The following is a 61,639-nucleotide window of genomic DNA, read 5'->3' on the forward strand; positions in this document are numbered from 1 at the left end:
TTTGCCTTGAGGGGGTCCCAAAGAGGAGGTTGACTGGAACCAAGCACAGGCTGCATTCAGGGAACAACGTGGTGATATTGGCTGGCACCAGCTGTTTGCTACCAACTCTAAGTGAATGGCATGTGGTCTAGAAGACACAGATCTGACAGAAAAGACTGCAGGGCTCAGATATGACAGGATGAAACATCCTTAGCTCTATTTAGATTCAGATAATTTAGTTTTCCAACCATTCAGTATCAAATCCACTTCATAGCCAGACTCAGGAATAGCCAGGTGGGTAACATTCCTTTTCAAAGGGACATAAATGGGGAAACTGAGCCAGGAGGATCCCATCTTAGACTAAGGCTAAAATTGTCATCTCAGCTTTTTTTTTAAGGCAATTGGGGTTAAGTCACTTGCCCAGGGTCACACAGCTGGTAAGTGTCAAGTGTTTGGTCTGAGGCCAGATTTGAACTCAGGTCCTCCTGAGTTCAGGGCCAGTGCTTTATCTACTGTGCCACCTAGCTGCCCCAACTCAGCTTTTCTCAATGCTGACTTCCCACCAGTATTGCATTCTCTGAGTAGCTTGTGTCATTTCTCTCAGATGGTGGAGTATTGATTATAGATGGATTATGATCCATCAGATAACTCAAAATAAAATCCTATGAGCTTTTACCTCAAACAGCAAGTGTCACTAATTATAGTTTAGGAAAAAGTTTTCCAGGATTTACATCTCAAATTTAAATGTGTCCTGATATAAAAAGCCAATCCAATCATTAGACATTATTTCTATATACTTGCAAATTCTCAGCGAGCCATAACCCAAACAAGCTTTTTGGCAAGTTTACACATTAAAACAATAACCAACAATAGCCAATTTTTTTTTCAGCAGTAACCAAATTATGAAAAGTTACTTGACATAACTGACACAGAAAGTTCACCAGTTTTAAACTTGAAGCAAACCCATTACCAATCAGGTGACTTCAATTTTGTTAACTGCATTTCCAAATTATTTTACACAGAGACTTAACACTTCATCATTAGCAGTTAAAACCACAGCTTTAAAAGAGCATGTTTACCCATGTTTGGAGGCTAGCTTCTTTACCTTGAGCAGGATGTGCTGAACCTGGGTGATGCTTCTAGGCAAAGGTTGCCTCAGGACCCAAGACCATTGCCAGTGGGGCCCATTCTGTAGATGGTGAATTCAGAGGTGGGAGTAGGGGAAGGGTGAAACTCTCTTGTTAGGGATTAACAGATACCCTCTTGACTCAAGGGAAAGGAGTGACCAGTGTAAGGTGTTTCAAAACTCCTTAATGATTGATCACAAAGCTTCCAGAATCTGCTGAGATGTTTTTAGCTGTTCTAACTTTTCCCTGTAGCCTCCTTGAAGGAGTATTCAGGAGTATAGAGGGAAGGGAGTAAGTCAGCCTCAAAGAACCAAAAAAATACCTGCAGTTTTCCCTATTCCCTAGGGATGAGACAATTGACAGAATTAGGCATACACTTCTGGATAGGGCATCTGTCCTTGTCCTCTATGCTGTGGAAGGTGTACCCAGGTCCCTGGCCTCAAACCAAACCAGTGGACTGAGAGCCTGAGAGCATCAGGCAGAGGGCAAGACAGCCTCGTAACTGTCTGCTCAAAAAGCACCTCCAAGCTTTCCTAGGTGCTTGGAGAGTGACCCCAAATGCAGGGCAAGAAAGAAAAGGGGGAAGAGGGTTACATGTCTTCCAGTTCTGGCTGGAGAACTTAGGGTTAGGCAGTTCCCCATACGAGCCACCAAAATGTTGAGGTTTAGGGGTGCTGGGACTCCAAAATCACCCCTGGGTCCTGCCCAAAAGAATTCAACCCAAGCCTTCTTTCAGGCAAAGACAAGGTTTATTAGAACATCCACCATATTGGCCAGACTCTTAAGGAATCTGAACATTAGTGAGCTATTGGCTAGATTTTAAGAATCTGAGCAGTGGCAAGATTTTAAGAATCTGAGCATACCTCTTTGTCTACTTTATGATTTTGCCAAAGGCTGGCCATGATTGCAGCTCATTACTAAATGTTTTTATTCTCCTTATTTAGCATAAAGCCCTAAATCCAGCCTATAATTCTTGGAGTAGAGCTGATACAAGCCTGAATGGCACTTTTAGGCAGCCCTAGTAGCATAGGTCTAGAGCTGAAAGTACACAGTGGTTATCTAGTCCAACTCCCTCATTTTACAGGTGAGGAAACTGAGGCCCAGAGAGTTAAAGAGCCTTGCTTAAAGCCACTTGGGCTCTAAGTGGCAGAGCCAGGATTCAAACTCAGAATCCATGATTCTTAGTTGTAGCACTCTTTCCACTGCATTTCAATGCCATCCAGCAAAGTCTGTCTCCCTCATCTCTGATGTCATTGGTCCTCTTCAAGAACAAAGGACAAACAACAACAACAATTAGTCTCCCTAATCAAGGGAGGAAAACAGCACTAAGGTTTGACAGATCCCTGGCATCTGCTCCACACGCTGGAAAATGGCCTTCTCCTTTTTCAGAGATTTCACAAACTACTTTCAGTCTTCCTTCTATCTCCCATTTCCCATTGAGGAAATGATGTGTCCTTTGTTTTTATGTTTCCATGGTCTCTAGCCCAGAAGGAGACATACTTTCTTGTTGTATTCTGCCTTGCCACCCTTTCTCCACCCACGTTTGCCCAAGCAAATAAAAGATGGAAATGCTTTTGATATCATTTTAAGCACAGTGATTTCCTTTCCTCTCTTTCCTTTAGTCTTATGTATGTCTTGGTCTTGCCATAATCACCCAATAACTTGAGAGCCCTTTGGTGGCAAGAATCATGCATTCCTATGTGATGATTTGAAAGTTAGATACACTTTGTTCCCACTTTGAATCTTACTGGAAAATCAAATGGACATGAAGACAATGGAATTGCTACCACCTAGTGGAAGCATATAGGACATGACTTTCAAGTCCAACATTTAAGGTAATATACAATGGGGTATATTATGAGCCATGATATCAAATGAACCTATTCAATACATGAAGGGATATGCCCTCCAATGAAGCAGATCACCACCCTTCCTGGCCTGCCCATTCTGTGCCACTCTTCTCCAAGTCTCCCATAAATTTACCATGTGGATTCAGCCCAACTTTGTGGAGAGGAGTTCTTCATTTTCTCTTGATATACCAAGGATAACAATGGAAAACACAGACTCTTCTTCATTAGTTAGCCCTCAATCCCTCTTCATACACAAATGACCCATCATTTCTAATCTTATATTTCTTTGGTGTCATCTTTCACCTCACTTCTCATTCAAAATTCCTTATTTGTAATGTTTTGTAGCCTGCCCATGCCCACCATGTGCATCTCCATCATTCTCTGGGGGATTGTGAACTTCAAGTACAGCAACACCAAAAGAATATGAGCGTTTAAAAAGATGAGCCTAAGTTTCAGGAAGAAGGTTGGGTTCATTAAAGGAACTTTCCATGCCTCTGATGCAATCCTATGTGCTCTTCTTGTTCATCTCTGGTCCTAGTTCATTGTCCATTTGTGGTGCCTGTTCACGACATACATGCTGATAGATGAATTCTGTAAATTATACGTTCAGCTGCACATTGTAGTCTGATCACAGGTTTAAAAAAGTGATAAATGACAATTATAGAGTAGAAATGCAGCAAGAATAAGAGAAATGCAAAATAGGATTTAATGGGAAGGGAGTGAGAAGTTGGAAATTCCTTTTCAAAAAAATTATCTTTATTCTGAATTTAACAAACACCAAATAAAATGGGCATTTCCAAATGAAATGTAGAATAGAAGAAAGGGATGATAAAAGTGAAACTGAGGATTTCTGTTATTTATCTATTGTTTTTCTTTTAAAATATAGAATAAATTCAACTGAGCACTTTCAAAGCCATCCTGCTTGTCTGTGATTCTTTCTGGCCTTTTTCTGTTCTCTTCTATGCATACTGGAGGCTTTTTTTAAAAAAATGCTAATTATTTGACATCAGGCACTTCTTTTTCTGACACCTCCTTTTTCCATAAGATTCTCATTGAGTCCCTTGGGTGCTACAATATGTAACTAATGCCAAATTCTGAAGAAGAATTGAAGTTAATGAAGGCATCAAAGAATTATACCTCAGAAAGAGAAGGTGAACTAGTCCCATGGCAAGAGCAAGAGATGGCAAGTGGATAGCCAGAGTGCCCCATTGACATGCTTGGGTTGTTGGGAGAAACCAAAGAAGGCTTCCAACATGTTGAAGTGGACCCTGTTATTGAAACTTTTGGGAGGACATTGATGAAAGTTGCATTGGTAAGACAGGCATAGATGAGTTGCTATCTGTAGTACTGAAATTAATGAGTGCACAGATCAATTTGAGTATTCAAGAAAGATGACAAGGAGTGGTGAATATCAGTTTCACTCTAGCTTTAGACACATACCAGCTGTGTGACAATGGGTGAGTCATTTAATCCCCCAGGGCCCCAGGCAATTCTCTAACACTGTAATTTACAGACAAGTTACTTATCTGCATTGATGGAGAGGGTTTTCATTGTAGGGGGTTTCCTATGCCAATGAAATCATAGGTTCACCCCCAAAAATCCCCTATAATTTATGTAACGCTTTTAGTTTTACAAAGAATTTTCTCTAGATTGCCTCACTTGTGATTATGGCAAACCATGAGACAGGTCATACAGGTGTCATTATACCCATTTTATGGAAACTCAAACTCTAAGATGAAGTGACTTACTCCTTGATTCCAGATTCAGCACTCTAGCCACTGTTCCATGGTGGCCCCCAGCAACAACGTGCTGGCCAATGTTTAACAACTGGGTCTCTGAAAAAAATAAAGCAGGACACACTTTTAATAAAAGTTAAATCTACATTATTAACATTTTCTCCATTACTTTCTTAAGTCTAGACAATCAACAAAATAATAAATTGAACCCTGATGTGTAGTGTTCGTGGATTTCTGAGGTGTAAATATTTACACTGAAAATTTAACAATTGACCTTCCCCAGCTTGACTCCAGCATAATAAGTGTCAAGACAACTTTTACTTTTATTCTGGTACAACCTAAACTTCTCAAGGGAATGAACTCTTCCTTCCTTTTCTTCCTTCCTTCCTTCCTTCCTTCCTTCCTTCCTTCCTTCCTTCCTTCCTTCTTCCTTCCTTCCTTCCTTCCTTTTTGTCTTTGTATACTAGTGTCATGAGTTTCAACATTTTGGTGGGGGGGGAGTCTGAACCTATAATTTCAAACCTCCTATATGTCTTCTCTCTCCCTATTAAATGTGAGCTTCTTGAGAGCAGGGACTGTCTTGCTTTTGCAGCATCCTTTCTGGCCTCATTCTCCCAATATCCACTGGTAACTTGCTGACTACTTCTCCCTTCAGACTTCTAGGGGTAATCCTGAGGGATTGAGTTTCTAGCACTGTTGCTCAAGAGAGCCCCTGTATAGTTTACTCCCCATTGATTATCAGACATACTTAATTACTTTTAGAAAGGGTATTCACTAATGTCATAAAGTAAGACAGGTTAGTTTAAAAAAAATGTGCTCCCTACCACCCAAAAGAAAAAGACTACGGCACAACCTCTTTTTTTTTTTTTAAAGTCTAGGGTCTCTATCTTATCCATACTGGAAGTACAGGGGCTACTCATAAAGCCTGGTTCCTCCTTGATTGGCACAGGAGTTTTGACCTGCTCCATTTTCTGACCTGGTCCAATTCAATCCTTTTTAATTTATTTAATTTTTAATTTATGGAATAAAACAAACATTTCCATAACATCCTTCTTAGGCAAACTGGTGGCCCCCTGTTCTGGGGAGTTCACCATATTAATGCTGAAAGAATGCTGAATGCACTAATGTGGACTCAATAGGCTTGGCCCACCCTAGCTCAGAACTTTCAAGCTCAAGAGATCCACCAGCCATAGCTTTCTTGGCAGCAGGGATTACAGGCATGCACTGCCACATGAAAGGGAACACACACTCAGGGGTATTCTGGAGGCCCCTCAAACCAGCTCTCCAGATTGGATTGTTAAATTTTCAATATGAACACTTACACCTTAGAAGTAGGTAAATGCTACAGGTAGGGCTTGATTTATTATGGTGTTGATTGTCTAGGCTTAAGAAAGTGATGGGGAAAATGTTAAGAGCGCAAATTAAACTGAAAAGTGTGTCATTTGATCTTTCCCCTCCCAAAGAGCCAATTAAACATTTGCTGGCACACCCTGGGCGCATTCTCCATAAGAACACACAGGTCCATAGGAGGAGGAGACTCAAATTAGATTATAACGATAGTGAGGAACACTTATGACAAAGGGATATTTCACAGCTCCTGGTTACGAGAAGTCCTTCCTGCCCTTCCTGGAGTTCTCATGAAGTTCCCCTCAGATGCAGCTCTCTGCTAGGTTCTACTGGTCAACTCCCTTGCAGAGCCTGAAGTGGCCTGACCTCAGTGTGTCTAGTTTGTCCTTCATATGTCTCCCAGCCTTTGACTGGAAGCATTGTCTCCTACTAGTCCAGTCTTTCTGATGACATGGACAGTAGAGGAAAGGGGAGGAATATAAGACTTCCTTTGGGCATGTTCCCCTCTACCTCCCTGATGCAATCTGATACAGGCACAAGATTCTGCCTCTTCCAAGTGCTCCTTAGCCTGGACACTCCTGAAGCTTGACTGCTCTGATACTGGATTAAGGACTTGTTCACACCTGGATTACACCTTTGACTGACTGATTCAGTGTAGCAGTTTGGACCTTCTGTATTTATATTAATTGGAATGAGAATTTCTGTCCCCATCCTCACATATAGTATTTTATGCCCAGTGCTTAGCACATTGCCTTTATGTATTTCAATCATTAACTTATTTCATCAGTTTGAGGAAACTCTCACCATCAACAGCAATTCATCAGTCATTTATAGTCTGTAAGAATTGCTGGGGGTGGGGATGGGAGTGGGGAAGAATGATCAGGGGTTCTGAGACATTTAGCAATTTGCCCACTGTCCACAACCAGCAAGTGTCCAAAGCAGATTTGAATGAACCTAAGTTTTCCCCACTTCAAGACCTGGCTCTTTTCCTCTATGACAAGCCTCTTCTGCTTTGCACATAATAGAAACTTACTACATATTTGTTGAATTGAATTGTCAAATTTTTTTCTATCATCTGGATAGATGAACTTTCATATCAATTAAAATTTCCCCCATAACATTAGATAAGATTTTCTGAGCTATTTCCCATGCTTCAGTCCCATCCAATTTGAGTGCTAGAGATTGATAGCACTAAGAGGATAGAAGAGCCCATTTCCTGCATTATTCCCACCATTTAATATCAGCCTATCTGGGGACATCATCTAGCTTCCAAGATATGGACCCTCATATTACATGATTTTAGCAATACCCCATCCCCAGCCCAGATCATAGGAGGATCGCCTATGAATTGCAGATTTATACACTTATATGTTTCCATTCCCTTCTGCTCTATCCTGAACTTCATGAACCACCCTCCTCCTGACCCTCCAAGACAAAGCACTACGATAAATAACACAAATTTCAGGGCTTTATAAAACAGTCTCCATGCATTGTATAGGGCAAGATACTTTGTCATTTGGGACTCAGTTTCCACAAATGTCAAGGGAAAGGTTTGCACAGATGGTCACTAAAGTCTCTTCTAGTTCTAAATGTATGATAACATACATTTTGATGATGTGGGTGATAAGAAGGGGGAGGGGAGTGATATTCAGTCCTCAAACCTTTCCACTCACAAACTCATAGTCATCCTCATGGATACTTTGCTTCTGTCCTGAATGGGAATACTCTGTCTACCACTGTTCCTTATTGATCATTAGACATTAAATAAGCACTTGATAATATGCCAATTACTATACTAGCCACTGGGAATTGAAATATAAATATGAAACAGTCCTGCCCTTGAAAGAACTTACATCTTTTAGGAATAAATAATCATGTACACATATAAATCTCTCCCTACATGCATACACCACAGAATCTTTCTCTATAACAAAGAAATACAATCAAGCAAAACAATGACATGTGTATGTTTGACAATGTATGTATAGTTTCAAACCTGTAGGTTTCGCAAGTAGGTGGTGTAGTAGATAGAGTGTTGGGCCTGCCTGTAGTCAGGAAGACCCATCTTCCTGAGTTCAAATCTGGCCTCAGATACTTTCTATCTGTGTGACCCTGGGCAAGTCACTTAATCCTCTTGGCCTTAGTTTCCTCATCTGTAAACGGAGAAGGAAATGGCAAACAACTCCAGTATCATTGCCAAGAAAACCACACATGGGGTCATGAAGACTCAGACACAACTGAAACATGACTGAAACAACAAGGCCCCCATCTCTCTTCCTAGAGAGATGAGGCAAGTTTCAACATCAATTCTCTGATGTCACACTAGTTACTACATTAATTATAGTACTGGTGTCTTTTAATTAATGTTTTTTTTCTTCTATGTTATGGTAGTCATTGTATAAATTGTTTTCATGTTTCTGTTCACTTTGCTCTGTATCAGTTACCATGTTTTCTCAAGTTTCCCTGAATTCTTCCTATTGGCTCTTTCTTACAGCCCGATAATATTCTATTACATTCCATATTTATTTCAGTCACTCTCCAATTGATGTATGTATGTATGTATGTATGTGTGTGTGCATACATACATACACACACACACACACACACACACACACACACATAAAACTTCTTTGTCACCATGCTAGAGTGGACTCTTAGTTGCATTGCCTCTGGAGTCAGAAGAACTGAGTTAACATCTAGTCTTTGACACTTATTAACTGTGTGACCTTGTGCAAGTCATTTAGCTGTCCTGGGCTTTGGATTCCTCATCTGTAAACTGAGGCATTTGGACTACATGACCTCCAAGGTTCCTTCCAGCTCTTTGTGTCTATGATCCTAAGAAAATATATACAAAATAGAGGGCCGGCTTTGGGGAGTTGGAGGGCTTAGGCCAGCCCGGGTCTTACCTGCAGCTTGTACTAAGCCTGACAGCTGTGAAACTCAGGATGTCTGCTCACCACCCCCGTTCTGTCTCTTGAAAACAGGATGCAGGAAGGGAGGAAACAGATGGAGTACAGGACAGGACGCAGGAAAGAATGTAACAGACAAGGTACAAGGAAGTAAGGAAATCACCTAATTAGATTTGTACTTTTCATGAATAACAATGTTACTATTGCTTGATCCAGTACTATATAAGCCTGAGCCCTCAGATCAATCAACAGAGTTTGTTCTTCACTGCTCTCACCTGGCCCGTGATTCTTTCTCTCTTCACACTCTGCCGGCATCAGACCACAGCCGGGGATGCAGGCGCTCCCAGCAATGGGGGTGGGTGGGAAGAGGATATTGAATGTTGTGTTATCTCAGGATCTTAGGGACAGCTCAGGCTGGAAACCTACAAGCTTTTAGTGCTCTCAAAGGAGGTAACTAGGTGGGTCAGTGGATAGAGTGCTGAACCAGGAGTCAGGAAGACCTGAGTTCAAATTGAGCCTCACAAGCTGTATGACCCTGGGCAAGTCACTTAACCTCTATTTGTCCTAATACCCTAGAGATTACTGGAAATACTCCAGTATCTTTGCTAAGAAAATGCTATATGGTGTCACAAAGAGTTGGACATGACTGAATAACAAAAATGTTCCCAAAGAGGTCTGATCCAGGGCAAGTCTGGTTGCTGCCCTCCTTGCCTCAGCTCTGCATATTTCTGACCTGGGTTTGGCTCTGAGCAATAGACTGGTGGGCCTGCCTCCTTTAGAGTTTCAGTAGACTGCTGCTGGATTCAGGTATTAGTAGCTAGAGAGTTCTGCTAGTTCAGAGTTATGGAACTGTAGCTTCCCTTTGATTTGGGATTCTTATTGCTTCAGTCTGGCCTAGAAGATTAAATTGAGACCCTACTCTGCTCCTGGGGTCTAAACCACACAGCTGCTGCTTGCTTTTGAACTTGTTCCACTGTATATTCAATGTGTAGTCTAGGATCTGTCACCACTCATTACCTTAGCATGACACCCCTAGGCTCAGGTTCCTTTCTCAAATAATCCTAGATCTGTGACCTAGAACAGAGTTGTGAGCAATAAAACTTTCAGGTAATACCTGTTCCTGTATCCTGCACAAGGTTTCAGTGACAAGTATAGGTTTGGGGCCTCATCGTGCCTGAGTGCACAGCTTCTCTCCTCATTCAGTGCCTGGGAGGGAATGCTCTGTATGTAAAACACCTGGTCAGATCTAATACCCAGTGTTAAAAGACCTCTTCCTGGGAGATGATTCTGAGAAGATGGCAGAGTAGGTCAGAAGATTCCCAGCTCTCCAGATTTCACCCACAAACAAGATAATGCTAGCATCTCAGGATGAACAGAGAGCACTAAAAATAAATAAGAGTAGGGGCAGAGTAGTGGTCCTCCTGGGATAATAGGAGATTTTTTTAAAAATCCCAGAATGAGGTTTAGTCCCTTTGTAGAATAAACACCTCCAGGTTAGGTGCACTCAAACTAGCCACAAGCCTTGGAGTTAGCTGGGTTGGGAGGCTGCCTCAGCCCCACCCACAGGAACTTTTACCCTCAGGACAGTGAGAAGAGTTGGGCATCTGAGCTGGGGAAGATCCTCTGCTGATAAGGAATGCCAGCCCCAGCTGTGCTGTGGAGATGCAGCCATAGGTGAGAAGGAGTCGGTATATGCCCAGTGAGTGCAGAAGCAGTCAGGCAGGGACACCCCTGGTCATGTGCACTTACAGGAGGCTGGAGGTCTTGGTTTCAATTCCAGCCTGAGGGGAGAACTGAAGGAGGATCTGAGGCCAGCAACACCATCTCCCATACCTCAGGGAGAGAGGTGATTACAAAAACAAAGCTGCTACAAATAATAACAATTAAAAAAAAAAAGAACAGGCAAAGGAGAAAGAATCCAACCATAGAGAGTTACTAAAGGAATAGAGAAGGCAGAGGCTCATCTTCAGAGGAGGATACTGAAGCAAAGAAACCCTCTTGTACCCCAAAGAGTAACATCAAATGGTCACCATCACCTGCTCCCAAAATAATTCATAGAAGAATTTAAAATAAACTCTAAAAATCAAATGACAGAGATTAAGGAAAAACTTCTTTAAAAAATCCAAGAAAAACAAGAAGATTATGAAAAGGAAGTCAACCAATTAGAAGAAAAGATCCAGAATCTTAAGGAAGAAGATAACTCCTAAAAATCAGAATAGGGCAAGAGGAAACTATTGAAATTGTAAGAGATGAAGAAACAATAAAACAAAAATACAATAATGAAAAACAGAAGAGAATGTGAAACAGCTCAAGAAAAACAACTGATTTGGAGAACAGATAAAAAAGAGAAAATGTAAGAATAATTATACTACCTGAAAGCTATGATAAAAAAAAAGAATCTTGATATAATACAAGAAATAATTAAAGAAAATTGTCTTGAAGCATTGGAACAAGAGGGGAAAGTAGAATAGAAAAAAAATCCACTGATCACCACCTGAAAGAGATCCTATGAGGAAAACCCACAGGAATATCATAGTCAAGTTCTGAGATCCCCAGCTCAAGGATAAAATATTACAAACAACAAGAAAAAAAATTTAAATGTGGTGGTGCCATAATTAGAATCACACAAGACCTACTAACAGTGACATTAATAGACTGCAGGTCTTGGAACACTATATATTGAAGAGCAAAAGAACTGGGTTCCAGCAGAAAACATCATACCCAGCAAAGCTAAGCATAATCTTGAATGGAAAAAAATGGATATTTAATGAATTGTCAGACTTTCAGGATTTTGTTTAAAAAAAAACTTGAACTTTATGAAAGATTTAATATACAAGAGCCAAGAGAAATATAAGGTACATGCCAAAGACTAATTACAAGAGACTCAATAAGGACAGACTGTTTATCTTTTATGTATGTAAAATATAAAATGTATGTCTAAGATTGTTATTAATAATTGGGTAGTTTATAAGAAAGTATGATACAATTTTTAAAAAGTTAAACTGTTTAAGAACAGATAAAAAGAGTAATTATCTTATACAAATGAGGTGCAAGAGGAAGAACTGACACAGAGGAATTAGATGGGGAGGAGGCTGGTAATTCCTATTTTAATTAAGAATGAGTTCAAGAGGAAACAGTGTGTGTGTGTGTGTGTGTGTGTGTGTGTGTGTGTGTGTGTACTCATATATATATATATAATATGTATATATGTATAATATGTATATATGTATATTTTATGTGTGTGTGTGTATATATATATATATATATATATATATATATATATATATATATATATCCAGAAGAGTGTAAAAGTCTTCTAAATTCAGAAAGAAATTAAATGTTAAGGACAGAGGGAGGAGGGAGAGGATAAGGGAGGGATCTTTAGAGGGGAGGGTGAGGGAATAGGTTAAAGGGGGGTATAGAAGGTTATTTAGGTTAATGGGAATGGGAGGCTAAGGGAGCAGGGGCAGGTTAAGTAATAGGAGGGCAAGGTAGTGGGTAGAAGTAAAGTAAAGGAGGAAGGAGAGATAGGAAACAAGAGATATGCACAATTACAAAATAAAGGTCCCCAGAAGAATTTGTTAGGGGGAAAGGAGCAGGAGTGATAATCATGATCTCAGACAAAGTTAAGGTTAAAATAGATTTAATGAAAAGATAAAAATAGGGAAGCTACACTGTGTCAGCCATATTTATCAATGTTGTTTTGGACTATTTAAAACAACTAGACAATAAAGATGGGAATACTGCCGTGGTGTAGGAAATGACAAATTGGTAGACTTGGAAAAATATGCAAAGACTTGGACTTATGAAAGAAGAAGTTATCCACCCTTGGAGAAACAGTGGATAAATAAGTATAGTATGGTCTTACATAGAAGCATACGAATGCATTTCTGTATATGACTATGATTCGATATGTAAGTATATATATATATATATATATATGTGTGTGTAAGTATATGTATGTACAGATGTATGTGTTTATGTATATATGTATATCTTTGTGTGTATATGTCTGTGTGTGTGTGTGTGTGTGTGTGTATGTATATGTCCATGCTTAATTGCAGCCTTCTGGAAGGGTGAGGGAGAAAGGGGGAAAAAAGATAAAAGTAAAAAGTGCACAGCAGAGAGCAAGAGAAAACTTACAAGGAAGCAACAAAAAGATGGATAGCTTTCAGCACAATGCATAGTATTTATTATATAGGCTTTTCTTGAAATGTTCACAACTAAAATTTTTTTTTCTAAATTCATGAAGAGTTACAACATTCCTTTGGTGATGACACTGGTGGAATCTTCTGTCAAGGCATGGTTCCTCTTATGTAAAAAATAATACACAATGGTTTAATAACTTTATGCCTCAGCCAACATTGGTTTCCTAAATTAAGTCATGAAGTCATGGAATATTAAAGCTGTGGTATTCAAATTTTCCATAGAAATTTTGGTCTGCAAGGGACCTTACAGACCACAAAAGCCAAACCTTTCATTTTATAAAAGAGATCATTCCTGAAAATGAAATCAGTTTATTTTATGATTTAATTCAGAAATAGTTATGTACTCAATATCCCATTTAACAGGTGCTCCATATCACCTAATTACATCACAGGAATCTCCTAAAGTGGTTGCGTTATTCAGATTCACACTTTTCCATGGGGCTGGGACCAATTACCATATTCTACATTATTATAACTTCGAATAATGCAAATAGGAACACCCACAACCACTTCAGAAGATTCCTTATTTGCACTGAGACCTACCTGTACACATCTCAGTTTTTATTTATGACCATTATACTGAGAAACAGGAAACCAATGTTGACTCAGAGAGAATCACATTATGACAGGATTCCAGGATTGGAAAGGACCTCAAAGACCAGCCAGGGACAAGCCTAGCAATGAAGCAGGATGCCATCCAGTGTAGCTAAATGGAGAGTGGCTTGTTGCTGAAAGGTTGACCACAAGGAAATGATTCTTTTGGCCACAGCTGCTCCTGTAACTATCTGCTAAGATGTGGCAGAATTGTGATCTGAATCAGTGATGGAAGCACCCACACCAATGAAGTCACAGATTCTAAACACAACATGTTTAGTACAGAATTCATTATATTTTCCCTCAAACACCCCCTCTTGCTTCTGAGCTTCCTTAGTTTTCTCTAGAAGGTACCATCATCTTTCCACTTGGTGTGCAAGCCAGAAGCCTTCTTCTATTCGTTATCACCCATCCCACCTCAGTTAGTTACTAAATCTTGCCTTTTCTTTAGCCACAATATTTCTCAGTTATGTCTCATAGCCACTATCCTACTTCAGGTCCTCAATGTTTCTCACTTGAACTACTGCTGGAAGTAATTTCTAATTGGTTTCCCTTTCTCAAGCCTCATCTCATCCTCTAATCCATCCTCTACAGAGCCACCAAAGTGATATTTCTCAAGTACAGCTCTAACCATATCACCTTACCTCTCATGCCCCCACTACTCCAATAGCACTCTATAACCTCTAAGATCAAATGTAAATTCCTCTGGCATTTAAAGCTCTTCACAATCTGGCCCCTTCTTACCTTTTCAATCAGCTTACATGCTGCTTCTCTCACTCTATCCAGCCCAAACATACTGGATGTCTATAAAGCACTTAGCACAGTGCCTGGCACATAGTAGGTGCTTAATAAGTGTTTATTCCTTTCTCCTCCCTTTGCTTTCTCACACAGAATGATCCGTGTCCCATTTCTTTGCCTTTTCATTGACTCTTGCCCATTTCAGGAAGGCATCCTCTCCTTACCTCTGCCTCCTGAAATCTCTGATTTTCTTCAGACCTCAGCTCAAGCAATAGGCCTTTTGTCCCTTTTCCTACCAGCAATTAATATTTTCCTCTTAGGGGTTAACTTATACTTGATATATATATATATATATATGTGTGTGTGTGTGTGTGTGTGTGTGTGTGTGTGTGTGTGTGTATCTTGAATAAACCCATATGCATACATATTAGTTCTCTTATTATAATGTAAGGTCCTAAAGAAGGGTCTATTTTACTTTTGGATTTGTATTCTCAGCAGTTATCATGTTGCCTAGTAACGACTGGCGCATAATCAGTACAAGTTAATTGAAATATACAATAAAGGCCACGTCCCAACAAAATGGGGGACATTTTCTCCCATCCTCATGACCTCTCAAAACTCTCTAAAATAGGAATTAGGCACAAGAGATAAGGCAATTTAAATTGTCTCCACAGTCTAGGCAAAAAGGTGGTGCCAAGGGCCTGGACTCAGGAATATCTGACTTCACATTCAGCCTCGGACACTTAGCTGTGTGATCCTGGGCAAATCACTTAACCTATATCTGCCTCAGTTCCCTCCTCTGTAAAATGAGGATAATAATAGCACTTACTTACCAAGGTTCTTCTCAGGAAAAGATAATATCTGTGAAGTGCTTTGCAAACCTCACAATGCCATATAAATGCTAGCTATTTTTATTTATTGGACATGAAGAACACAAATGAGGTAACAACTCAGTGAATTAACATAAGAGAAGCTTAATCTCTAACCCTAACATGCTCAATCAACATCTTCTCCCTCTGGGGCAGCTAAGTGGCACAGCGAATAGAGCACAGGCCCTGAGTCAGGAGGAGCTGAGTTCAAATCCAGTCTCAGACCAGACATTTGACATTTAATTGCTGTGTGATCCTGGGCAAGTCACTTAACCCCAATTGCCTTTCAAAAAAAAAAAAAGAAGAAGAAGCAAGAAAAACTTTTATAGTGGAGGGGAAGAGGAGGGAAGTTAGGGAGAGTGAGTGAACTTTACTCTCATCAGAATTGGCTCAAATAGGAAATAACATACACACTCAATTGGGTATAGAAATCTAACTTACCCTAAAGGAAAATAGGAAGGGAAGGGGTGTGAAAGAAAGGAGGGCAGATTAGGGGAGGTGGTAGTTAGAAGCAAAACACTTTTGAATAGAGACAGGAGAGAGAAAATAGAACTTTAAAAGGGGGAGTATAATGGAGGGAAATATGTTTAGGAATCATAACTGAAAAAAATTTTGAAGCAAATTTCTCTTATAAAGTCCTCATTTCTCAAATACATAGAGAACTGAGTTAATTTATAAAAATAAGAACCATTCCCTGATTGACAAATGATCAAAATATATGAACAGTTTTCAGATGAAATAATAAAAACTACCTATAGCTATATTGGAAAAAATGCTCTAAAATCACTATTAATCAGAAAAAGTGCAAATTAAAACATTTCTGAGGTACTACTTCATACCTATTTGATTGGCTAATAGGATAAAAAAGGAAAACAACAATTTTTTGGAAGAGATGTAGGGAAAATGAGACCTTAATTCACTGTTGCTGGAGCTGTGAACTGATTCAACTATTCTGTAGAGCAATTTGGAGCTATGCTCAAAGGGCTATAGAATCATGTATAGCCTTTGGCCTAGCAATGCCACTATTAACTCTATATCCAAAAAGAAATAAAAACAAAAAAGGAAAAGGACCTATATGGACCAAAATATTAATAGCAACTCTTTTCTGGTGGCAGGGAATTGGAAATTGGGAGGATGCCTGTCAACTGGGGGATGGCTGAACAAATTGTGGTATGTGATTATGATGGAATACTATTGTGCTATAAGAAATGATGAGCAGGATGCTCTCAGAAAAACCTGGAAAGACTTACATGAGATGATGAAAAATGACATGCACTGTGTACAAAGTCACAAGCATTATTGTAAGGTGATCAGCTGTGAATGACTTAGCTATTCTCAGCAATACAATGAACCAAGGCAACTCTGAAGGACTTATGATGAAAAATGCTATTCATCCCCAGAGAAAGAACTGATGGTGTCTGAATACAGATTGAAGTATATTTTTTAAACTTTTTGATTTTTCTTGAGTTTTTTGTCTGTTTTCTTTCACAGTGTAACTAATATGAAAATATGTTTTACATGACTACACACATACAACCTATATTGAATTGCTTGCCTGCTCAATTAGGGAAGTAGGGAGGGAGGAAGAGAGATAATTTGGAAAAAAGTTTTAAAAATGAATGTTAAAAATTGTTTTTACAAGTAATTGGGGAAAAATTAAATACTAAACAAAAAATACCCAAATGTATAACATTTATAAAACAAACAAAATGGGTTCTTCACAGTAAAATAAACAGCAAAACCTTTAACTTTTTCTTTGTCTATTCAAGACAAAAGGATCCATCTGGCCCTCAAAAATATCAACTTTAAAAGCACTATTTTCATATGTTCAATGAATATTTAAATGCTTACTATGTGCATTGAATGATATTTCCTGGATATTAAATAGGATAGATTGATAAGACGTCCAAGAACTATTATAATCTGGTACATATTAAAAGTTATTATTGAAGTCAGATTTTACAGAGATGTCACTTCTTTCCCATGCATGATGGTGGTGAAGCAATGACCTAAATTATTGGTGCCTAAGTCAGGGGAAGCCCTAGTATAGAATATGTTGGTCTAGACATTGATCTGAACTGTGTATGAATTCTTCCTGAATTCAGAGCTGTCCAATAACAAACTATTGTTCCACTCTTGGCTTAGTGCTGGAATATTCTGATGTGTGTGTGTGTGTGTGTGTGTGTGTGTGTGTGTGTGTGTGTGTGTTGAAAAGGTAGAACTAGTTTGGGGTCAGATTGGCTCTGCACAGAAAATTCAGAGCAAAGGCTAAGTGGCATGATAGAAGAGGAACAAAGAAAGGCATAGCTCCTAGAGTAACTAAGAAGACCTCAATCATTTGTGAAGTTTTCTTTTTGTTTTTTTTCTTTTTGTAAACTAGAAAATATTTCCTTAGAGTTCCTAAAGTAAATCTTTTGAGAAAACCCAACCTGAGGAGAGTAATGGGCTTTTCTCAGGGCGCTACACTAGTGAGGCTCGAATTTTTTTGCTCATGGCATGGCATTATTCTTTTCCATGAGAAACTGTGAGAAGACTCTTGCATGGACATGTGCTTGTAAATGTGTCATATATGGTTCTATGGCATATTTAGCCTGGCCAAACCTCACAGCCCATTAATCCGCCCTTGTGCACTATTTGAAAATCACTGTTGTGGACAAAGATCATAGAGTAAAGTGAACAAGTAGCAGACACAGATTCAGAAGATCAGGGTTTCAGTCTTGGTCTTGCTACCTCCTCATTCTGTAACTTTGGACAAATCATTTAATCTTTCTAAACCTGTTTCCTCATATTTTAAAAGCACATAAAGCCAGTTGCTTAACCGTGAGGCTGAGTTCAGTGTCTATACTAGCCACCAGGTGGCTTTCCAAGTTCAAGCTACTGGATTAAGTAACTGTCCATGTATGAGTACATCCAAGGTTCCAAAGTTCTAGTCCTAAGCAGTTAGCTCATATCCAGCTGATTATTTAATCAATCCAGAGTCTTCTAATCCTACTTAATCTAAAAGTATAAATTAATTTCCACAAAAATAGTACCATTAAATAGCTCTAAACCCCACTCTCACTGGATTTAATTTTCTTAATTTTGCATGACCCTGAAGGAACTACTCGTTTACATATAGATTAAAGCATATTTATTAAATTGAAATTATAAAAATAAGCTGTGATGTATAGAGTTATAACCTATCATAGTGTGAGCAAGTCACAGCTGCTTGTATTTTTTTTAATTTTAATTTAAAAAATTTTAGATAGAGCATTTATTTAGCATTTACCATATATTATGTTTATATGTATATGTATGTGGGGTATAGGGTGTGTTCAGGGAAGATTAGTACCTCTGCTGTGAGGGCTGTTGAGCCCTTTTCAAGGCTGCTTTCCACCTTTGGTGTCTACCTGATCCATCTAACTCTCACTATCTAACTCCAAGAAGCTGTAGCAGGCTCAGCAGCCACACTCTGGTAAATTTTTTCAGCAGACAGGCTAAACTAGTTTGAGGGTAAGTGAGGGGTCTCAGACCTGTCGATAAGTTAGGAGAATATCTACCCCAAGTAGGTAAAGACTTCCCCTGGTGAAATTGGCAGGTAAGAACAATTTGTTCCAACACAGCAGGTGCTGTGAAGTGCTTAGAGCTTGGTTAGACATCAAAGACACCAAGGTTATTCACTGCATCTTGAGCCATCACCAATTATCTTGACTCTGTCCTGCCACTAGACTGTAGAACTCTAGAAGAGAGAGTGAGGCCAATAACTTCATGCAACTCGGCCTCACTTGAATCTAATTTATACACGAATCAAAAGACCTCACCCATGCCATTTTACCAGTCTTACTTATCTCAAAGTCCTGTGGCAACAGGTAAACAATGAAGCAGCAGGTATGGATACACTGGGAGCTGTAGTCACAACCCTGCTCCCAGGCAGCCCAGGCTATAGGGTCATCTTCTCACTGGAAGTGGCAATGGCATTTTCAGTCCCCTGGGTGTCTCAGCAGTCTTTTAAAGACCACACTGCTCACCTCTTGCTGTGAGGAAGGGGCTAGAAAAAGTACCCTAAAAATTGTCTGTTCACTCAACCCTGGCCTGACTACCACAGCAGGCAGGGATCCCACACTGTGGTTGAAATACAAAAAAAAATTCTGCAAAGATGATTCCACTCACCATTGGTACATGGAATGTGTGCACACTTATAAACAACACAAAATCAAGTAGAACTGAAAGACGAATAGCTCTTGTTGGGAAAGAACTCAGCAGACAAGGTTGCCAAATGAAGGCCAGATTACTAAAGTCAGAGCTGGATGCGTGTTTTTCTGGAATGGCTGAAGTAAAGGGGAACGCTGTGAAGGTGACTTAGGTTTTGCAGTCAAAACTAATCTAGGCAACAAGATTGCACGCCTGCCAAAAGGAGTAAATAACAGACTTATGACAACACAATTGCCACTTGCAGGAAAACACCATGCCACCATCATCAGTACCTATACTCCCACCATGATGAATCTTGATGAGGTCAAAGAAAAATTTTATGAAGACCTGGAGACCTTTATCATCAATGTGCCAAAAGAGGACAAGCTTATAATTCTGGGTGACTTCAACACTAGAGTACGCTCAGACTACTCGACTTGTCAGGGAGTTTGGGGGAGAAATGGAGCTGGAAACAGCAATAGCAATGGTCACTTATTTTTGAAGACTTGTGCATCTAATGACCTTCTCACCAACACTGTCTTCTATTTACCTAAATGCAATAAAACTTTGTGGATGCACCCTCCAAGCAAACATTGCCATTTAATAGACTGTGATTATAAGGAGAAGAGACAGATAAGATGTGAGAGTGACAAAGGCAATGTGGGACACAGAGTGTTGGACTGATCCCAGATTTATCCTCTCCAAGCTAAATATTTGTATTCGACAAAAGTAGCAGCCACAAGGCAAAATGACTACCAAAAGAATTAATGTCAACTGATTAGAGCACTTTCCTGGTGGAATAATTTGTTGTTAACTTGGAAGGAAAGTTGAACCAACACACAGTTGGCCATAATGGAGCAGAAAAGGACTGGGCAGCTTTCAGAGATTTGTTGCATAGCACTACAGTTGCTCATCTGGGTCAGAACACTCACAACCATTAAGACTGGTTTGACAAAAATGATGGGGAAATTCAGAAGCTGCTAAATGAAAAACTTAACTCCACAGAGTTTAACAGCAGGAGAATTCACCCATCTCTAAGAAGGAGCATTTAATTCCATCAAAAGTAAAGTACAAGCGAAGCTTAAAGAGATGCAGGACCCTTGGCTCGGTTAGAAGGTAGATGAAATTCAGTTTTATGCTGATTGTAACAATCCAATGCTTTTATGATGCCCTGGAGGCTATTTATGGACCGAAGACCTACAATGCATCTCAACAACTCAGTGCTGATGGAGACACATTGATTAGTGAAAAGGACATGATCCTAGAGGGATGGGCTGAATGCTTCCATAGCATTTTAAACAGACCATCATTAATCAATACTAAAGCCACTGACCATTTACCTCAGCTTGAAGTCAATCCCTCCCTAACCGAAGTTCCAACTGAAAAAGAGGTTTTGAATGCCATTAGGCTCCTTTTGTCTGGCAAAGCACCTGGTGCTGATTCTATTCCAGCTGAGATTTAAAAGATGAGGGGTCCATTGCTCATACGAAAGTTGACTAAAGTTTTCCAGGTTATATGGCAAGAGGAGGTTATCCCCCAGGAGTTCAAGGACACCTCCATCATCTATCTCTATAAAGGTAAAGGAAATAGATTGTCCTGTGATAATAACAGGAGGGTCTCTTTCTTAGTCATTCTGGCAAAATTCTTGCCAGGGTCCTCTTTAATAGGGTGATCCTTCACCTGGAAGATGGTCATCTACCTGAGAGCCAGTGTGGCTTCAAAAGAGTTGAGGAATGGTTGATACGGTGTTTGCTACCTGAGAACTCCAAAAGAAATTCCAGGAGCAGAACAGAGATCTGTACACTATTGACCATGGCCTTTGAACTGTCAGTCATGAAGGCTTATGTAAAATTATGTCAACATTTGGTTGACTGGAGAAGATCATCAGTATTCAATGCCAATTTCATGACAGCATGCTTGCCAGGAGTCTGGATAATGGACAATGCTCTGGTGCTTTCCCAGTTACCAATGGAGTGAAACAAGGTCATGTGCTTGCTCCCATGCTTTTTAGCATGATGTTTTCAGCTGTGTTGCCAATCGCCTCCAATGACGATGAACACAGCATCAAGATAAGCTACCAAACTGATGGTAAATTTTTCAACTTGAAAAGGCTACATACAAGCCAAGATTAAAGTGGAGGGAGTGTTGATGCATGGTTTTTTGTTTGCAGAAGATTGTGCACTCAATGCAGCCTCTGAACCTAAGATATAACAAAGTATAGATCAAATCTCTGCTGCGTGTGCTAATTTTAACCTAACAATTAACACCAAGAAAACACAGGTGCTGCATCAGCCATCACCACACCATCCATATGTGGAACCATCAATTACAGTAAATGGAGAAGTTGTGAATACTGTGGATAAGTTTGCTTACTTTTGCAGTATGTTTTCCAGGAAGGTACACATTGATAATGAGGTTGACACAAGCATTGCCAGATGTTCGGGAAGGTCTGAGGGAAATGTGGGAGAGAAGAGGTATTAGACTGACCACCAGACTGAAGGCTGACAGAACTGTTGTACTCACCACATTGTTGTATGCCTGTGGAACCTGGGCAGTACACCAGTGCCATGCCAGGAAAATGAATCACTTCCATTTGAATTGTCTTAGGAAGATTCTGAAGATCACTAAGATACCAGACACTGAGGTCCTTTCTCGAACTAAACTGCCAAGCATTCAAACTCTGCTTCAGAGAGCACAACTGTGATGAGTTGGCCACATTGTTTAATGCTAAACATATACTCGCCAAAAAGACTATTTTATGGAGAACTCACACAGGGCAAGTGCTCACATGGTGGTCAGAAAAAGTGATACAAGGACATTCTCAAGTTCTCTCTTGAGAACTTTGGAATTGATTGCATGATATGGGAGACACTGGTTTAGGGCCATCTAGCATGGCATGCCCTCATCAGAGAAGGTGCTATACTCTATGAGCAAAGAAGAATTGAAGTAGCTCAAAAGAAATGTAAGGTGTGCAAATTTAGAGAATCCACTCCAAATGTTCACATGGATTAATTGTACCTGACCTGTAGTAGAGTATTCTGAGCTCATATTGGTCTGAGCAGCCACAATCAGACACACTATAACTTAACTCTAACATAGTGGTGTCATTTTGGTCCTCTTTGAGAATGAAGGACAACAATCAACCACATGTCAAACATATAAATACAAGCAAGCAAGACAGTGCCTGGCCCCAAGGAGTTTGTGTTCTTTTTTTTATTTTTTTAAACTTAAAAAACCTTTTTTTGTTAAAATTTAAAAAATTTTTAATTTCAGTTCCAAATTCTCTCCCTCTCTCTACCCCTCCCCCAGCCATTGAGATTGTTGTTGTTTGTCCTTCATTCTCAAAGAGGACCAATGATATCAGGAGGGCGATGTCTTGACTTGCAAGTGAATTGGATTGAAGTGAGACAGGGCTGTGCAAAGTCACCAGCCTTACTATCTCCTCCAGAGCCATCTGGGTCCAGTGGCAAATACAGGATGACTAGAGATGGCCCTGGATGCAGTGGGATACCTTGGCTTTTTTAAGCTAAGGTTTTTCCCAGGTCTCAGTTTGTCTGAGACAACATCCATTCAGTGAATAAGGTTAGGTCAGAAATGAGGCAAAAAAAATGGTTTCTTTTACTTACTAAAAAAAAAATCAATCTGCAAGGGGAAGACCCTCAGGGTCTCTGGCCAGAACTGAAACAATTGCTATTTACACTCACTCTAAGCCATCAAAACCCAAACAATGATCAACTGAGGGTTGGGCTGGGACCTATCCTTGGCCAGTCAGTGAGAGCCAGAGTGATTTGGGTTTAAGGCATTAATCCCATTATCCATTTTGCATCTCACAATGCTCTCTATTGTTTATTCATAAATTCTTCTCCTATTTAAAAGTCTGATAGGTAATGTGTTCCACATTTTTCTAGTTTTCTTATAATATCTCCATTTAATATCTTGGTCATGTGTCCATTTTGACCTTATCTTGGTAAAGGTTGTAAGATATTGATCTATGCCCAATTGCAACCATACTGCTTTCCAGCTTTCCCAACAATTTTTACTGAATAATGAATTCTCATCCCCAACACTTAAATCTTTACATTTGTTAAACACAAGGTTACTATAATCATTTGCCACTGTGTCTAGTATGTCTACTCTGTTCCACTGATTCACCATTCTATTTCTTAGTACCAGATAGTTTTGATAGTTTTGCCTCATAGTATAGTTTAAGATCTGGTACTGCTAAACTTGCTTCCTTTACATTTTTAAATTAATTCCTTTGGTGTTCTTGACGTTTTGTTCTTCCAGATGAATTTTGTTATTATTTTTTCTAGCTCAGTAAAATTTTTTTTTTGGCAATTTAATTAGGATGGCATTGAATAAATAGATTAGTTTGGGTAGAATTGTCATTTTTATTATATTGGCCCTGCCTACCTGGAACAGTGAATATACCTCCAATTATTTAAATCTCACTTTATTTGTATAAAAAGTATTTTGTAAGGGTAGAGCCAAGACGGTGGACAAAAGGCAGAGAGTCACCTGATTTCTCCTCAAAACTCCTCCAAAAATACTTAAATTAATGCCTCAAAACAAATTCTGGAGTGGTAGAACCCACAAAAGGAAGAGCTCAAAAACCAGGGCACATCAGGAACAGGCCTTTGGGGTGAATGAATCAGTGATGTCATCAGCAGTTTCCAGACTTCTCGGTCCACAGATGATAAGAGAGTCAACCAACTAACTGGGCAGAATGAGATTATAGGGGTCCCTTTGCTGACACCAGGGGCAGGACTCTGTTACATTGCTCACACTTGGATTAAGTCCTAGGTCTTAGGCCCAAGGAACGGAGGAGCGCTGGCACAAAAGAGCTTGCAGCCACAGAGGAGCTGGCACCCTGATCACAGTTCCAACCTGAAAAGAGTGCTTGTGGTCACTCACAGACCAGTGCACAGTACAGGAAAGCAGTAAACATACCTATCCTTGATCATACCACCTTTGAAGAACCAAAAACTTATAGATCTCCAGAACTACCTCTGAAAACAGCCACATGAAAAAACTTAAAGCTGCAGACAGTGACCTCTCTACTCCAGAAGCAGAGCCTCACTTTATCACAGAGTTGAAAGTCAAGAAATAGGCTGGAAAAAAAGCAAGCAGCAGGAAAAGATCCTGACTATGAAAAGTTACTATGGCGACAGGGAAGATCAAAACATACTCAGAAGAAGACAACAAAGTCGAAACTACTATATCCAAAGCCTCAAAGAAAATTATGAATTAGCTCCAGGCCATGGAAGAACTCAAAAAAGGATTTTTAAAATCAAGTAAGAAAAGTAGAGGAAAAAATGGGAAGAGAAATGAGAGTGATGCAAGAAAATCATGAAAAAAGAGCCAATACACTGGTATAGGAGGCACAAAAAATACTGCAAAAATAACACCATAAGAAACAAAATAGGCCCAGTGGTTAAAGAGGTACAAAAATGCAATGAAGAGAAGAATGTCTTAAAAAGCAGAATTGGCCAAATGGAAAGAGATACACCAGAATTCACTGAAAAGAAGAACACATTAAAAATTAGAATTGGTCAAGTGGAAAAGGAAGTACAAAACTCTCTGAAGAAAATAATTCCTTAAAAATTAAAATGGGCAAGTGGATGTTAATGGCTCTATAACACATGATGAAACAATCAAACAAATCAAAAGAATGAAAAAATAGGGGAAAAAAAGTGTGAAATATCTCATTGGAAAAAACAACTGACCTGGAAAATAGATCCAGGAGAGAAAATGTAAGAATTTTTATTGGGTTACCTGAAAGTCATGATTTAAAAAAAAACCAGCCTAGACATCATTTTTCAAGAAATCATCAAGGAAAACTGCCCTGATATTCTAGAACCAGAGGGTAAAATAGAAATGGAAAGAACCCACTGATCACCTCCTCAACGAGATCCCAAAATGAAAACTCTCAGGAATATTATGATCAAATTCCAGAGATCCCAGGTCAAGGAGAAAATATTGCAAGCATCCAAAAAGAAACAATTTTTTCAAATATTGTGGAGCCACAATCAGAATAACACAAGATTTACTGGTTTCTACATTAAAGGATTGGAGGGCTTGGAATATGGTATTCCAGATGGCGAAAGGCCTAGGATTATTGTTGCCTGCAACCAGATAGTACACTGAACAGAAAGGCAAGAAATATACATGAGACGTGGGCCAGGTGGAGCAGTAGAGACTGACTCAGTTTATTCATCTAAGAGTACAGGATATATAGAGAAAATCCATCCTAACTTCAAAGAGTCCTCCCTGTGAGACACTCCCCAAAACGTCTGCTAAGGATATGACAACATACATTTCCTTGTTATCAGAGTAACTAGATAGGGTTGTAAATTCCAAGGCTTTTTCCTGGCGCCTGTATAGAGGAGTGAATATGTAAATCTGAGGTTCAAAGAGTGAGAAGGAATGTCTCAGGAGCCTCCTAGCAGGGAGAAATTTGGAGAGCCCTGCTTCTTAACTGATTGAGCCCTTTGGGTTTAAGCCTGGGCAAAAGTCAAACTCTGTCCTGGACCTTAAACCCATATCAGACTCTTAAGTCCGGCCTTCTACAGACTCCTCCCTTTTCGAATTAGCAAGCTGCTTACAGCGGTGAACATACGTTCCCAACACTGTGATCCTTGATTTAATGAAGGTAACAATGCAGGGGATAATGAAACATAATATGATAAATAACGCTGCCCAAGAAAATGCATGAAGTAACAAGGCACGTAAATTCTTAAATATATTGATTGCACTTAATTTCTCTAAGATCTCTACAACCAGATTTTTTGGGTTGATCCCCGGGAAATGACTGTTTGCAATCACTTGGGTGATATTAGCTAAAAAAGACAAATCAGCAGAAAGGTTACTATTATGCCAAACACCTTCTAAATGATTCTTAACCTTGTTCCAATTTACAATACTGGAGTTGTATGGAAAAGGAGTAACACATACCATAGTAAAGCGATAATCACATTTTAAAGTAACTCTAAATTCCGTTTCTGCAAGTTCATCCCCAATAAATTCCACAGCACCTTTTAATGCATCCAGTTTTCTCTCAAAATCTAAATCAATTTCTCCTTGTGTGTGAAGTGCCAATGACACATTCCGAGACAATGCTTCAGTATATCGTGCATCTTGCAATTGCTGTGTAAACGAATTAAATGTTACTGCAGATGTGATAAGGGATGAGATAAGTGATACCAGGGGCACAACTCCCCAAACGACACATTGGACACATCGGACACATCTCTTTTTTCTTGAAGAAATCTCTTGATTAAGATAGTACAACGTTTGATCAGCAGGAGCTAAAAACCATCCCTTCTCTACTTGAGTAGGAAATATAGAATATTTAGGTCTTTCTAATATCATAGCTACATATTCCCAAGTTCCATGTGCATAATATAAGCATCTATTCACCACACAGTTTTTGCATACAATTTTATAATACCCATCAGGTGTCAGTGTGATGTGGGTCTTCCTAAAAGAAATGCTTGATGCCTGGGTAAACAGGCAACTAGCTTTGCTCTATTATAAAGAAGAGCAATATCAGGTTTAAAGGCAGTGGCAGCACATAAGTATAAAGGATCAAATGTTGCCATTGCTAACCAAAGTTTCTCCTGATGTACACCATTCTTATTGATAATCCCTGGCATAATCCACCCTTGTCTTGCACCCTCAATATTATGATCTAATTTATTCCATATCTCAAATCTTTCCCAATTGTAATTAGCTACACCCCTATACTGTGTATGACATTTTACCCAAGGTGGAATTTTATGCCACGCTGATAATACAGAGGTATTAAAACAATCTGGCCAGGGAGAAAAATGAGCTGGCCCTTTCACAGATCTAATAGTTTTTATACCAAACATAGATATATTCCAAACTACTCCCCTAGGAACTAATTGAGCAGAGTAAGTAACACTTTCTAATTTAACACAGTAATCTCTAGAGGTTACATTAATCCTAAAACATATTGGGGGTGTGCCAGTTTTGCCTTTAAAATTGTATCCTAGAGGGCACAGGGTGAGTTGAAGATTAAGGGGTCATATGTGGAGAATAAAATTAAGGGATGAGAGAGGATGATACTAGGAGAAGAAAGGGAGAGGTAGAATGGGGTAAATTATCTCACAAAAAAAACAGAAAAAAAAGTTTCTCACAGTGGAGGGGAAACAGGGGAAGGTGAGAGGGAATGAGGGAATCTTATTCTCATAGGGTTTGGCTTAAGGAGAGAATAACATACACATTCAATTAGGTATGGAAATCTGTCTTACCCTACAGGAAAATAGGGGGAGAAGGGGACAAAACAGCAGGGGGGTGATAGAGAGGAAGGCAGATTGGGAAAGAGGGTAATCAGAAGCAAATACTTCTGAAGAGGAACAGGGTCAAAAGAAAGAATAGAATAGATGGGAGGGCAGGATAGGATTAAGGGAAATAGAGTTAGTTTTTCACATGTCTACTAAGGAAGTGTTTTGCATAACTGAACATGTACAACTTATATTGAGTTGCTTGCCTTTTCAATGAGGGTGGGTGGGGAGGGAGGAAGGGAGAAAATTTGGAACTCAAAATTTTAAAAACATATGTTTTTAAAAAAATGTTTTCACATGCAACTGGGAAATAAGAAATACAGGAAATGGGGTACAGAAGTCTATCCTGCTGTACAGGAAAATAGAAGGGGAAGGAGATAAGAGAAAGGAGGGGGGAGAGATAGAAGAGAAGGCAGACCAGGGGAAGGGGTATTCAGAATGCATGCCATCTTGGGGTGGGGGAGGGGTGAGAAATTTGGAACTCAAAAGCTTGTGGAAGTGAATATTGAAAACTAAAATTGTATCCTAAAACATCATTCATTTCTAAGTCTTTAACACTCCAATCCCTTTGTCCAAAAATTTCTGCCGCTTCTCCTGCAGGCGTAATGTCAATAACTGGGTCATCCCACATATGTAGTCTTGACCATATGTGACCTAAGCTGCGAAGTCCTTGCTTTGATAGCCATTGCTTGTAACAGCATCATCAGTTGCAGTAGCTGTCCTGCTGACCTTGCTTGTCGCCTCGGGCACTCCTTCCATGCTCTTTTGTCCTTTTTCCTCCTTTGAATTTGAAGTTTCTGGAACCTCCAGGTCATCTCTGAGACAGATTCTGATGTTACATTCAGGGATCCATATTGGTCCTTCTGCAGCATTTGGAAAGACAGAAGCGTACCCTCATCCCCATGTCAATAATATATCTGGCCCAAACCAATGATTGGTTTTTGGGTCCTTCCACATGACTCTTTTTTGAGTCTTTTGTTCCTCATAATTACTTCCCTTATGTAATCTAAAGTGTTTTTCAGCCTTCTCTATCAGGAGTAAGAAAATCTAAAGCATATACTGCTTGAGCCAATTGTCTTCATGGTCTACCCCTGGCTTCTCCCCCATTTTGCTTTTGAAGAAATGTTTTAAGAGATCTATTTTTCCTTTCCACAATTGCTTGACCGGTAGGATTATAAGGAATCCCAGTAATGTGGTGAATATGAAATATAAGACAGAATGTACAAAATGCATGAGAAAACATAAGCAGGGCCGTTATCAGTTTTTAAAACTGAAGGCATACCAGAAATGGAAAAGCAATGAAGCATATGATCTATAGCATTTTGTACTGCTTCTCCCGCTTGTGCAGTAGCCATAGTGAAGGAAGAGAAGGTATCAACTGTTACATGAATAAATTGTAACTTTGCAAAACTGCTGTAATGAGTAACATCTATTTGCCAAATTTCTCCTGAATGTAATCCGCGTGGATTAACAGCCAATTTATATGGTGTGGGTGTGTAAGGAAGACATTTACAACAGGATTTTACTATCTGTCGAGTTTGCTCTCTAGTAATCCCAAATTGTTTCCTTAACATAGACGCAGACTGATGGAATTTATTATGTGATTCCTTAGCTTCCTCAACAGATAACATTAACAGGGTTGGTCTAGTAAGGTCATCAGCTATCTAATTCCCATGTGTAATAGGTCCTGGAAGCTCCGTATATGAAGGAACACGTGTACAATATACTGGGGAAGTTCGTTCCTGAATAGTTTTTTGTAACATCATAAAAAGTTGCAATATATTATAATTAGATGACACTTTAATTTGAGCAGTTTCTATGTTATTAACCATTCCTACTGCATATTTACTGTCTGAAAATATATTAAGAGGACCAGAATATCTTTGCAGTACTAATATTATAGCATAAATTTCATTTTGTTAGGTAGAATCAAATGGTGTATGTGCTACATATCTCTCATCAGGGGAATAAAATATGTTGAAATGTGATTAGAGGAAGCATCAGTAAAGGCACAGAGTGCTCCCACTATGGGATTCTTTTGCACTATTGTGTTAATAATCCACTGATGTTTCCTAGCAAATTGTAAAATTGGGTATTGATATATATTGTCTATTTCCCCTTGAAAAAGCACCTGTCAAGAATGGTCTTGACTGAGCAATTCCTCTATTTGTTTTTTATCATAAGGTTGACGTATAATACTAGGGGCATTTCCAACTGGTTGTAATACTCTTTTGCAGGCTTTCTTAGCCAAGTCTGCTACCATAGAAGGATATGTTTGAAGGGTATATTTTGGCTGTGAAGGCTGAAAAACCCACTCCAGTAACTTGTCTTTCTGATGTATACATCCAAAAGGTATATCTGGGGTACCTAGTATTGTAACTTCTAAAGGCACACTAGATTCTATGCAATAAGCCATTGCAGTTTCAATTGATTTCTGCATTTTTTTCTAATTGCTGTTTTGCTTTTGTGGTAAGTGTTCTAGGAGATGCAGGATGAGGATCACCTCTAAGAATATCATATAGATCCTTCAATTCATGAGTTCCTATTTCTAAATAAGAACTGATTCAATTAATGTCTCCTAGGAGTTTCTGAAAATAATTTAATGTTTTTAGTTTATCTTGTCTAATACTTATCTTTTGAGGCTAAATTTCTTTCATCCCTACTAATTGTCCTAAGTATGAATAAGGAGGTGCCTTTTGAATTTTTTCAGGTGCTATCTCTAAACCATGCTCTCTGAGAGCGGCAAACATGTCCCCCATGATACTGGCTAATTGTTCTTTTTGTGGATGAGCACAAAGCATGTCATCCATATAATGAATTACGTGTGCTAGGGGGTATTTTTTCCTGATGGGATCTATAGCATCTGCTACATATTGCTGACGCCTGGTAGGGCTATTCTTCATCCCTTGAGGAAGCACCTTCCACTGATATATTTGGTGAGGCTGTTTCAGATTTTCTGATGGTAATGAGAATGCAAAGTATTTACAATCTTCTGCTCTAAGGGGGTATAGTATAAAAACAATCTTTTAAGTCAATTACCCACAAAGGCCAGTCTGCTGATTGCAATCGGAGAAGGCAGGCCTGGCTGTAAAGCTCCCATAGTTATCATATGAGCATTAATTCATCTGAGATCTGTTAACATTCTCCATTTACCTGATTTTTTCTTAATAGCAAATATAGGAGAATTCCATGGACTAGTGGAAAATTCTATATGACCTGCTGCCAACTCCGTGGTTATTATATCTCAAAGAGCCCTATTTTTTTCTAGATTAAGGGGCCACTGGTCCACTCATATGGGGGGCCCTTCTTTCCATATTATCTTAGGAACCTATACTGTTCTTTTCTTTTTGACCGTGACCCCTAATAAAAATTTTTGCTACTTACAGTAACATTCATATGTTTCAATAAATCTCTTCCCCAGAGGCAGCATGAAAGGTGTGGCAATACATATGGTCTAAATTTCTCTTGCTGCCCCTCCACTTTCCAAGTGAGCCATGCCATGTTTTGTGCAGGAGCGGCTATTTCTCCTATTCCTGTAACATCACATTTCCTTGATCTAGTAGCCGGTCTCTAGGCCAGGCCCGTAAAGTGATAACTGACTTATCAGCTCCAGTGTCTATTAACCCTTAAAATTCCTTTCCTTGTACCTCTATTTTTAGAGTTGGTCTGGCATCTGTGATAGTTCTATGCCAAAATAGTCCTGTACTACCAAATCCTTCTGTCCCCCTTACTTTTTTTGTCATTTCCCCCAGTCCATTACAATCATTTGTGCTATTCTTTCCCCTTTTTGAATGAAAAAATAACAACAAGGAAAAGCATATACCATAGCCTCAGTTTCTCCAGTGTAATCAGAATCCACCACTCCAGGAATGACATGAGTCCCCTAAGTGTCTGGGAACTACGACCTAATATTAAACCCACATCCCTGGGGGTAATGGACCATGTACTCCAGTGGAAATACATACAACTTCATCTCTGGTGTTTTTATCAAGAGTGGAACTTAAATCTAATCCAGCACTACCTCATGGCATGAATAAGGTCTAATATTGTGAGTCTTGTGGGCGTGGAGCAGGGACTGTTTGAATCAGTGAAAGTGCTGCTCCTATTGTTTGGCAGGCCAGAGCAGGCTCTGCTGGGAGTTTAAAGGCTGCCCATTAACATCTGAAGTACATCTGTATTGTGAAATCCAATGATTTTCCCTTTGACACCTAAGAGGAGCACTGGGGGGCTGAGATGGTGCCTTCCTAAGAGCCCTACAACGCTTTTTGATATGGCTGGGCTTTCTGCAATTAAAACATTTTAACCTTCTCAGGTCCTTCTGATTGTTAGGAAAGGCAGCTGCTAGCACTTTTGCTTGGGCCACTGCCATAGACTGTACCTGAAATTGTGTGGTCCTGAAATGGAAATTGGAAATTCCCCTTTAAATTAATAAGATCACTCAAATAAATAGGTTCAGTTCAAATCTCAGTCATGACCGTTCCATATCTCCTGAGTGTTCTTGGCCTAGCATTCCAGGAACTAGCCATTCCTAGGTCACGTTGACATGGAGGGTTGGCTCCTCTCCTTGTGAGACGTGATGTTATTAAAAAACAAAATACCAAGCCTCAGGCGGATGGGAGCGTGGCTAAGGTCAGATGTGTATTGAACAAACCATGAATAGCGCATGCATCAAAAAGGGCTTCTTGGCCCCAAGCCTTCTTTGTTTAGAACAATATAAAAACACTGCGTCCTGTAAGCCCGCTGAGCCTCACCCGCGGGAAGGACGCTTCGCCCGGGAAAATCTTTACACAATTCAAGTTTGTACGGGCTGTAACGGGGCTCCCAGCCGTTGATTGACTTTGGAGGTTCCCTTGAATTGGTGATGTATTCTCTTCCATTACCGACTCTCTTGATCGGTGCTATATTATTGATTGTTCTTATTGTTATATGCTTTCTATGCAATTTCAAACTATCTGTGCCTTGCTTCTTCTAAATAAATTATCTATTTCTTATTATTTTCTGGTGCATTGGAGAGTGTCATTTATAGGAGCGAATCCGAACCTCACTAAATCATATTAATACAAAATTGGCGTCACGAACAGGATTCGCTGTATAAATGCCTTTCTTTAAGAGAAATGTTGAGCCCCGGGCTCCGGTAGAGGTCCCTGGTTGGGGAGGACCCTCCGTTTTCCTCGCTCACAAAAACCTGGTCACAGTGTACAGGACCTAGTGAGGATTGGGGGAGCAGGGTGAGGAACGGAAGGCCCTCACAGTTGACTGCATGTTTATCTAATATTCCAATTGAAAAGGGGAAAGAAATGAGTGGAGTATGCCGAAGAGGGTGGGCTCTTCTGACTGCATATAGGACAGTGTGTTTGGAGTTAGACAGGAAGGAGGAAGAGAAAGCACAAATGGAAAAAGAAATGTCTGAATTGCAGGGTCGATTGTCTATGCTGCAGTGCCAGAATTTTATGTTAGGGGATCAAGCTAGGAATTATCAAAATGTAGCCGAGAAGGCTGCTGTCCGGGTGGCACAGTATAAATATAGAAATAGAAGGGGAAGGGTGAGGTAAAAGGAAAGTGCATGCTGTAATCGCCGCAGCAAATATGAATTGGGACCCTGATACTTGGGAAGGTGATATTTGGGATGAAGATGATGATAGGTGGGGGAAGTAATAGAGGAAGATGTTCCGGATGTTGTAGATGGGGAAGCTCGGCCGATAGATAGGAGAAAAGCCGAAAAGGAGGGAGCTAACCCACCCCGGGTGACTGAAATCACGGAAGATTACTCCCAAAGAGAAATTACTGATTTGCTTAGTAGGTTTTCACAGCGATCAGGAGAGCCTGCAATCTCCTGGCTTGTGAGATTAAGTGATGGGGGAGCTGGAGGAGTGTGGCTAGACCCCAAGGATTGTCTAAAATTTTTGAGTTTGACCTCTATATTTTAATACAGGCAGAGAATAAAGAGGTGGTAGAGAAAAGATTAACTCAACTATAGAACATATGAAGGAGAAGGGATGGGAGATTAATCCTGATAAAATTCAAGGTCCAGCTCAAAGTGTGAAGTTTTTAGGAAATAATTTGGAATAAGGGTCATAGAGAAATCCTCCCCAAGGCCAAGCAAAAAATATTAGATTTTTCACCTCCTAGGGACAAAAGAGAAGCTCAAAAGTTCGTTGGGTTGTTTGGTTTCTGGAGGAATCACATTCCTCATTTAGGTCAGATTTTGAAGCCATTGTATAAAGTTACCCGGAAAAAGTATGCATTTGAATGGGGGGAAACAGAATCGAAAGCCTTTGAGGAAGCCAAAATAGCTATTCAAACTGCCCTGGATCTTTGGCCTGTACAGCCAGGGCCGATGGAATTGCAAGTTACAGTTTTGCATGGATATGCTGATTGGAGTTTATGGCAAAAACAACAGGGCAGGAATGTTCCTTTAGGATTTTGGTCGCGGAAACTGCCACCTGCTGGCCAAAATTATACTCCTTTTGAACAACAATTATTGGCTGCATATTGGGCCCTGGTAGAGACAGAACATTTAACTTTAAACCATGAAGTTGTATTGAGGCCAGCCATACCCATTATGAGTTGGATTATGGGGACCCCGCCTCACATAAAATAGGACATGCCCAAGAATCATCAATTATTAAATGGAAATGGTATTTGCAAAATAGAGTCAAGACAGGCAGATCGGGTGTTTCCACCTTCATGAAAAGGTATTAGAATTACCAAAACATTCAATGATGTTGATATACCAAAACTTATGAACAATCGCCCGTCTCTTGGAATAGCGGGTATGATTTGTTATCCCCTGAACAAAAGAATCATGCTGGTTTACGGATGGGTCGGCTAAATATATAGGATCTAAAAGGTGCTGGAAAGCTGTAGCCTATAACCCTTCATGCAATACTATTTTGGAAAGCTCTGGTGAAGGCCAGAGTAGCCAATGGGCCGAATTAGTGGCTGTCTATCAAGTAATTCAAAAGGAACAAGGTGGCCAATGTCATATATATATACTGATTCCTGGGCCGTAGCCAATGGCCTAGCAGTTTGGATGCCAATTTGGAAGAAACACGAATGGAAAATTAGAGACAAAGATGTGTGGGGAAAAGAATTATGGGAACAAAATGGGAATGGTGTCAATGTACTAATGTATCTGTATTTCATGTAGATGCCCATGAATCAAGATTCTGTGGAACGTGAGTATAATGCCCGTGCTGATGAATTATCCAAACTTCAAGGAAAAGCTTTAAAGGTCACCCCCAGAGAGGAAAACGAAACACAATTAGGAAAATGGGTCCATATCACCGCAGGACATCTTGGCGCTCTTGCATCTTACAGGTGGGCATTAGACAGAGGGATTAACATACCTCTGGATCTATTTAAGCAAATAGTACAAAACTGCATACAATGTCAATTATTTGCTCATCGGCCTGTGCCGAAGAAAATCACTGGAGAATTGGCTAGAGGGTCTTTACCTGCTCAAATTTGGCAAATAGACTATATTGGACCATTACCTGTTAGTCAGGGTGTCAATATGCCTGCACTTGTGTGGACACCTACTCTGGGGTATTAGTTGCCTGCCCCTATAAACGGGCTACCCAGAAAAACACTTGTAAAACCCTAGATATTATTTCTCTTTATTATGGGACCCCCCTACAAATACAGAGTGATAATGGTACTAAAGTTTGGATAAAGAAGCATCAATCTGATAGACCAAGGCCAGCTGAGCTCATAGCACAAGGAAACACTAATACTGCCATAGTAGTATACCCTGGTGATGATAAATGGTATCATGTCCCACTAACCCAAATGTTTTTACGATATTAAGTGTTTTACAGTGTTTGCCTGCTATACGCTAACTATGGCATGAACTCCAGGTATTCCAGTGGGGAATCCTCAGCAAGGACCGCGTACTGATTCCATCTACGCTGGTGAAAACAACACCCACATCATGAATTGGTCATACCCATTCAACGTAGAAGTTTGGGACGCCCCTTTATTTCCCCTAATGAGAATCAATTTAACTAGTTTTAACCTAACTGTAACCGCAGCAAATGGCACTAATATTTCTTGTACTCTTACAGACTGGCCACCTAGTCCTTATTTTCCTCGCAGAGCACATTCATATAATTGGACTCTTGTAAACTTAACACGGACTTTTCCTATTACTGCATCGAATGAAAGTAACACTAGACATAACAATTATTTTTACTGTCGTAACACCTCCAATGGACGGTATGAAGAATATCTAAACCAATTAGTATGGGTTGTACCTGTGACACCAAAACCCCCCGGAATAATTCGTGTCCCTCGCTCATGTACTAACACCTCTATCTTGCAACACAAAATAGTGTTTCATTATAATGTAACTTTTCCCTCTTTAGAAAGTTGTGTCAGGAAAAAAAGAGCTTGGTATGATACATTACTTGGTGGTGCAGGAACTGGTTTGGGTATAGTTAATTCTATAGACCTTGAGACCTTGGCTAGCAGACTGCGCAGTGCTGGACAAGATGTTTCTCAAGCTTTGACTGTGAATGCCCAATGGTTACCCACAACGATCCTGCCACACCAAAATACATTACAATATCAAGGCCAATTTTTACAAGTCTTTAATAATAGCATCCTCGTTAATTTACACCTTATGAAAAACATTAGTGTTTTATTTAATTGGACTAAATGTTCCTTGCAAAACTTATATACCCTCATACAGAAGGAAAATGCCCAAAGATTACTACAGGAAGGTAACTCTCACATATGGAACGATATACTTGACTTGTCAGATGTATGGAAAAAGCAAAAACCTGAGAATGCTAGATGCACTCCACTTTGGTGCGCTGGAACTATTATACTCTACCAAGTTAAAACTTGGACTGTTATGTGCCAATTTCATGTAATACCTTTTGTCTTACATAAATACTTTGCTTTACCTCATATCTATGGAAACTATATAGATTGGTATAATGTAACTCATACTCTGTCTGATTGTGTTGTAACTAATGGAGGGATTGTTTGTGGGATGATGACTCGGCAGATGGAACCCTGCCTTCTCTCACATTCATCCAATTTGTGTGATCTAACTTTATACCCAGTGAGTAACTTTTCTATGATATATGAAGTATCTACTCAATATGTTTGTATAGCTTCTAATAATCACTCTGACCTTCTATCTGTAGATGTTACTACTGTCCCCATTTTCTGGTTGCTTATCCAATGTATCTTTCCTACGCTGGCAAGGAAATGATTTTTACTTTCCACCAGACACTAACCTAGTTAAAAATTTTGCTTGGGTACCCCAATCTTTGCCTCTACCTCATGTGTCTCTATCTCTATATCCCCTTATGAACATCTTGAATCAGTCGACTGAAATCAAAAAGTTATTAGAGTCCAACCAACGCGCGTTAAATGAACATCGAATACAGACTCTTATAGCTGCAGGAAGACTAGTCGAAGCTTCTCATTTAGTGACCTCAGATACTAATCATCATTGGTATGATTTTCTTTTTAAATCTCCTACTGCTACTATGTATTTTAATTCCTTAGCTACCCCCATACTACTACTTGCTTTGTTCTTTTTATGTCTTTGTATATGCAATTGTTGTATGTATACCAAAATACGCACTATATACACTCATGTCACACCTTTGCCCCTCACCTATTATTCTCATGATCTTAAGGCCAAGTGAAATGGAAATTGGAAATTCCCCTTTAAATTAATAAGATCACTCAAATAAATAGGTTCAGTTCAAATCTCGGTCATGACCGTTCCATATCTCCTGAGTGTTCTTGGCCTAGCATTCCAGGAACTAGCCATTCCTAGGTCACGTTGACATGGAGGGTTGGCTCCTCTCCTTGTGAGACGTGATGTTATTAAAAAACAAAATACCAAGCCTCAGGCGGATGGGAGCGTGGCTAAGGTCAGATGTGTATTGAACAAACCATGAATAGCGCATGCATCAAAAAGGGCTTCTTGGCCCCAAGCCTTCTTTGTTTAGAACAATATAAAAACACTGCGTCCTGTAAGCCCGCTGAGCCTCACCCGCGGGAAGGACGCTTCGCCCGGGAAAATCTTTACACAATTCAAGTTTGTACGGGCTGTAACGGGGCTCCCAGCCGTTGATTGACTTTGGAGGTTCCCTTGAATTGGTGATGTATTCTCTTCCATTACCGACTCTCTTGATCGGTGCTATATTATTGATTGTTCTTATTATTTATGCTTTCTATGCAAATTCAAACTATCTGTGCTTTGCTTCTTCTAAATAAATTATCTATTTCTTATTATTTTCTGGTGCATTGGAGAGTGTCATTTATAGGAGCGAATCCGAACCTCACTAAATCATATTAATACAGGTCCCTACACTTTCACATCTTTGAATCTTTTCTGTAATATCCATATTGGGCTTGCCACCTTTGCAATCAGCATTAGCATTTTCACTAGCCAATTTTTGAAGGAGTATTTTGGCTGCTTTTGAACCAGAAATCCTCCTTTGTATGGCTTGTGTAAGTTGGGCTACAACATCTGGGAAAGCTTCTGGGGGCCTTGCTTTATCTGAGTATATGAGGCTCCCCTATCTTGTTTCCCAGGAACCTTTAACCATGCCACCCTTGCAGCCTTCATAATTTGTTCATATGCTATGAGGGGATAATTTCGCTGTTGCTGCAGTGCAGAAAACATTCTTGTCCCTGTGAGCTGCTCCAAAGAAACAGGAACCATTGTTCTTGTACTGTATTCCTCCTGCTCTTGGCATTGCTCAATAAATTCTGATTTCCATATTAGATAATCTCCTGGCTCCAGACATGTTTTTGCTAGTGAATACCAATCATATGGGGCTATGGTTGCATTAGCTATTGAATCTAATAATGTTTGAACATAAGGACTATTTGGCCCATATTGTACTGAGGCTTGTTTTAATTCTTTTGAAACTTTGAATTCAAAATTTCTATGTTCCCTAATCATCTGTCCTGAATTATTTGGATCCTCTCCTTCATATAGTGGGAACATCATGCCTTTTGGAATAGCTAATTTTAAATCCATGGGCACTTCTTCCCCTCCGCTTTCTGCCCTTTGTATCACCTCTTCTAACAAGCCCTTGCATTTTAACTTTCTCCCAGGCTGTTGTTTAACTGAAGCTAAATACACATCTTTCTGTTGCTCAGGGGAATGCACATCTCTCTGTTGTTTAACAGAATGCACATCTTCCCCATCCTCCTCAACTATGCTCAACTGTTCCTCAAAGGCCTTATGCATTTCTTCTTCCTCATCTGCTCCTGCCCCCTTATCTACTCAAATCACTTTCTTAGCTACTAGTACTTTCTCTGGAGGCCTAAGACATATTTTTAACACATTCCACATTAAAAAGGTGGCAATCGAGAATGCACCAGGACCCTCTTCTCTGTAATATTCACTTAGTTGCTTGCCTACAATCTCCCATTTCTCTAAATCAATTGTTCCTTCTTGTGGAAACCATGGGCAGCATTTTTCTGCACATTCTAAAAATTCCTGTAGCTGACTGTTTGGAATAACTAAACCTCTTTCTTTCACTATTTTCTTTAGTAATCTTAGGTAATAATCTCTCTCTTTTTCCACTTTGTACCTGACCCATACTTTTAATCTTAAGGGCGCCTCTTAAGACTGAAAGTATGTGTGTGGGCCTTTCCAAAGCAACACTATTTCTTATGCTCTAAATACCGAGCCTGTTTCTAAACTTTTCTTCTAATCTTTTTCTTCCAATTTCTAATCTCCCACATAAGCATGGTGGTTCCCCCTCTTAGCCCTAAAACTGCTAAGGGATAAGCTGTAATGACTGTTGTTCCCTTTCCCTTGATTCCGCAGCATACAGCTACCAAGGACCTTGTTCCACAGCATAATAGCCACCAAGGTTTTCTATTTTCTCCAGAGTACACAAGGGAACTGCCTTTTGTCAGACATTTCCAATGTTGTTGTCACTGTCCAGTGCACCAAATGTTGCCTGAAATCAGATAGTACACCAAACAGAAAGGCGAGAAATAAACATGAGACATGGGCCAGGCAGAGCAGTAGAGACTGACTCAGTTTATTCATCTAAGGGTACAGGATATATAGAGAAAATCTATCCTAACTTCAAAGAGTCCTCCCCGTGAGACATTCCCCATGAGACATTCCCCGAAACCTCTGCTAAGGATGTGACAACATACATTTCCTCGTTATCAGAGTTCCTAGGCAGGGTTGTAGATTTCAAGGCTTTTTCCTGGAGCCTGTATAGAGGAGTGAAAATGTAAATCTGAGGTTCAAAAAGTGAGAAGGAATGTCTCAGGAGCCTCCTAGCAGGGAGAAATTTGGAGAGCCCTGCTTCTTAACTGATTGAGCCCTTTGGGTTTAAGCCTGGGCAAAAGTCAAACTCTGTCCTGCATCTTAAACCCATATCGGACTCTTAAGGCCGGCCCTCTACAGATTACAACCAAGAATCACCTATCCAGCAAAACTGAGTATGATCCTTCAGGAGGAAAAATGTATATTCAGTGAAACAGAGGACTTTAAACATTCCTCATGAAAAGACCAGAGCTGGAGTGTGTACTGATTCAGCAATTTGGAACTGTGCTCAACAGGCTATAAAATCATGTATACCCTTTGATCAAGCAATATCACTACTATTATCACAAAGATATCAAAGAAAAAAGCAAAGGACGTATTTGTACAAAAATATTTATGCCAGCTCTTTTAATGGAGGCAAAGAATTGGACACTGAGAGGATATCCATCAATTAGGGAATGGCTGAACAAGTTGTATATGATTGCGATGGAATACTATTGTGCTATAAGAAATGACAAGCAGGATGCTCTGAGAAAAACCTGGAAAGACTTACATGAACTGATGCAAAGTGAAATGAGCAGAACAATGAGAACATTGTATACAGTAACAGCAATATTGTATGATGATCAACTGTGAATGATTTAGCTATAATCAGCAGTACAATGATCTAAGACAATTCTGAAGGACTTATGATGAAAAATGCTATTCGTCTTTAAAGAAAGAACTGATGGAGTCTGAATGCAAATTGAAGCATACTTTTTCTTTACTTTCTTTATTTTTCTTGTTTTTTTTAATATGTGTTTTCTTTCATAAGGTGACACATGGAAATATGTTTTGCATGACTACACATGTATAACCTATATCAAAGTGCTTGCCTTCTCAATGGTGGGGAGGGGGAGTTGTAGTAAAAAAGGAGGGAGAGAATTTGGAACTCAAAATTTTTTAAAAGCATGTTAATCCAAAAAAAAGCAAAAAAAAAAAGAATGTTAAAAATTGTTTTTATATGTAATTGGGGGGAAATGAACTATTTAAAATAGTTAAGCATTTTGTAATTATTTTCATGTAGTTCCTGGTTTTGTTTTGGTAGGTATACTCCCAGGTATTTTATACTATCTACAATTTTTTTTAAATAGGGATCTCTTACTCTCTCTTGCAGGATTTTGTTAGTGATACATAGAAATGCTGATGATTTATGTGGTTTTATTTTATATCCTGCTACTTTGCTAAAATTAATTATTAATTGTTTCCACTAGCTTTTTAGTTGACTCTAGGATTTTCCACGCATATCATCATATTGTCTGCAGAAAAGAGAGTTTTATTACCTCATTGCCCATTCTGACAACTTTCTTCTTCTTCTTCTTCTTCTTCTTCTTCTTCTTCTTCTTCTTCTTCTTCTTCTTCTTCTTCTTCTTCTTCTGCTATTGCTAGCATTTCTAACAAAATATTGAATAATATTGATGACAATGGACATCCTCGTTTCATTCTTAGTCTTATTGTGAAGGCTTCTAGGTTATCCCCATTACAAATAATGCTTGATGATGGTTTTAGGTAGATACTTCTTATCATTTTAAAAAAAAAATCCTTTTATCTCTATGTTGTCAAGTATTTTTTTGTTTTGTTTTGGGTGAGGCAGTTGGGATTAAGTGACTTGCCCAAGGTCACACTGCTAGGAAGTGTCAAGTGTCTGAGCCCAGATTTGAACTCAGGTCTTCCTGACCCCAGAGCCAGTATTCTATCCACTGTGCTACCTAGCTGCCCCTAAGTGTTTTGGCTTTTTTTTTAATAGCAATGAGTGCCATATTTTGTCAAAAGCTTTTTCTACCTCTATTAATGTAATCATATGATTTTTGTTATTTTTGTTATTGATATATTCAATTATGTTAATAGTTTTCCTTATGTTAAACCATCCCTGCATTCCTGATATAAATCCCACTTGGTCACAATGTGCAATATTTGTAATATATTGTTGCAGTCTCTTCCTTGCTATTTTATTTAGGATTTATTTAATATGTATAATATTTTATTTTTTCCCCAATTATATATTAAAATTTTAAACATTTTTTTTAGTTTTGAGTCCCAAATTTTATTCCTTCTTCACTCTTTTTCCTCCCCCCTCTTTGAGATAGAAAGCAACCAGATATAGGTTATACATATGCAATCATGTAATATGTTTCCATATTAGACATTTTGTACAGGAAGACTCAAATAGAAAAAAGGAAACAAAGAAAGAAAGTGAAAAATACAATTCTTCAGTCTGTATTCAGACAATATCAGTTCTTTCTCAGGAGGCGGATAGTATGCTTCATCATTAGTCCTTTGGGATAGTCTTGGATCATTGTATTGCTGAGAATAGCTAAGTCATTCACAATTCTTCACTGTACAATATTGTTGTTACTGTGTACAATGTTCTCCTGGTTCTTTTATTTGGGATTTTTGCATCCATTAATGAAATTGGTCTAGAATTTTATTTTTGTTTTTGCTCTTCCTGGTTTAGGTATTAGTACTATATCTGTTTCATAAAAGGAATTTAGTAGGATTCCTTCTTTGCCTATTCCAAATAATTTATTTAATATTGGAATTAGTTGATTTTACAACATTTGGTAGAATTCACTTGTAAATTCATCTGGTCCTGATAGTTTTTCTTAGGAAACTTATTTATGGTCTGTTCAATTTCTTTTTCTTAAAAAGGTTTATTTTAGATACTCCATTTCCTCTTCTGTTCATTAAGACAGTTTTATTTTTGTAAATGTTCTTTTATTTCACTTAAATAGTTAAATTTATTGGCATGTAATTGGGAAAAATAACTCTTAATCATTACTTTGATTTCATCTTCATTAGTGAGATATTCACTCTTTTCATTTTTAATACTAGTGATTTTTCTTCTTTTTACAAATCATATTAACCAATAATTTATCTTTTTTTTTATAAAACTAGCTCCTAATTTTATTTATTAATTCAATGGTTTTCTCACACTCAATTTTATTAATCTCATCCTTAATTTTAAGATTTAAAAGTCTGTGTTTAATTGAGTATTTTTCTTCTTTTCCTAGCTTTTTAAAATTGCATACCCAATCGATTGTTCTACTTTTTCTCTATTTTATTGACATAAACATTTAGAGATATAAATTTCAATCTGATTACTACTTTTGCTGCATCTCATAAGTTTGGTATGTTCTCATTATTTTCATTCTTTTAAATGAAATTATTAATTGTTCCAATAACTTATTCTTTAAACCATTCACTCTTTAAGATTTCAAATTTTAAAATTAGGTTGTCTCCAACTAGTCTTTAATTTGTGTTTCCATGGTCCTTTATTAAATGTAATCTTATGGGGTAGCTAGGTGGATCAGTGGATAGAGCACTAGCCCTGAAGTCAGGAGGACCTGAGTTCAAATCCAGCCTCAGACCAAACACTTGACACTTACTAGGTGTGTGACACCCTGGGCAAGTCACTTAACCCCAATTGCCTTAAAAAAACAAAAACAAAAAATAAATAAGTATAATTTTATAGCATTGTAATCTGAAAAGGGTGAATTTAATATTTCTTCTTTTCTGCATTTAAATATAAAGTTTTTAATGCTATAATACAGGCCTGCACAACCTGCAGCAATGCTAAAGGATTTCGGGTGGCCTATGGAAAAATGTAGAGGATGTTTTCCTCTACATTTTTCACAAGCCACCCTGCCCCAACATCTGTTCAATTTTTGTATCATATACCTCTGAGAAAAAGTTGGATTCTTTTCTATTCCCTTTCAATTCTCTCCAGATATCTATCATATCTAGCTTATCTAAGATTCTATTCACCTGCTTGACTTCTTTCTTATTTATTTTTTAGTTAGATATGTCTAGTTCAGAAAGGGGAAGGTTAAAGTCTCCCCACTTTTATAGTTTTACCATCTATTTCCACCTGTAATTCATTTAACTTTTCCTTTAAAATTTTAGATACTATAGCATTTAGGGCATGTAAGTTTATTATTGATATTGATTCATTGTCTATGGTTCCTTTTATCATTACATAGCTTCCCTGTTTATCTCTTTTAACTAAATATATTTTAGCTTTAATTTTGTCTGAGATTGTGATTGCTACTCCTGCTTTTTTTATGTCAGCTGAAGCATAATTAATTCTACTCTAGTCATTTTAACTCTGTGTGTATCTCTCATTTTTAAATGTATTTCTTGTAAACTACATATTGTTAGATTCTGATTTTTAATCCATTCTGCTACCCATTTCCATTTTATGGGTGAGTTCATCCCATTTACATTCAAAATTATAATTTCTAGTTAGGTATTTCCCTCCATTATATTTTTCCTCACTATTATCCTTCTCACCCTCTCTTTTTTAACTCTATCCCTCCCCATACATCTAATTTACTTGTAACTACTGCCTCCCTGATCTGCACCCTTTTAAAGAATATCTCCCTTATCCTCTCCCCTTCCCCTCTTATTCTTTAATTTACCCACCCCTTTAAGAATCCCTTCCTTGTCTTCTCCCCCCACTTTCCTAAATTTTGATCTATACCCCCCTTCTAAAAGTCCCTCCCTTTTCCTGTCCCTTTGCCCTTTTATTTCTTTACAAATTTATAAGACTTTTAAACCCTTTTAGATCTATGTTATTCTCTTTTTAATCCATTTGTGATGAGAATAACATTCCACCACTAGCAGCCCTTCTCCTCTACCTACTTCCACTGTAACAGTTCTTCCATTCACACCTCATTTGCATGAGGTAATTGCTCCATTTTATCTCTCCCTACCCAGTTTTACTTTTTAGAATCCCCCTATCACACTCAACTCAACCCCAAGCCTTCTATCTATGTACACTCTTTCAAATTACCCAAGTAATGATAACATCAGATAATATTTTCCAATATAAGAAGTAAATAGTTTGACTTTATTGAGTCCATTAAAATTGATCTTTATGCCTACCTTATATTTCTCCTGGCCCTTATATGTCAAATTTTCCATTGAGTTCTGTCTTTTTGTCAGAAATACCTGAAAATCTTTTAGTTCACTAAATGTCTTTTTTTTTTTTTAGTCAGGATTATACTCAGCTTTTCTAGATAAGTTGTTCTTGGTTGCAAACCCTGCTCCTTTGCTTTTCAAAACATAATGTTTCAAGCCCTTTGGTCTTTTAATGTAGAAGCCAATAGATTTTGTGCTATCCTGACTGCAGCTCCACAGTATTTAAATTTTTTTTTCTTGTTACTTGTAGTATTTTCTGCTTAACCTGAGAGCTTCAAAACTTGGCTATGATATTCCTGTGAATTTTCATCTTGGGATCTCTTTTAGGTAGTGACTGATGGATTTTTTCTATTTCTATTTTTATCCTCTCAATCTAGAACTTCAGGGCAATTTTCCTTAATTTCTTATAATATCATATCTAGACTATTTTAAACCATAAATTTCAAGAAGTCCAACAATTCTTAAAATTGTATATCCTCAATCTGTTCTCTAGATTAGTTGTTTTTCTAATGAGATATTTCACATTCTTTTCTATTTTATTTTCATTCTTTTGATTTTGTTTTATTATTTCTTGGTGTCTCATAATGTCAGCTTCCTCTTGCCCAATTCTAGTTTCTTTCTTTCTTTCTTTCTTTCTTTCTTTCTTTCTTTCTTTCTTTCTTTCTTTCTTTCTTCTTTCCTTTCTTTCTTTCTCTCTTTCTCTCTTTCTCTCTTTCTCTCTTTCTCTCTTTCTCTCTCTCTTTCTCTCTTTCTTTCTTTCTTTCTTTCTTTCTTTCTTTCTTTCTTTCTTTCTTTCTTTTTCAAAAAGGGAGAGGATGGAGTCTCTCTCTTTTTAGATCTCTTTTTTCCAATTGGTTGATTTTCTTTTCAAAATTTTATTGATTTTCTTGGATTTCTCTAATTTTTTCCCCTAATGTTTTCCTCAACCTCTCTTACTTGATTTTTGAAGTCCGTTTGAAGTTCTTCCAAGAACTCTTTTTGGGCTTGTGACCATTTGACATTTTTCTTTGAAGTAGGAATGGCTTTTTTAATATCTTCTTAGCATAAACCCAGATTTTCTCTATCCCTATAGTAACTATCTTTCTTTCTCCTTTGCTTACTCTTTTTTTTTTAGTGGCTTATTATTATAGTCAGGTTCTAGTCCTGAGGAGTGGGGGATGATGCCTCAGGCTTTGTGTTTTTCATACTGTTGTTTTCTGAGCTCTGTCAGGAACCTGACCTCAGGTACTTTCCCCCACCTCTTAGCCACAGCTAGGGCCCAAGTCATGCTGTCTTAGCAAATGCTCTTGCTCAGTACAATGTCTTCCAAACTTGCAAATTTCAGCTCATCCCTCTGTCCTGGAACTAAAACCAGGGACTCTGCTCTCTTGCAAGTGCCCACAGCCAGTAGGGTCCCTGACCCTCCACTACTGCACCCACTGAGCATGTGCTTGCTCCTCCTCTCCCATACCCAGGACCATCTCCGGTCAGCACAGCTGAGCCTGACATCCTGCATTAGCAGGGGGTGCTTTAATCTTCCTTTACTTAGCTGTCCAATCCTCAGGATGTCTGTGAGGTGAAATTTCCAAAAGCCAAGCTGCCACTTGATACAGCTGTCTCCAGGGCTTGTTGTTTGTTAATTTAGCTGAGTCTGCATGGAGGTGTTTGCACTTCAATCAGGCCAAATCTCTACCCCTTGAGGCTGGGTCTTTCCTAAAGTCCTTCCAAGTGTCTGAGGAGGACAAATGCCTTACCCTGACTTAATTATTTCTGCCACTCAAAGTTCTCTTTGAGGCAACATTTTATCTTGTTTGTGGAAGAAACTTTGAGACTACAGTATTTCTTGTTTTATTCTGCATTCTTCCCAAAATCCTTTATCTCTTATGATTTTGAAAATAATTTTTAGCTCTTCCAGGAATTCTTGTGTCCAATTCACATCCCCTCCCCACTTTGGGGAGTGAAATATCTTGAAGCTGTTTTGACTTCATTGTCTTCTTTTGAGTTTGTGTCTTGATCTTCCCTGTCACCACTGTAGCCTTTTATGGTCTGGTTTTTTTTATTATCATTTGCTCATTTTTCCACTCTACTTCTTGATTTGGAACTTTATGTTAACATTGGGTTCTGTTTCTGAAGTCATAGGGTGGAAGGGACAGGGGTGCTGTCTCAAGCTTCAGGCTTTTTTGTACTGTTGCTTTCAAAAGTAGTTCTGGTAGTTGAGGAGTTTTTGGTTGCCAGGTCCCCTTACTCCCTCTGGCTTCAGAGCTCCTGAAGTTGCTGCTGCTTCTGTCATCACCATTGAGTTCTATCACTGGTGTTTTATCCTTGTGAGGTCCAGGTCAGCCTCCTCCCCTTGTCACAGATTTCTAATTCTGGTCTCCTGTTATCATTGGCTAGAAGAATGTCTCACTCTAGCCTTTTGTTGGCATTGCCACTCTAGAATTCAATTTGAGGCATTAAAGTAGTTCAGAGGGGAATGTTTGGAGAGCTCAGCTGAGTGTTTTCTCTATATTACCCCACTCCCAGAAATCTGCTTTCCCTCTAATTTTGGCCTCATTGCTTTTGTTTGTGCAAAACTTTTCAAATTTAATGTAATCAAAATTACCCACTATATCTCCTGAGATCTTTTCTGTATCTTGTTTGGTTATGAACTCTTCCCCTATTCATAGATCTGACAAGTAATTTTTTTCCATGTTACCCCAATTTGCTGGTGATATCAGCCTTTATATCTAAATCATGTACTCATTCTGAGCTTATCTTAATATATGGTATGATGTGTTGGTTTATGTCTAGTTTCTGCCAGATTGCTTTCCAGTTTTCCCAGGAGTTTTTGTTGAATAGTAAGTTCTTATCCTAGTAGTTTGGATCTTTGGGTTTATGCAACACTAGTTGTTATGATCATTTACTTATATATGTTTTGTGCCTCATCTATTCCATTGATCAAGCACTCTATTTCTTATCCAATACCAGATTATTTTGATGACAACTACTTTGTAGTTAGTTTGAGGTCTGGTACTGCTAAGCTACCTTTCTTCACTTTTTTTTTTCATTGATTTTCTTAGCTACTTGTGTTAAAGGCTGAATTTTCCAACTTTCCCTAGCTCTTCTTCACTGTCTCATGGTAACCACTGACCAAAAGGCATATTGGTAAAAGATTGCCCCCTCAAACCAAATCTTTCATCTCAAAAGTAAGAGTTTCAGTTTACTACCACTATATCCTGCTTCCTGGGTAGTTCCTCCAGATGAATTCATAGAAAGTCATTTAACCTCTCAATATCCTAAGACTATAAATTAAAGATAAGTTGGCAGTCTGCATTGATGCTGTACAATAAGAGTTCCCTACACTAATGAGATCACAGGTCTTTACAAAAAATAATTTCCTGTGAGCAAGAGAGAAATTAAGCTTTTTTTAAAAAGCTTCTATGGCTGATTCAAGACAAATTCCATAACCAGTACTTGATATTCTAGTGGGAAAAAAAAAACAGAAGCACATTTCAGTGTTGCCTCAAGGTTCCGTCAGCAAACATTAGGGAAATTTGGCAATCACTCTCACATTGCTGAATCTTGATTTAAACAAGGTCAAGATGTGTTACATTACTCAGCATGGTAAATTTTTAGTAGTTGCAAACCATGGATTAATTGAATTTTTTAAAATTAGGCCCTAGTTTACCCTTTTTATTAGAGAGAGAGAGAGAGAGAGAGAGAGAGAGAGAGAGAGAGAGAGAGAGAGAGAGAGAGAGATGATAGAGATAGATGATGGATAATAGATATTGGATAGACAAATAGAGCATTTATTAAGCACATATTATATGCCAAGTTCTGGGGATGCAAATATAAGACAACAAGGTGGTCCACAAATATGCAGTGAAAAGAAAAGATATTATTCTTTTCAAAGGCAAAGGCAAAGATACATGAAAGAAAATTAAAAATAGAGCTCAATAGGTGATGAATCTGTCAAACTGAGATTTATATCAGAATAGTATCTAATAGATGCCTTGGAACCATTCATGTCAAAAACAGAGAAATATAAAGGTCTCAGCTCTGTTTTATACTACCCTCAATATCCCTTCTGAATTAATACTTCTTTGTGTTAGATCACAATTTGAAATCTCCACTGTATTTGCCTAGGTTTTCCAAGGTTCTCATTATAACAGAACAATGTAGAGTGAAGTATTAGAACTTGTGTTTCCTAAAACTTCATGTTGTTTAAATATAACACTCCAATTATCCAAAACTCAAGGCTGCTTTATCTGTTGGACAAAATGGGAAGCCAGCCAAAACCCATCACTGTGAGAAGGTTGCCTAGCTTGTGGCTCCCTGTTTGCCCCTTCCTGCTTCTCTTGCCTGCCCACCAAAGAACTACCAGTTGGAGCTTCAGTTCAATTCAACAAATGTTTATTAATTACCTAGTATATGCCAAGCACAGTTCTAAGTGTTAGGGTTACAAAAATTGAAATGAAAATAGATTCTGTTCTAAAGCAACTTACATTCCACTGGGAAGAAAATACATGTATGCTGCTATAGCAATGCAAAATATATATAAAACAAGTATAAAGTAATCATTGAGGGTGAGGAATGTAGTCACATTTCCAGGGGAAATGGGGAGGAATCAAGAAAGGCCTTGTGTAGGAGGCTGAGCCTTGAATGGAGCTAGGGATTCCAAGAGATAGAAGGAGGAAAAATACTGCAGGCAGGAGGAAAGAAATAAAAATGTTTTCGATGCAGACAGCAAATAGGGTAGTTCGACTGAACCATACAATGCATAATATGTAGAATACATAGAAGAAAATGCCCTGTCTGATAAAACGCAGCTCTGTAGCTAGGTCCCATTACCAAAGCCTTGAAAATCTTCTGGCTTTCCCTGCTCTAACAATGACCATTGCAGGACCCTCCACAGAACTGTTTTAACCTGTACAGTCTATTCAAGTACCATGCAAAAGACTTTTGAGAATACAAACTATGTACAGAAGAGATATGATTTAAGATCCCAATCTCATATTATTGAGTTAGTTTCACTTGATTTAAAGTATGCATCGGGTACTTTCAACCCCTTTCTACACATATCACCTTTTTGATATCAACTGGCTCCTCCTCTAGCCCTGACTCCTGCTAGTTCACCCATACTTCTTCCTCTGCTCCAAGGCTGTTAGTGAATTCATGATGGCATGTCCAACAGTCAATAATTCTTTATTATGTATCGGGGTCATCTGTAGTAAAGTGGCTAGGAGGTCATAAGCCTGTGGCATGCAATCTGTCCCAACACCTAAATTGATTCTGAGAGTCTCTCCATGCCATTATATACTCAATAATCCCTGACGCACCCACCAAAACCTCTCCCTTTCTGGGAACCCCATCAAGGGGATGATAGGAAACCTTTGTGCTTTAGTGGCCTTTGCTAAAGCACTGACCACTTCTTTTGACCCTCATCTTTATCCAGGGACACAGGGCTGCCACCAAGTGGCTAAGGTATCTCCTTTCTTCCATGTAAATTCACAATCACCATAGTTATTTAGTGACAGTTTTATCTCGCCTCATGCTATTAGAAAGCAAGTCACCTCCGGACATAGTACCGATTTTTTTTGACTAGGTAAAGAGGTCATTCTCTGTCTCATTTCTTTCCTAGCCTTAATCACTGAATGGGCATTGTCTTAGTCAAACTAAGACTGATGGGGTGCTAATGATAGACTCCTGAAAGGCCCTGGACTTTCCCATGTGGCCCAGGTCCCTGGTGTTCACCTGGGGCACCTGGCCTTACCCAGTAATAATCCTTTCAACTGCCCTTTTATTGTGGTCTTATTGTCTGCACCTAGCCTCACCCTAAATCGGCAAATCCCATCTAGACCCCTTCTCTGTTACCTCCCACTCACCCCAAGCTGCTGGCCACACTAGAAAAAAGGTCAATGTCTGCCCTCTTGTCAATACAAGCATCACAAATAGCTAGGTTCCTAAAAGTTCTGCCTGCTTCTATTGATAAAACAATAAACCCTGTCTCTGACTGAAAGAAGGCTTGAGTTGAATTCTTTCCAGGCAGGACACACACCTTTTGCCCTTGAATTTTGGGGTTTCCAGCACCCTTAGACCACAAGACCTGTTAAAGACCTTAGCTTAAAGAGGCCAAGGTCTCCCACTGTATCCCGGGCCATCTCCAGTCGTCCTGATTTACATGTCACCACTAGCCAGATGGCTTCAGAGGAAGTGAGGCAAGTGACTTTGCACAGCCTCCCTCACTTAAGTCCATTCACTTGCCTGTCATGGCATCACCTTCCTGATGTCATGGTCCTCTTTGAGAACCAAGGACAAACAACAATAGCAACAGAGCCCTTGGAGGGAGCAGGAACCTGGAGGCCCAATCAGTTCTGTACTGAGGAGGGTATCAGGAAAGGTCAGACCTGATCAACCAGAACAATGTACAAAAACAGTTCATTTTTATCAGGTAAATTTTCCTGGAGACTGGATCCAAGAAACCATTAGACTAGAAAGCTCTTCTCCTTCCTGAGGTGGTGTTGATCTGTCACACATATGAGCAAGTAAGACAGGAAGAGCTCCCTCACTTTTAATTAGGGGGATCATATGGTCCCATATTCAGTACAAAATGGCATCGCCACCTCCGTGGCCAGATTGCCAGTGAAACCACTCTCCAGCCTCTACTGTTTTTCTAACAGCTCCTAGTTATTCAATTCAGTGTAGAACATATGATATCTCGGTGGCTGCTAATATGCCCCACAAACAGTGTGTACTGGGAGGCACTGGCAAATTCTTCCATTCGTCTTGACTCTGAAGATGAAGTCCTGTTCTCTCCAGGTCCTAGTACATTTAGCCAGCCCCAGGGTTAACACCCAGGAATTAGGAGAAAAATTAAGATCTTTTCATCCACATCCCTCAAGGTTCTTTCACAGGCCAGCCATGCAGGCTGAAGCTCAGCCCACTGAGAGAATCAGCTAGGAGCCCCATTCCCTACAGTATGTCCCATTAGCAGATTAGTGGTCACTGAAGTCCAGCTGCATATGCTTGCTACTCACAGCGTATGCCACCAACAGCATATGGAGACCTTGATAAACCAAGCAAAACCGTACAGGATCTAGGTACCTAATAGGTAGGGCTCTTTAGGCAGAGGAGAAGGTTACATGCAAGTGTGATTTTGAATGTACTATTTCCACTTAACAAGAGAAACTCCTTGGGCTTACTATTGTGTCAGAGAGTCCATCTTGCATCATCCAATTCGTGATGGTCAACTCTAAATAAAAAATGGTTATATGATCCTGCTTCATCTAGCAACTAGAGCCTAGTAACAGACAAGCAACTGCTTTTCAAAAGTGGCATAGTGAATGGCCACTTTGGGGAATTTGTAGCTCCAGAAGCCCAATAGTCACTTATTCTGGCCAAGCTTTGGTACTTGACAAAGACCCTACTCAGCCTGGTCTTTATGGATAGAAATTTCCAAAAACATGGATCCTTTAGGGTTGTTGTAGTTGTTGCTCTTGTCTGACTCTTTGTGACCCTATTTGAGGTTTTCTTGGTAAAGATACTAGAGTGGTTTGCCATTTCCTTTTCCAGATAATTTTACAGATGAGGAAATGAAAGCAAACAGGGTTATGTGACTTGCCCAGGGTCATACAACTAGTAAATGTCTGAGGTCAGATTTGAACTCAGAAGACAAGTTTTCCTGACTCCAGGCTGGCATTCTATCCACTGTAACACCAACCTGCCCCCTGTAGGATCATAAGGGCCCAAAAAGAGAAAAATGCTAGACAACCTACTTTAGATCTTCCAGGACTATAACCTATTTTGGACCTCACATAAAGGAGACAGACTTCTGGGTGACTTAGTAAATGGGGGCCATCAAGATATACTTGTGGTGAATATTCCAGTATAGTTTGTGTTTCCCAAAGGCTGAAGAGTCCAATTAGTTTCTAGGCTTCTTCTTAGATCATGGGGAAATAAATTTCAGTAGCTTATTCCACACTGCTCTTAGAATACTCTGAGTTTCCCCAACTGTTATATTCCTCAAAATTTAACTGAGCAGGCAGAACTCCAAATCTTCTTAGAGTTCATTACCTACCCCTGGTTTTTCATATGGGCCACCATCTGACCTAGGCCCTCTGCCACCATGGTCACCTCAGGGCCTGTCAACATTATGTCATCAATGTGGTGGTTTACACATCAGTGCAGTTAGAAAGTGAGGTGTCTTTTAGGTATCTACTTACCAGAATGTAGTAGTGCCGGGGATAGCCCTGAGGAAGAATGAATAAAGTATATTGGACTCCTGCTCAGATGAAAGAAAACTCCTTTTGACTAATCTCAGCTACAGGAATAGAGAAAAAAACTATTGATGAGGTCAATAGTTTGAGGCCCACTCATCTGTGCCTGGGCTAGCTAGCCTATGATGTTGATGTGATCAAACATAGCTGTAGTGATGGGCATGACAACTTTGTTCCTCTCTCTATAGTCCTCTATAATCTCTTAGGATTTCTTTACTAGTTACACAAGGTTGTTGTAAGGGGAGCTGGTATAACAACATACTCCAGCTTCCTTTATTTCTATTGCTAAAGATGTCACATGAAGACCCAATATTGTTTTGTATTAATTATGTGTATTAATTATAAATGGTTCAGGAAATACCAATGGTTTCCATTTTGCTGTACCTACAATAAATTGCAGAGGCTGCTGAAAGGGTCTACACAGATACCAACTCCAAAAAGCTCATGATACCTTCTTCCTTCCATGGTATGACCTCTTTAACCACCCCAACCCCCTCATCCCCAACATATACACACATAATCAATGATCCAAATAAGTGTAGAGGCTTTGGAAGATACCTTAGGCTTATCAGGGGCTGAAGGTCCTCTATTGCCCTGGTGCTGGATTTCATAATAAAGTTTTTATAGCAGCCTCATAGGCTAGCCATCAATTGATTTTCTTATCAAACTCATGTTTCAGGAGCCACACCCAACGTTCCCTGTAGATAAGGATGTCATCACCTTATACATATCTGGCAGGATGATGGGCTCTGTGCCTCATTACCCCATTACCAGAATATCTATTTATATGACAACAGTATTTACCCAGGGCATAGGTGTCCCAATCTTCTGCTCAAATTTCACTAGTTAATCAGCCTGTCTTAGTTGTGTGGCAGCGAAGAATCGAAGTTAAAGTCTAAGACTAGTTGGGGTTCTACCCAGAAGGCAGAAACTAATGGTCCCTGAGGTAGTCTGGTCAATATAGTGTGGCAGACCATGGAGGACCACCTAGTGGTCTATCAAACCTATTTCATACAGGAACTTCACTCCCTGCTCTGCAGATTCCCAATGAGGAGCAGACTATAATGTGAATCCGTCTTATGGGGTCAGGTACATGTAACTACCCATGTTAGCCATCTAGAAAAATAGAACAAAGGGCAGTCTCCATGTGGAGCACATAACTGATTCTACTGCCCTTACAATGATAAGTCCTTAGAGAGCTTCCCAAACCTCTGGAACTCTACAACAGCATTATATTTTGTGATGACATAAAACTGACAAGTTTTTACACAAACAAAAACAATGCAATTAGAATTAGAAGGGAAACAACTGGGGGAAATGTTTTGCAGTAAATTTTACTGATTATGATCTGAAGCCCAAGATATACAGGGAAGTAAAAGGAATACATATGAAGAAGAGCAATTCCCCAGTAGAAAAATGGTGAAAGCATTTGAACAGGCCATTGTCAAAAGATTTGCAAACTATCAATAATTAAATGAAAAAAATGCTTCAAATCATTAAGAATAAGAGACATGCAAATTAAAATAACACTGAGTTCCTACCTCATACCCATCAGCTTGTTAAAAATTACAAAAAAAGGGAAATGACCATTGCTGAGTGGCTATGGGGAAGCCAGGCACACTAATGTATTGGTGGAGCTGTGAACTATTCTAGCAGTTCTGGAAAGCAATTTGAACTGTACCAAAGAAGGAAATAAACTATGCAAGCCTTTTGACCCAATAATACTACTGCTAGGCAGATACCCCAAAGAGATCAAGGAAATTTTTTAAAAGCTCCTAAATTAAAAAAAAACATATAGCAGAACCTGTTGTAACAAAGAACTAGAAATGAACAGGGTACTCATTGATTAAGGAATGATTGAGCAAATTTAAAAATGTAATGGAATATTGTTGTGCCACAAGAAATGGTGAAAGGGTCAGATTCAGAGTAAGCTGGGAAGATTTATATGAAAGAATACGGAGCTAAGAGAACCAGGAGAACTGTGCTTTGGCTATAACATTGTAAAGGAAAATAACATTAAAGCCATGACAAGTTGCCCCCTCAGTGGCTTTTGTGTAGTTATTTTATTTTTTGAGGCAATCAGAGTTAGGTAGCTTGCCCAAGGTTACACAGTTAGTAAGTATCAAGTGTCTGAGGCTGGACTTGAACTCAGGTCCTCCTAAGTCCAGGGCCAGTGCTCTATCCACTGTGCCAACTAGCTGCCCCTGTAGTTATTAATACTGTTAAGAAAACCTTAATGAGTGAGGTATGAAGGTAAAAGAAAACATAAATGATGTAATCATTGTGTGTCTGCTGTGTAAGTATGTATAGAAAGGCCAAGAGTTTCTGGGTGTGGATCCCCAGAGTTCTTCCGATAGACTCCCCTAGGAATAGCCAGAAGGTACTGAGTGTGGATCCTTAATGCTAATTCTATGTTGGGAAATGGGTTTTAGATGGATCAAGGCCAGGGTTAAGACCCTTCCCTTGGGCACTGCCAGAAAGTGAACAGTTTCAGATCCTGAATTCCATTGCTGATTCTAATATAGTAACACCAGGTCATGAGTTCTCAAAGATTTGACAGCAGCTTGGTTCAGCAACTCCACATCCTATACAGCGTCCGATAAATACCCTATCCTCACCAAAGGCTTCAGGCTCAAATAAACCAGGTTGGATCCTGAGGGCCAGACCACAAAGGGCTTACGTGTTCCATTTGGTTCAACAGCCCCACTTGGATTTCTCTTAGAAAGTCTCTAAGATAAAGCTTTGTTATGGTTCTGTTTAGGGTTTCGCAAAACGTGGGTAAACCAAGACCCTTCCCACAAAGTTACACAATAAGTAGTGGGCATAGGGCTACTTTTTATTTCCTTCATTACAGAAATTGTGTAAGATACAAAAGATTCACAAGCATGCATAAACAAACTCAGAGGAAAAAAATCCCTTTAATTCTAGCACCTCCCCTCTATTGATTATCTCCCATTTACAGACATACACACAGCATAGATATGTACCTCAGTACCATATATATTTACCTGCATATGTGTAACATATAATTTTTGTGTATATATGTATATGTTCGTGTTTAAGTGTATATATGTATGTGTGTACTATACAGAGAGAGTACATAGTTGTCTGCATCTTGTTTACCCCATTAGACCATGAGCTCCTTGAGAACAGAGACTGTCTTTTCCTCTTTCTTTGTATCCTCAGCACTTAGCACAATGCTTGATATATAGTAGGCATTTAATAAATATTTTTGGACAGACTAATCAAGAAGCACAAAACACACAGTTTATTATACTACCACTGGAAGGCCCTCTGTGGGTTTCACCTTAGACTTGCTCTGTCTAAGCAACTCATAGTAAGGTCCAAATATTCTGTTCAGCCATGACTTGGCTTAATGTTTCAACTATACAATCCTCCTGCTGGTATTTTTCCTTTCCTTCAAAAAGCATATGCTGTTACAGTAGTATTCTTCCTCTGGTCTACTGGAGACTGGCTCTTGAGTTTAAACACTCAAACTCAGGATTTTCCCTAAGGCTGGAAATGTCCATTTTTCAGGTTTGGTAGTCACTAACCTATGTTTAGAAAAGGAAATAGGTAGCAACCAAAGCTGGGAGGTCTAGGGATTTCAATTTTAGGCTTGCCCAGGAAAGCACATGTTGCCTACTGCCATGTACTTTTAATGTCACCATTGCTGCTAGCGGGAAGGGGAGAAAAATCTTTTCTACCTCTCACTCTAGTCGAAATCCAAGGGAGAGAAAAGGGTAGAAAAGTGTCCCAAGGGACAAAGCCACTTAGATAGATGGGGAAAGTTCCTCTGACAAGAGTATGTTCTTCCCGACTTTCAGTCACAAATTGTCTCTGATGCAATCTAGCCTAGCTCCATAGGAGATTCTCCTTTCCAAAAAAGTTCTGTGTTCTGCAACCTAATTAATCAGGAGTTCCCCTGACCATTGTTGCTATACACATATGCCAGTTCCTTCCATATCCTAGAATCTAGAGCATCTAAATTTGGTGACTTGAACTTGAACTTCAGCAAAATATTGGAATTTTGAAATCTGTCCTTCCTAGTTCAAAGCTTGTTCACCTTGACAGAGAAAAAAGAAGCAAGATAAAAAGTTATTTCTTTTGCCTTCATTCTGTCATCTCTTATCACTGTTTGATTGAGCCAAGCAAGAGGTCATATTCCTTCTTTGATCTTTGTACTGCTAACATGGTTTTAAAACCCTTGGTTTTGCTTTTAGTATTCCTCGTCAGTTCCAATTCATTCTAAGCTTTAGTGGTTTGGAAACTAATCAAAAAAGCCTGTGCAACTCTTACATCTTCATCATCTTTCTTTTAAAATTTTATCAGTATTTTTTGTTTTTACATTATTTTCGTTTCCTAACATATTACTTCACTTTCTCTACCCAGAAAGTCAATCAATCCTTATGACAAAGTGCAATGTATAGACTCCATGAGGAGCAGCTACTTCTAAGAGAATTGTGAGGACTGGAGCATCTGTGGACACCCTGTTACTAGTTCTGAATGGCTTACCACAAGGTCCTAAGACATCTCTGGTCATTTCTCTCTTTTTCAGACTCAAATAAACCAGGTTTGATCCTGAGGGCCTGACCACAAAGGGCTTAAGTGTTCCATCTGGTTTAACAATCCCACTAGGATCTCTCCTAGAAAATCCTCTGAGGACTTTTCCTCTGAGGGATTGAAGAGTCTCCTTCACCTATGTGTTTTAGTGGGAAAACCATGGTGTAAAAGGCAGAGTTGTGGGGCCGTCCCTCCTGAGGCCATAAGATGCCTAAGAATTGGGCCTGGACCCTTGTTCTTTTCCATTCTAGATGAAGAAAGTTGAATCTCTAAAGTCCAGGAATCCAGGTCAGGTGCTAGCCCAGCATAGATGCCCTAAGGAGCATGATTCCAGGACTCTGCTTCAAGAGAACTGGAATCAATGGAGGCTTTAAACATGAACTTGGTGGGACCAGTGCTATGTAGGAACTGGGCTAAGTTGTGAACCTAATCAATGACCTCTTCCTCTTTTTACCTCTCCCCTCAGACAGAGGTTTGAAAGGTGGGGTAATACCTCTAAAGTGTTAGGGGGGGAAAATGTTTATGTATTTATTCCTGCTATATCTATCTGTGAAATATTCTTTTGCAACATCTAATCAATATTGGGTGATTGAATGGAAGTGGGATGCTAATCACTGACCCCCTAAAAATTGGGAAGAACACAGCCAGTAGGGGCTTGAGACAATGGCAATAGAAAAAAAGGCACCATACACCACTCAAAGTACATTGGAACCCTGAGAAGCAATGTAGCAGTGTAACTCTAAGAGCATGAGATCATAGCATAACATGTTACAAAAAAAAAAAAAGGAAGCTAAAAAAGCAGTTCAAGCAAAACTAATCAACAAAATGCTCTTTATTCCAATTTATTATAATTTGTGTTAGTTTCCTACCTATCTTGAATATCAGACACTTATCAGAGACATTTGATAAAAAGATTTTTTGGACATTCTGTTCCTTAGTTGTATTGATTTTAATCATTCATAAGCTTTCCAATTTCACTTATTTGAAATTATCTATCTTATTTGTTGCTATCATCTTTATCACTTATTTGTAAAAGGTCACCCTCTAGCCACAGCAGTGAAAGGTATCTGATCTGATTTTCTTCTCATTTTTAGTGGTGTGAATTTTATTGCTTAGGTTATTTATCCCAAGTTAGCTATCTTCTATAAATGTCTTTATAAAAAATCTTATTTGGTAAATTAATTATCTGTGCATTCACACTGGTCTCATAAGATAGCCCCCTTTTTTCTTCCACATGGGTATGATGGGAATCTTTCATTTTCCTTTTATTCAGTTTTACCATGCTGTCTCTACTAGGATATTAGGTTAATTGAAGTCTGTTTTCTGTTAATATTAATCTCATCTGGCCGTTGTTGTTGTTATTTGTCCTTCATTTTTGAAGAGGACCAATGACATTACAGATCATGGATATCTTGACTAGCCCTTGAATTGATTTAAATGAAGCAGAGTTATATAAAGTAATCAGCTTCGTTCTCTTTGAGTCATAAAACTCCAGTGGCTGGATAAAAGTCAAGATGACTGGTGATGCCCAGGATGCAATGGATAACCTTGGTGTCTTCAGGCCTTACCAAACTCTAAGCACTCTATAGTTCCTGCTTCCACTGCCTTCATGGCGTTGAGCAAATTGTTTTCATCTGACCATTCTGCTGGAGAAAATCTTCACCTGCTTGGGGTAGACACCCTCCTACTCGCTGACAAGTTTGAGGCCTGTCAGTTACTATATTAGTATTTAAATGTTTGTTCCCTTAGAGTTTTAAGTTATAAAGAAGGCCAGCTCTTCTCTCCTTCCCTACCTAATATAAAGATCTGAATGAATTCTTTAACATACTCTTACCACAATTACTTGCTTCTCTTTCCATTCTTTCTCTCCCAAATGCTTTCCACAATGCTTTCTACATCTAGTTCCTCATGTGAGTATACCATTTTTAATATAGTGTTACTCTATTTTCTATTTTATTTCATCTATTCCTTTTTAAATAATATTTCATACCTATTATCCAGTCATGACTTACATCCCAGCAAGTTCCAGTGATACTTGTACTCTTGCTCTAAACAGGTAATAACCTTTGGATTGATTTCCATGTCTCAAATTCCTCTCCACTCCAATCAATCCTCTATTCAACTCCCAAAGTGACTAAGTCTAACTATGTCACACCATTATTAAAAAAACAAACTAACTCCAGTGGCTCCCTATTGCTTCCAAGATCAAATATAAAGTGCTCCATTTGGCATGTAAAGTCCTTCACAGATTATCCACTTCTTACCTTTCCAGTCTTCTTATAATTTATTCCTCTCCACTGATTCTATGATCCAGTGACATTGGACTGCTTGCATTTCCTCCATAGGATGCTCCATCTCCTTTCTCTGTACCCTTTTCCCTGGCTGTCCCCACATGCCTAGAATGTTCTCCTTCCTTACATCCATGTCTGGGCCTCCCAATCTCCTTCAAGACTCTGCTTAAATACCACCTTTTGCAAAAACCTTTCTTAGCATCCCCTTCCCTACCCCTTTGCCTTTGATTCCTTTGAAATTAACTTCCACTTACACAAACACACACACACACACACACACACATGAATGCATGCATGTGCATATGTAACATATGTAATAATTATAATATACATTGTATATGCATAGTTACTTGCACATTGTCTCTCCCATTGTATCCCTAGGTCTTAGCATAGTGTTTAGTCCACAGTAAATGCTTAGTGAATACTACTGACTAACTCATTCATCACAGATTGCTGATCTTTGGGATGCCAGGAGCAATAGAAGACCTGTTCCAAAGAGGACTCCAATCCATCCTAGATCCCAAGACATGGGGCCCCAAAGGTACTATCAATAAATAAACATCTATTAAATACCTACCACCTGTCAGGTAGCCTGGCATAGTGAATGGAAAGTCAAGGAGGCCTGGGTTAAAGTCTTGCCTTTGACATATGTGGCTCTGGGCAAGTCTAGTAATCTCTCAGAATCCTCAAGAAACTCTCTAAACCCATAAATTGCAGGGTAAAGGCTGATATAAACTGGCAGAAGGTGTTTACTCAAAAGAACAATTCTCAATACTATTGAAATCAGAGGTTGGATTCTCTCTCCTTATTCCCAACTCCATCCTCCCAAATCATTAGACAGTCTGGTAGATGGTGGGTATACAAAGACAAAAATAAAATAATCCCAGCCAAAAGGAGCTTACAAGTACATATAAGTATCAGGAGAAAAAACATATACATACATGTGTATATACATATATACATATACACACATACATAAAGATACATATGGTAACATGTATTACTTTGTATTATCACTTATCAGGGTAGAGGCAACCTGGCATAGCAAATGAAAATGTGGTCTTAGAGTCAGGAAGAAGGGGGTTCAAGTCCCACATGACATATAATGGCTGTGTAACCCTAAGTCACTTAACCTCTTGGTGGCCAAAACAACTGTCTAAAATAATAACTAGTCATCAATAAATCAAAAAGTATTCATTAAATAACTACTCCATACAAGGTACTGTGTAAGGTGCTGAACATAGAAATCCAATGAATGAAACAATTCTTGCTCACAAGGATCCTACGTTGAAGTAGGAGACACAAAAAGGATCTAATATATGCAGGTATATGCAGAATAAATATAAACAGTATAAATGAAAAATAATTGAATCCAAGGTAGTTTGAGAGTGACAGCATTAGCAGCTGGGAGGATCAGAAAAGGCTTCACATGAAAGGTGGTGCTTGAGCCATGTCTTCAAGGAAGAGAGAGATTCTATGAGGTGGAAG

General features: G+C 39.0%; 1 long non-coding RNA gene across 2 annotated transcripts; it reads left to right on the forward strand.

The window, feature by feature from the left end:
- Window positions 1-34,650: 34,650 nt before the first annotated feature.
- On the forward strand, window positions 34,651-60,615 carry LOC144458197 (uncharacterized). Of its 2 annotated transcripts, XR_013487758.1 has the most exons (3): window positions 34,978-35,156; window positions 35,647-37,961; window positions 60,601-60,615. It is a non-coding gene; the product is annotated as an uncharacterized LOC144458197 (long non-coding RNA). The 2 variants fall into 2 exon arrangements; XR_013487757.1 differs by lacking the exon at window positions 60,601-60,615 and having other exon boundaries at window positions 34,651-35,156; window positions 35,647-37,569.
- Window positions 60,616-61,639: the final 1,024 nt, after the last annotated feature.

This window comes from Phascolarctos cinereus, unplaced genomic scaffold, assembly GCF_003287225.1.
Source record: "Phascolarctos cinereus isolate Bilbo 61053 unplaced genomic scaffold, phaCin_HiC Scaffold_726;HRSCAF=1367, whole genome shotgun sequence".
NCBI classification, from domain to species: domain Eukaryota; kingdom Metazoa; phylum Chordata; class Mammalia; order Diprotodontia; family Phascolarctidae; genus Phascolarctos; species Phascolarctos cinereus.